Genomic DNA, 72,089 nt, shown 5'->3' with positions numbered 1-72,089 from the left:
GTGTTTCTCATGCTCTTCTTTGCTCTTAGAGTGGATGAGGATATCATCTATGAAGACGATAACAAACTTATCCAAGTACGGCTTGCAGACACGATTCATGAGATCCATGAACACGACAGGTGCATTGGTTAATCCGAATGGCATCACGAGAAACTCATAATGATTATAACGAGTTCTAAATGCAGTTTTCATCACGTCACTTTCCTTCACCCTCAACTGGTGATAACCGGATCATAAATTGATCTTTGAGTAAACACTCGATCCTTGTAGTTGATCAAAAAGATCATCAATTCGTGGAAGAGGATACCGATTCTTGATAGTCAATTTGTTGAGCTCACGGTAGTCGATACACATACGGAAGGATCCATCCTTCTTCTTCACAAACAACACAGGTGCGCCCCAAGGCGAGAATCTTGGTTGGATAAATCCTCGATCAAGTAGTTCTTGTAGTTGGCTTTGTAATTCTTGCATCTCGGAAGGTACGAGTCTATAAGGTGCGCGAGCTACAGGTGCAGCTCCTGGCACTAAGTCGATCTGAAACCCTACAGCTCTCGGCGGCGGTAATCCAGGCAATTCCTCTGGGAAGACATCGGAAAATTCGTTCAAAATTTGAACATCGTCCACGCTCTTCACCTCAGTTTCTACCGTTTTCACATGCGCTAGGACAGCAAGACGTCCCTTCTTCATAATCTTTTGTGCTTTCACGCAACTAATGAGGTTCAGTTTCAAGGTACATCTCTCTCCGTAGATGATCAGTGGCTCACTGTCTCCGTGTGGTATACGAAGAGCTTTGTCTCCACAAATAATATCGGCCCTTATCTTGCTCAACCAATCCATACCGACGATCACGTCAAAACTTCCCAATTTGATGGGTATCAAATCAATTTCGAAATCTGCACCAGCTATGTTGATAATAGCTCCTCGACTAATATGGTCAACTTTCTCAAGTTTTCCATTGGCGACCTCGACAAGCATACTCTCTTTTAACGGGACTAATGACCAATTAATCTTATCGCAAAAATGTCTACATACATAACTTCTATCCGCACCAGTATCAAACAAGACAGAAGCTAAAAGATTGTTGATAGTGAATATACCTGTCACCAAGTTGGGATTTTCGCGTGCGTCCCTTGCATTAACATTGAAAGCTCTAGCGCGCGGTGGTCCGCCATCTTTTCACTTATTTGGACACGCATTTCTGAAATGTCCCGTCTGCCTGCATTCGTAGCACTTTTTCGGTCCATTGGTGTTCGGCCTTGCATTCAAAGTGGTGACCTTGCAATCCTTGCCAACATGCCCAAACCGTTGGCACTTCTCGCAGACAACATTGCAATACCCAGTGTGGTGTTTGTAACACCTCTTGCATTATGGTAAGGTTCCCTTGTAGTTCGGGTTGGAGTTGGTGTTCGGATTGGGGTTTCCACTGTTGTTGTTTCCTCTGAAACCCTCATGTCGTTTCACCGGGTTTTGATCATAGTTCCTTCCCCTGTTTTTTTTGTTGTGGTTATCCCATTTGCGCTTCTCACTAGTACCCGCTTCAGTCTTAGTTTTCTCCAGTTCATCGATGGTTATCTGATTCATTAAAGTATGCGCCATACGCATCGCTTCGGGAATATTATGTGGCTTGGACGAGGTGATGTTTCCTTTAATGCTCTTAGGAAGTCCCCATAAGTACCTTTCCATTCACTTGAATTCCGGGGTGACCATTGTCGGACACATCAGGGCTAACTCCAAAAATCTCCTATTGTATCCATCAAGGTCGTTCCCAACGGCCTTTAACTGCATGAATTCCATTTCCATCTTTTGTATCTCGGTTCTCGGACAATACTCCTCAATCATGGCACACTTAAATTCTTCCCATGGCATAGCATACGCCTCATCAATGCCTTGTGCCTGTGCCATTGTGTTCCACCACGTGAGCGCACCATCAGACAGCGTGCAAGAAGCAAATTTGGTTTTGCTGTCCTCCGAACAGTTGCTAACTCGGAATACTGATTCAAGTTTCTCGAACCATCTAGTGAGACCAACCGGTCCCTCAGTGCCGCTGAAGTTATGTGGTTTACAGCTCTGGAATTCCTTGTAAGTGCACCCATTACGAATGGGTTGAATAACCGGTGGTGGTGGCGGTGGCGGTGGAGCTTGGGGTTGCATTTCCGCAATGGCTGCGGCTACACGTTCTTGGATCATCTCTTCAATTTGAGCAGAAGTAGGTGTGGATCGACCGTTAGCCATGGTGTTCTAAACAAAAATTTTGACTCAAGTCAAAATCCAGCATTCAATATATAATAATACAGTATATAGTAACCAACATGGAATCAAAACATCACATGTTATTAAATAACGCATCTAGGTACAAATACCACAGAATCATCGTACAGTAATGTAAATAGAACATCGTGCAAGAATTAAATAACGCAAAGTTCCATTAATAATAATAAGTTTCATACATCTGAATAAGTCCGTACAATACATAAGTGAAACATAAAACTACAACTAGATTACATAATGAAATCTAAATACAAAAGCCCTACGGTGAAGGTGGATGAAGGATGTCCATAACATGGGCCATATGGTCCTCTAGCTCAGCAACTCGAGCTCGGAGGGTCTCCACCTCCCTTGTCAATTCCTCGATGGGAGATGGTAGGGCAGGTGGTGCTGGGGGTGCGGGTGGTGCCGGTGGTGCAGACATTACATAACAAGGTGCAGATGTTCTGGCTTCAGAAATAGTCAGTACGTAACGGGGTGCCTTACGCACTTGTGGGTCGGCATGGTACGGCACAAGCCGCTTACGAGCAGTAACCCTACGACGTCGACCAAACGCGTCAGTGAAGGCTCGTCCTCCGTTGATCCCCGGAATGATGGTACCATCGAAGCGATACCGCTTCTTCGGCGGGGTGGAGGGTGGCTGAATAGGTACATCAGCAGGGTCCTCATCATCACTGGAGTCGTCTGAGGAGGTGTCGTCAGATGAAGCATCAGTGGATGACGGGTCGTCCGAATCATATGGTGGCTGTACGGGTAGCTGAACTGGTCGTCCTTGAGCGGACATCATCTGTCTGTACCTAGCGAGTCCGATCGGAATGAGACGTCCATCAGGGGCGCGTCGGCACCAATGGCGATACCGGTTACGGAAAGGACCTTCCCCGAACTCCGCGGGAATCACAATCTCACCGGAGCGGGGCTGTGATCCTGAGGGTCCGGGGGCAGATGGAGCTGGAATCTCCGAAGGGTCCTGGGCTCCGCTAGAAGTAACCACTGGGGCAGGCGCCTGGCTGCTAGTCCCGGAAGATGAAGCGCCGGGGTCACTCGTGGGTAGCGGGATCGGTGTGTTGGCAGCAGCAGCAGGTGGGGTGGCTGACGAGTCTGAACTGCCCAAAATGATAGCAGGTGGAGTATCCGACATCTGAACAAGGAAAAATAAATTTTTCCATGTCAGTAAGTCATAAAGCAAGCACGTATTAGGCCAACAGTTTAAATCATGTATAACAATAAGTAGCATGGAAATAACGACAAGTATCATGTAATTGAAAGCAGATAATAGCATGCAGTAGTGACATCATGTAATAACATACGGCACATAGTAGTAAAAGTAAGCAGCAGCATGCAGTAAGTTCAGCGAAAACAAGTAAACTAGCAAGTTGTAGATTAGTCCTATTAGTGAATCCTACTCGGGTCGGTCTTAGACTCACTAATGCATCCTAATTCCCTACAACCAATGCTCTGATACCAAATGTGATGCCCCGTACAAAACCACCGTGTACGAATCATCAACAACAGGATCATTACAAGGTTAAGTACTATATGCTGTAATAAAAGAAGTTGCATTCACGATAAAAAGGTGACGTCATAGCCGACGTCAATTGTTTTACACCAACAGTATGCTTCTACGAATAGCAAGCATGAATAAATGTATGTGACCCTTAGGTCATTACAAAACATAGTTTCAAATGTATTAAAGTTTGAATGCAAGATAAACAGTTCATGCGATGATAACACTAGAGCAGCGGGTGTCTACAGCAAGACTAGCATGACAGCGGAAGCAAATAACCTTAAGCACCTGAGAAAAAAATGCTTAAAAACGTCAACACAAAGGTTGGTGAGCTATAGTTTAAGTATAATAGTATGTAAGGTAGGCCACGAAATTTCAGTGCTACAAAGAGCGTTTCAAAACAGTATGATAAAGTATATATTAACCGTGGGCACTTGGTAACTAACTCAACGTTTATACCCCCTGAAAGTACACTTAGCAAGTGCGTATGTATACGAAGTATTAAACACCCATTAAATGCTAGCGCTACTAGCCCGAGTGGGGATGTCAAACCCTATGGATCCATATCTAAGATTCGCGTTCACCGGTTCAAAAACCAATGACTAAACGTTACCGAGCTAAAGGGAATGTTTATGCCGTTGTATAGCCCACACATATATATAGTTTAAGTACTCGTGCCTAGTATGTAAAACGTAAAATGCACATGTATTCTCAGTTCCCAAAATAGCTAAAGTAAAAAGGGATGCTATAACTCACAATGATAAAGTAGCGGTAAAGTATGACTCGGAAAGTAAGCAAGTAATGAAGGTTGTCCAAACGGGTCCTCAACCTAAGTCAAATAGTACTAAGTCAGTAAATCGTCTGAATAGGTTTAAAAGTATGTAAATAAGGTCTTAAGGGTCATCATCATTCATCATTAAACAAAAGGTGTAAAGTAAGTTTCGTTCATGAAAAGAGTTTAAAACAAAGGCTGAGTTCGGTCAGTCACCACGGCCTCTATATCTACTGAAATAAGGTGAGACCAGTGGCCATGGCTCCATATATGAGTCCTTTAGTTGTGGTAAAAATTACAGAAGCAAACTCGTCTTCGTTTGACCGTGGCGACGGTCTAAGTACGAGTAGGTCAGAATTTTCAGCACAACGTTAAATGGACATAGTGACGATCGGAGGGCCATAAATCCTAAACCGTAACTCGGATTAAGACGAGTCCTATATGAAAAGTTATCTACTCGAACAGAGATATCTAAAAATCATAATTACAGTAGCCCAGGTCATACGGGTTAGACACAGAAACAGTAGAATAGTAGGGTCAGTAGGTTCCGGTGGTTCTTGGTGCTCGATGCTTATCATGGTTCTCATCCTTGATGCATATAGCTTCAAGTGTACAACTCGTTGATGTGTTTGTATCATTTTCACCAATGTTTGACCATCATAACCCAAGTGTAAGTCTAAGACATGAAGCACAACTCACTTAAGTGTTGCAAGTGTTTTGATGAACCTAAGTTACATCAAAGTCTTAGATTTAACACATACATGAAATGTAAAAGTAATATTAACGAAGTTTTGACTATTATGACACAAGTTTAGGTCTAAGACATGTAGCACAACTCACTTAAGAGTTGTATAAAGTTTGATGAACCAAAGTTACATCAAAGTCTTAGATCTAACACATACATGAACATTAAAACTAATAATAAGTTACAAACTTGAAAGTAAACTTATGAAATCAAGATCTTGAGTTGTAGAACATAGTTCTTAGTTTGATCTTGAAGATCCAAGACTCAAAAGTCTAGATCTAACATAAGTGTACAAAGTTATAGTTAAAGAAAGCTTATTTACATGTTCTTGAACTTTCAAAGTTAACTTTTAGTTCAAGATTAATGAGATCAAAGTTAACTAGTAACACTTGACCAATAACAACCAACAATCATGAAATTAGAGTGCATAATATGAAGTAGTAAACTAAGTAAACAAGTTAATAAGTTCATGGGTTGCATACTTTAAAGATTCAAGCCTAAGTTTGATCTTTAAGAAAGTAAACTTTTAAGTTTACCAACATGATTCACAAGTATGATTCCACAACACATGAACTTAAATCTTTTGACATATTATATGTAGAACATAACTAGAAAGTTAGTTCTTGTATGTTCTTGCTAGTACAAGATAAAAAGAAGAATGAAACTAGTAAGTTTGATTCTTGAAAACATGTAAGTAATAACTACAAGTAAGTAACAACTACAACAAGTAACAAAACAATAATCAAAGAACAAGAGATGATGATGATGAGAGTGTGGTTAGTCCACAGTTTTGCAAGAAAGAAAAAGAGAAAAAAAGAAGAAGTTCAAGTTACTTACAACTTAGAGAGAAAAGAGAGAAAGTTGAAAGTGTTTTGTGTGTGTTTTGAAATGAGAGAAATGTGAGTAGAAGTAACAAGTAAAATGAAAAAAAAAGAACCCTCCCTTTACTACCTAAAGTTGACGGTTTCACCAAGGGGGAGGGAGGAGGGATTTGTCCACAAGTCTCTAGCATGTAAAGCTTTCAAAAGTTGGTTATTTGGTGTATGTGCATGGGAAGAACAAGTAACCATACAAGTAACAAGATTCCTACAAGTATTAACTAACTAGTTCTATTGCAAAGTAATACTTACATGTGGTGATGGGCTAAAGAGTCCATGAAAAAGTAGGGTGGGCTTTATAAGCCCATGTTCAATCATAAAGCCCAAGTATGTATTAATTAACAAATTAATCCAAGTAAAAATCCATTAACACTAATAAAGGCCCAAGTAATTAACTAATAACTTTAGTTAATTAAAATGATTAATAATATCAATCATGAATGTAAATAATATTCAAAAATATTATTCGTAAAAGTTTCGTGTGTCACAAAGACGTTTCGGGCAATTAAAGTCAAGTACGGTTAATCATGGCAACAAGTAAATGTAATAACATACATTCGTTTAATCACAAGTATTAATAATAATAATTATTAATAAATAACGTTGGAAAATCCAGGGTCATTACAGGATGGGTTCGTAGTCTCCTCAATCATTGGAGACAAGAAGAAGGTGATCCATTCCATCCACCACATTGCCCTCTTGGCAAAGAACCTGAAGCACTTACCGACGAATCAGTCCGAAACACCATTTTCACCCTCATTTCCCGAATATCTCACTACGATTATATTCTATCTAAAATTCTAGATCTTATTCATCCGCTCGTTCAAACCTACAACCACCCAGGTATAATAGAAGAAGTCAACGAACTTCGCGCTTGAGGAATGGTATTTCCTACCGATCCATGCCATTCTTCGTAGTATACCTGACAAAGCTAATCAATTTGGAGAATATGGTGCAAAAAAAAAAATTATCAGCTTCAGCAACATCATCGGCACTAACAGTACCATCAGTAACAGCACCAGTACCATCAACAATCCATGCCTCAACATCTCATTCTGTACCTTGAGTATAATCATCGTTCTACGTATCGTTCTACATCAATTATCTTCGTTCGTCATGGCGATTATGTAATCTCTAATGTTTTAGAGATTATGTATTCTAGTTCTGGCGGTAAACCAAATGAGTTAATACTATATTAACTCATTAAATCCATGATTACATCTGAAGAAAATATATGTAAGTATATTTTCATAAAGATTGTAATTAAAAATTCTTTCGTACAAACTGTTAATGGTGAAAATATTTTAACGGGTAGGTAATACCCGAGGATATTTAGATTTCACATTAATAAGTTACACTGTACATTCTTTCAATCTGATTCAACAGTCATTTACTATCCTACTTACATCCACAGATATACGAATCCGTTCACCACAGAATAATCATTTTCATTCAATTTCATATTTGGATTTTGACCTATCAGAATCCAACAAGTGGCATAATGAAGAAAACATTGGACAAAAAAATTTTTTGTTAGAAACAAACAAATAAACTATGAGAAATTTTGTTAAGAATCCACGCTAACAAAATCCTAGCTAACTGTTCCTAGCTAACTGTTAATTCCTTATTACATTTATTTATCGCAATTTATTTTATCGCAATTTTAATTCTCGCAATTTTATTTATCGTCATTTAATTTCTGTTATTTATTTTACGCACTTTATTTATCGTCATTTAAATACTGTTATTTACGCATTTTGAATATCGGGACAAGTATACAAGGTTTTGACATATCATATCGACGTATCTATATATATTATTTGGAATAACCATAGACACTCTATATGCAGTAATGTTTGAGTTAGCTATACAGGGTTGAGGTTGATTCTATAATAACATATATACTTTGAGTTGTGATAGAGTCTGAGACATGTGTACAATGGGTCACGATACATATTAATTAATTCGAATATTATATATTAAATTATTGAATTATTAATTGTAGACTGCTAATTGTGGACTGCCAACATTGGTGTTAAAATGAATTAAAATATTGATTATAACATATGAAACTAAATATTTCTTCAAGTTTGCCACTTGATTTCATCTAAAACCTCATTTGTATCTTGACGATTATAATCTGCGTTCAAACCTTTCATGATTCTTGAAAACATCTCAATCGAGATGATGAACCAACCGCACTTCATCTATAGAAGGAAAGATTTATGCACATAGTTATGCACCTGAAAAATTCTCAGAACCTGGGTAAACGTTTAACACGTATCTGTGCTAGATCCTTTAGTATTGTTATTACCAAAAATAACTTTGCAATCCCTCTCCAAATTAGCCAGTTTTGTCACAGCTCCAGCAAATCAACTTCGACTTTCATTTGGATTAGCCTTATTATAACCATGATATATAAGTTTACCTTTCATCATCGTTACCGGGAAACCGTTTATATTCCACCACATTAGCAGTAAAGTTGCCAGCAACTTCATTGATCTTTGACTTTCCGAAAAATCATTATATTTATCGAAACCCTATCCGCATCTTGTAACGATAATTGCCATACCAATTACCGAGAATCAGCAATCAGTATTTTAAAATCTCGCAGCGTTACTACATCAACAGTTATATGTATACATATAAAATTTGTCTCTTAGAATTATGATCTTTCATTCTGAAATTCTGAAAAGCAACCAGTCTATTAACCAATAATTTGAATTTTGAGAAAACTGAATGAAGCAGCTAAACTGTAGATAACCGTAAATGAATTTAACAGTCAAAAGTTTGATAATAAAGGATGGAATGTTGGGAACGCTCGATAGAAAATTTAGTACTAAAAAACGGATTGAGCTAACCATGAAGGAGACCAAGGACAAATACAAGGATCAAATTCTATATTCAAAGAATCTAGGTAATTCTGGATCCGATGAAATATTTAGAGAATATCCTGCTCCAAAGTCATGTTAAAATCTTACGGAAAACTTTTCTTCATCAACCTTCGAACTTAGAAATTCCAAAATATTATCATAAATATCCTTAATATTTTGGAAGATATCTTGCTAAATATTCTCGTTCGATATTAATTATCTCTCCGCGCTATCTTTGTTACATCAGAAAGGAAACTGTTTTAGTTTCTAAATTCTGAAGGATTCAAATTTAAAATTATGAATGTTTTTGAAGTAGTGTTGGGAACTGAAGCATGAGTTAGTATAATATAATGACACTTGATCAACGTGATTATATTACAGTTAGTCATGCTGAGTTTCTAATGAAACGTGATGATTCACAGACCATAACGTCATCATGTGCCATGTTACACGACTCTTACATTCTATCTAACCTATATACATATCAAGAACATATTTTCCTGATAGTTCTATCTTTTCTCTTAAATCCTGGTAATTTAACCAATCAAGATCATACTATTGCAATTCTTTCTTAGGAAATTAGCTATGTTCATTCCAATATTCATATCTATGAATTCTGGGTCATTATTCGCTTGACTTAAAGTGGGGAAGAAGAAAATAGAAGGATGGAACTCCAAAATATAAAGGAAACAAAGGGAATAGATTTATAGTGAAATATCAGACAAAGCAATTGAGGCAGTTCATCGCATTTAATCAAAGACGATCCTAATTTCTTTAATCACCGGAGAACCAAATCTTATTACGAAGATTTCTGCTAAATTTCTTGAATTCCGGAAATCAACCGTGAATACGTCACCGGTTAAAACTAACCTACATTTACTCATTTCACTCTTTTGCGATAGCTTCACTAATACTCTTCGTGTAATCAAGTTGTTTATCCATATTACTCAATGATTATAAAACTCTATTTACCAACTCATATTCGTCAGGAAAATATTCTTATTGTTAACCACGATGATCCCACTCAAATTTTGGGACGAAATTTCTTTAACGGGTAGGTACTGTGACGACCCAGAAATTTCCGATCAAATTTAAACCTAACCTTTATATGATTTCGATACGATAAGCAAAGTCTGTAATGTTGAGTCTCAACAATTTTAAACTATGTTCATGTATTCAATTAACCTGTGAAGATTCCCGACGATTCACGAACAACTATTTGTTAATAGATATACATATATATGTATGTATATATATATATATATATATATATATATATATATATATATATATATATATATATATATATATATATATATATATTAATTTGATATATTATTTGAAATAATATATGATTAATTGTGAAAAATAAATATGTTATTATATAATAAAGTATTACATAATTAATAATATGAAGAGTTAATTACAAGTTAAAATAAAAATTAGTAATATTAATATCATTACTTTCATTATGATTAAAAAATAAATATTAAAAATTAATATCGGTATTATTAATATCACTATATATAATATGTAGATGTGAAATACATTTAAATTTGTTATAAAATTATTATTGTTATCATCATTAATATCATTATTATGACATATAGTAGAAAGATTATTATTAAGATTAGTACTATTATTATTATTACCATTATCATTAAAATCATTATTATTACTATAAATATTATTAGAAAATAATACAAATTATTATTATTATCATTGATAATATTATTGTTATCATTTTTATGACTTTAGTATCATTTATAAAACTATTGTTATCATTTTTCTTATTATTATTATAATTATCATTATTATTGTTATTAGTATTATTATTACTAATATAATAATCAATATTATTAATATTATTGATATTAATATTATTCTTGACTAGTAATATTATTATTATTATTATTTTTATGATTATCAGTATTTTTATTATATTATTATAATTATTAATATACTTATTATTAACATTAATTATAAATAAACATTATACAGAAACAGATCCAGTTTTCAATCCTTATCAAGCTGTGTCATAAAGTGTTTTCTACATCCAAATTGGTACTAACGATTTCAAATAAGTCGTACTAACCAACAAATTCTGTTAGAGAGGAATCTGCTTTTTATTTTTTTATTTTATTTCTGTACTGGGTAAATTATTCTTGTCGACTTGAATCCCTATTATAATTGATCAATTCCAGTGGTAACCAATTCATACGACTTTCTAACATCAATCTGATGTTATGCGAGGTGTATATGAAATAGCTTTATTTTTACAACGAAATACTATTAAATATGCTACAATTTTACACAAGTTATTTATTTATTTATCGAGTGGATATACTTAAACCTTGCTACAACACTTATAGGCAGTGTACCTAATCGTACAGTAGTGTAGTTTTTAGTAAGTCCGGTTCGTCCACAGGGAATCTTTTAAACAAAGCTTAACGCTATATTAGTTTTTATAAAAATACAAATATATAAATAAGTAATATTATTATTATAAAAGGGGGTTTTTACCGTTTAATGACCGGTTTGTCAATTTTTAAAACTTTAGTCGCAGTTAAAACCTAATGTAAAATATTAAAAAAATATAACTTAATTTAAAGCGTAAAGTAAATAACGATAATGAAATTGCGATAAATAAAAGTGCGATAAAATAAAATTACAATAATTAAAAAGTACGATAATTAAAAGTGCAATTAAATACAATAACAATAAATAAAAGTGCGATAATTAAAAGTGCAATTAAATATAAAATAAAGGAATTAAATATGAAATAAAAGAATTATGCTTATTTAAACTTCCGTAATCATGATGTTTGACGTGTTGATTTTAGTTTTATGCTCATGGGTTAATTGTCCTTTGTCCTGGATTATTTAATATGTCCGTCTGGTTTTTGTCCATAACAGTCCATCGGTCATAAATTTAAGGTGCGAGTGTCCTCGTCAAATTATCCTTATACCCGAAGTCAAATATTCCAACTAATTGGGGACTTAAACTGTAACAAGGTTTTATTACTTTGTTTAATAATTACACCAGGTTATCGACTGTGTGTAACCCAAGGTTTTAATACTTTGTTATCAATTATGCCAAGTGTCCTTGTACATAATTTCACCCCTGTTTTAATAATTCTAGTGACTATTAATCCATTCCCGTGTCCGGTTAAATGAACTATTATTCATACATATAAATACCCCGCCCATCGTGTCCGATCGAGTGTATATGGTTATTTATAGGTATGCCCAATTGTAAATCTTTATATTAAAATTAACAAACTATCATTTAGTTAAAAAAATATAAAGCCCATTAATAGCCCATAGTCTAATTTCCACAAGTGTCGTTCTTTTGTCCAAACCCCAATTATGGTACAAAGCCCAATTACCCAATTTTAATATTTTTTAGCCCAACATCATGATTACTTCGGATTAAATAAGCATAATAATAACTTAGCTACGAGACATTAAATTAAAAAGGTTGAACATAACTTACAATGATTAAAAATAGCGTAGCGTTACACGGACAGAATTTCGACTTACACCCTTACAATATTTACTAACATACACTTATTATTGGAAATTAAAATTAAAATCAAAATTAAAATATAAATTATATATATATATATATATATATATATATATATATATATATATACTTATATATATATATATATATTTACGTATATAGAGAGATAGATAGAATTAGGATGGATAAAACGTTCAGAATGCGTTGCCTTTTATAGGCATTTTCGAATTTGGCTGCTCCGCGAGTCGCGGCACTCTTGCTCTTCAAACTCCGCAAGTCGCGGAGTTCGTAAATCCAGCTCACACAAGTTTGGATCCTAGTCTGCCGACGGATTTTAATAATATAAATATAATATAAATATATAATTTATATAATTAATTATATATTATATTATATTTATATACATAATTAATTTGTAACTTTCGGTCCGTTGCGTCGAGCGTTGAGAGTTGACTCATGTCCCGGTTCCGGATTTTCGAACGTCCTTGCGTACAATTTAATATCTTGTACTTTGCGTTTTGAATCTTGTACTCTTGTAATTCTGAGACATTTCTTATCAATAATTGGAACCTCTTTGATTGTATTTTGTACTTTTGACCTTTTTGATCGTTTGCGTCTTCAATTCGTCGAATCTATCTTTTGTCTTCACCTTTTATTATTTAAACGAATATCACTTGTAAATAGAACAATTGCAACTAAAAGCTTGTCTTTCTTGAGGTATAATGCTATGAAATATATGTTCGTTTTTAGCATTATCAAATATTCCCACACTTGAGCGTTGCTTGTCCTCAAGCAATATAGTCTTGAAATACTAGAATCACTTCTTTATTCTTTACACTTTGTACATCAGTGATTTCTATACGGCGGTATAAACAATGGTAGTAACGATGTGGTTTACAGTCCCACATGACTATAAAATTTGGATCCATTAAGGAAATTGGATCTTTATGAAAACATTTGATCTTTTGAAAATTAAATCTAGCTTTTACCCTAGATAAGTTTTCCGGAATAACCCTTCACCGGTGTTTGCAAATTCTTTTTGGGGGTTTGGTGGGTTTCAGATTTGAAAATTTTAGCTCAAAACTTACGGTTTTGTGTCACCCACTTGCTAAATTTGTATTAGGAAAGCAACACGTCCAGTATACTTGCTCCGTATATTACCTTTAGGTAAACTACCGTCCGGTTGTAAAGGGAAACATTGAACAAGTAACTGTTAAGGCAATATCCCCTGACTTGCTTTTAATTATGGTCTATAATGTGTCGGACGCAATTACTATCCTTTGTAGGAGCAATAGTAAAGCTCACCCTTATAATTTTTCGGTTTGGCACAAGGTCCTGTCTTTGATCATGCTATGCAACCACCGTTCTTACGGTTGACACCCGATTTGGTTCAGGTGACCTAATGAATTTCAGGTGAATTCCTAGGATTTTACGTTCAATGGTAATGAACGCATTGAAAATGGGTTTTCAGAAAACAAATCGGTTTTAATTTTTATCAAAATATTTTCTCGTTCAAGCTCGAGTTTAGATATCATTGAATTCCATGAGTTTGTAATTCTCAATCTTTAAGGTCAATCTCTTGGATTGAGTAATATCAGTCTTAAAAGCTGATTTTTGATCTTTAAGGAGATTATCCTTCCTGGGATCTGATTCATTAGTCTTATCCAGCTAATTTGCACGGCGTCCTCCCCATTTTACAAGACAGATCCTCTCATGGTTAGGATAAGTCTGACCACTTGGCGACCCTGTTTGATGCTAAGGTCCGTGGATTTCCTGCTGATTTTAGTGATGACTTTTCTAGGTTTTTCATCAAACTACAGCTGGTCTGGACGACAACTTCTTGACCTAAATCAAGAAGCGCATTTCTTTTTCGGAAGACTTTACTTCCTTTTAATGATGGAATTGATTCATCGTGTAGATCCATCTTTCTTTCAAATATATTACAGTAAATCGGGTAAAACTGATTATTTTCGTCCAAAACAAAAGTATTTTCAATTACTTGTACAAAAATATGTGATATATGTTTTGAATAACTTGGTAAAAATTTCCCACACTTGGCTTTTATTTTCCTTTCTTTGCCTTTTTATTTTTCTCTATTCCATTTTAAATGAATTCTAACATTTTAGTTTGTTTCTCAATTTATGTCCTTTCCGAGGTAACAATAATTTCGGTGTTAACACCTAGTTTTATCGTTCATAAATATGTATAAACATGATTTTGAGTTCATTTAATTGAAAATTTTGAAAATTTTTCCTAGAATTGGGTAGTCAGTATATAAGACTAGGGTTGTTCTTTATTATCAGAGAGCACTAGATTCTAATACAACTACTGCGTTACTAGTATTTTTAATGGTAACCAAGTGTTTAAATAAAATTTTTTTAAAATCCGAAAGAATTTAACCCCTTCCCACACTTAAGATCTTGCAATGCCCTCATTTACAAGAAATCAGTAACAATTTAAATTATTGAGTGTGATTAGCGTAGAAAAATGATTAAATTTTACCAAAGTTTCCAAACATATTGGCGTTTGTTTGCTGAATGATAAATGGTGCACATCATTTGTTCATTCTGTCTTGTTGTTACATCACATTTGTTTTTTTTTTTTATAAAACCTTACACTTTTAGAACATATAATTAATTAAATTTAAAATTTTGTTTCTTTTTAGGATGAGGGTGTTTCGGAACAATGTCCTAGTCCGTCCCTCGACAAAATTTTAAAATTTGTCAATTCAAAGCGCGATTTTAAAAGTAAAGATTTTTGGGTTTTTTTAATGTTTTTGGCATACTTTAATTCAATAAGATTAAAAATAATGATAATAAAAGTTCTCGTCCCTCCCTCGGGTAAAGCAATTTCGGTTCAAAGACCTAGTCTTCTGATAAGGCTAAAAAGGAACATATATTTCATAGCATTATCCCCCAAGAAAGACAAGATTTTAGTTGCAATTGTTCCATTTTCAAGTAATATTCGTTTATTTTAAATAAGTGCGAAGACAAAAGGCGAAAACGACGAATTGAAGACACAAAGGTCCAAAAAGCTCAAAAGTACAAGATACAATCAAAAAGGTTCAAATTATTGATGAAGAACGTCTAAAAATGACAAGAGTACAAGTTACAAAACGCAAAGTACACGATATAAAATTGTACGAAAGGGCGTTCGAAAATCCGGAACCGAGGCATGAACCAACTTTCAGCGCTCGACGCAACGGTGTAAAAATTACGAGTCAACTATGCACAAGTATAAAATATAATATTTAAATAATTCATAATAAGAATAATATTAAATAATAAAAAGTTGTTAATTGAGCATAGTTCAGGGGTCGTAAATGAAAATTTCAATTCTAATTTCGCCTATAAAAGCTATGTAATACGATCAATTGAATATACTTTTTTTTGATCATATTTTCTATCTATATATCGATCCATCTATCTATTATCAATATCAATTATCAATATCTATATTCTATATCTCTATCATAATGTTAACTTAATAAGATATAACAATAATCTTAATTTTAATTTTAAATTATGATAATAATAAGATTTATGATAGAGATCGTTTGAGTGTGTAAGTCGAAATTCTGTCCGTGTAACGCTACACTATTTTTAATCATTGTAAGTTATGTTCAACCTTTTTATATTAATGTCTCGTAGCTAAGTTATTATTATGCTTATTTAAAACGAAGTAATCATGATGTTGGGCTAATTACTAAAATTGGGTAATTGGGCTTTGTACCATAATTGGGGTTTGGACAAAAGAACGACACTTGTGGAAATTAGACTATGGGCTATTAATGGGCTTTATATTTGTTTAACTAAATGATAGTTTGTTAATGTTAATATAAAGATTTACAATTGGGCGTCCCTATAAATTACCATATACATTCGATCGGACACGATGGGCGGGGTATTTATATGTACGAATAATCGTTCATTTAACGGGACATGGGAATGGATTAATAGCCACTAGAATTATTAAAACAGGGGTGAAATTATGTACAAGGACACTTGGTATAATTGATAACAAAATATTAAAACTTTGGGTTACACTCAGTCGACATCCTGGTGTAATTACTAAACAAAGTATTAAAATCTTGTTACAGTTTAAGTCCCCAATTAGTTGAAATATTTAACTTCGGGTATAAGAATAATTTGACATGGACACTCGCACTTTATATTTATAACTGATGGACTGTTATGGACAAAAACCAGACGGACATATTAAATAATCCAGGACAAAGGACAATTAACCCATGGGCATAAAACTAAAATCAACACGTCAAACATCATGATTACGGAAGTTTAAATAAGCATAATTCTTTTATTTCATATTTAATTTCCTTTATTTTATATTTAATTGCACTTTTAATTATCGCACTTTAATTTCTGTCATTTTAATTATCGTCATTTAATTTACTCTTTAAATTAAGTTTTAGTTATTTTTATATTTTGCATTAGGTTTTAATTGTGTTTTAAGTTTTAAAAATCGACAAACCGGTCATTAAACGGTAAAAACCCCCTTTATAATAATAATACTACTTATATTATATATTTTTGTAAAAATATAGTTTTATAAAAATATAGTGTTAAACTTCACTGCGTCCCTGTGGAACGAACCGGACTTACTAAAAACTACACTACAGTACGATTAGGTACACTGCCTATAAGTGTTGTAGCAAGGTTTAGGTATTTCCCATCCGTAAAGTTAATAAAACTTGTGTAAAATTTCGTCGAATTTCGTATTAAAAATAAACACTATTTCGTACCCCTCGCGACACACATCAAGTTTTTGGCGCCGCTGCCGGGGACCGCTAAAACGCTATATTTTTAAATTTATATTTGTGAAAATATAAGTTTGTAAAAAAAAAAAAAAACATTTAAAAAAAAAACGTTTAAAAAAAAACGTAAAAAAAAAAAACGTAAAAAAAAAAACAAAAACGTAAAAAAAAAACAAAAACGTAAAAAAAAAAACGTAAAAAAAAAAAATTATTAAAAAAAAAATTATATTTTTTTAAGATTTTGTCTATAAAAAAAATGTTTTTTTAGTTTTATTACCTTTAGATTTTTAGACTATAGTCGCAACTTTTAGTATTAAGTTTAGTTTTGCCAAAGTTATTTCCTTATTTTTATTTTTCGACGCCTTTTACCTATGTATCAATTACAATTCCAATTAGTAATCTCTATTTGTAGTTTTAATTTTAAGATAGTGATAGTTATAAGGTTGGATTAATCGCGTGTTTTTAAAGTCTTATAAGCCACTCTTTGCCTTTTTCGTTTTTCGACACTTTTCGACGCGCAATCTATTTCTTCCTTATTTCTCGTCATTCTAGTTATAGGACATAGAATTTTATCTACATCTAATCTAATATTTCTTAAACGGAAAGAGAAATTATTTAAGCGGTTAAGTTAATAGACGTTGACATTTTTCTGGTTCGTAGTAATAGTTGGATTTGTACGTGGACCGGGTTGTTGGAGCCAAACAGTCCTCAATTATATTGAGACCAAACGAATCCTGCCCCTCTGCTGCATCTTTTGGCTATTCGAAACGTGGGCAAAAATCAGAAAAGTCTATTAATTGGACAACTTATATAAGTTTTTCTTATTATTTTTTTATAACTAATAGGATAATTCTGTGAATGCACCGAGCAAGACGTTCGCCGCCGGTCATACGTTCACCACCTGTAACTCGATCAAGACATCGTTTAACAAATATAGCTGCCGTTGATTTTTCTTTAGACTCGTCATCAAGTCGACCGAGTACTTCAACTCAAATTTCCGATAATCCAGTTTTTGAAACCAATATCACAATTGAGAATCCGGAGAATACTCAGGGACAATTCCGAGACCCTGATCCATTAATTATTCCTCCGGAACCACCAATCATTCAAACAGAGATTGTTGAGGAAGAAACCATTAAATCAGAAACCTCTAGTGATTCAGATACAACACTTCCAATCATGGAAAATCTAGAACCTCTAAGTATGGAAGACCGAATGAGAGCTACACGCACGGGCCAAGGTCATGCCATTATTAAACCAGAAGTTAATGCTCCAGATTATGAAATCAAAGGACAAATTCTACACATGGTGACTAATCAATGCCAATTCAGTGGTGCGCCGAATGAAGACCCAAACGAACATCTTCGTACGTTTAATAGAATTTGTACACTATTCAAAATCCGAGAAGTGGAAGACGAACAAATCTATCTCATGTTATTTCCCTGGACTTTAAAGGGAGAAGCCAAAGATTGGTTAGAATCGTTACCTGAAGGGGCGATTGACACATGGGATGTTTTAGTTGAAAAATTTCTTAAACAATTCTTTCCGGCATCCAAAGTCGTGAGACTTCAAGGAGAAATTGTTACGTTCGCGCAAAATCCAAATGAAACATTATATGAGGCGTGGACAAGATTCGGAAGGATGTTGAGAGGATGTCCTCAACACGGATTAGATACTTTTCAAATAGTACAAATCTTCTATAAAGGCGTAGACATCGCCACACGAAAAGACATCGACATAACCGCTGGTGGATCCATTATGAAGAAAACCGCAACTGAAGCTTACAAAATTATTGATAACACAGCCTCCCACTCGCATGAGTGGCACCAAGAAAAAGATATCTTTCGATCATCTAAAGCGACTAGAGCCGATTCTAGCCATGACTTTGATTCCGTTTCCGCAAAAATAGATGCTTTCGAAAGACGAATGGAAAAGATGAATAAAGATATTCACGCAATACGAATCAGTTGTGAGCAATGCGGTGGACCACACTTATTGAAAGATTGTCACATTGAACCAACGATGGAACAACGAGAGAATGTTTCCTATATGAACCAAAGGCCGGGAAATAATTATCAAAATAATTATCAACCGCCAAGGCTAAACTTAAATCGAAATCAAAACATTCTTTACAATCCAAAAGGACCCGAAAATAACTGGTATAACCAACAAGGTCCGAATAACCAACCGACTCAAAACAACACTTTCAATCAACAAAGACCTAGCTTGTATAAACCACCACAACAACCCGAAGAGAAAAAGCTAAATCTAGAAGAAATGATGGCAAAGCTGATTGAATCTCAAACACAATTCATTACATCTCAAACCCAAACGAACGAGAGGTTTGATCAGTCATTAAGAACTCAACAAGCTTCCATTTTGAATCTTGAAAAACATGTAGGTACTCTTGCTAGCATGATGAGTGAGAGGGAACAAGGAAAGCTACCGAGTAATACTGAAGTAAATCCTCGGAATGAGAATGTTAATATGGTTTCAACGAATTCTGAAAAACCAGCACCAGAAGATGGGAAGGTTTTAGATGAGAGTAACAATGAAGAAGTTACACCACCACCACCCGAGTATGTAAAGCCAGTGGTGGCACCATACAAACCACCCATCCCGTTTCCAAGAAAAGGAGTTGAGTATGAGCAAGTGATAGGTAATAAAGATTGTGATACCTCTGGAAAGAAGAAGAAAAAGAATAAGAAAGTGCAAGAAACAAAAGCCGTAAATATAAACCCGGTGAAGACAGTTCCACCAAAACCTCCACCTAGGGTAGGTGATCCGGGTGAATTTATTGTTCCTTGTCTACTTAGTGATTGTGTCATGTATGATGCACTAGCAGATTTAGGTGCAAGTGTAAGTGTTATGCCTCTTTCCTTATATAAGAGATTAGGTGTAGGTAAGTTAAGTCCAACGGATATGAGTGTTCGACTCTTTGATCAAACCATTAAGCACCCAGTTGGAATTGCTGACAACCTACCCGTTCAAGTAGGCAATTTAACCTTTCTAGTCGAATTTATTGTCATTGACATAGAAGAGGACCCAAACATTCCTCTAATTTTAGGTCGGTCATTCTTAGCGTCCACCAAGGCGTTATTTGATGTAGGAAATGGAAGAATGACACTTAAAAGTGGTGACAAATCGATCACCTTTATGATTCGAAAGTCTAAATCTCCACCAGCCAAAACCGTTGAACCAGTAAAAACAATTGGTAAGAACCATGTGGTTTTACCAACTCCAACAGTAATACTTAGCAATAATGAAACGCCTAAGTGTGGGGAAAATGAAGTAACACCTAATGATGACATGATAATAAAGAACCCCGTTGTTGATACGAAATTAAATGATCCCGTTATTAATAGTTCAATGAAGAAACTTATTAAACGGATTCGCGATGCTAGAACCAAGGGGAACTTTAAGTTATGTAACCGGTTAGTATCCAATCTATCACCTAAAGAAAAGGAGAAACTAGTTGAAATTGTGGATATTACACAGGAATCCGACCAATGGCTTAAAGAAAAAGTCACGGATATGCAAGTTGATTATGGTCCAAGAGAAATTAACGATGAAGTTAATCACAATTTTGACACCACGGCTACCTAAGTGTGGGGAGATTCAAATGTTCTAAAAAGAAAATGCTATCTAGAGTTAGTTGTTCTGTTCTCGTGTAGTTCCGAGAATGGAACCCGATTGGTCTTTTCCGCTAGCAGACACTAAAGAACTAGTTTTCTCCCTCCATTCTGAATTTTTGTTTTGTAGGTTTTTTTTTATGAAATTAATATGCATTTTAATTTAAGTTTTTAAAAACAAAATTTACTTTAATTCATTAAGTTTAAAAAATGATTTCTAAAATTCGTCTTGAGTTAAAGACTAGGTCGTTGAGCCGAAATTGCTTTACCCGAGGGCGGGGCGACAAATTTTGTTATCATTTAATTTTATTGATCTAAAGTATGCAAAAAAAAAATATTATATTAATTTTTGAACGTAGGGGTTATATACCAAACTTCAAAAATATGTATATATGTTTGTATTTTATGTTATGTACACAACAGGGTAAAACAGCGCACTTTCAAAGACTGTCATTAAGTTCAACAAAAAGCTACTAATTTTGATGACAAGGCGCAAAATATCAAATGTGATGTAAAATAATATGCTTACAAACTGGGTATTTTTAATCACTTTTCTACACTAATCACCCTCATGAATTTATAATTATAGTCTGATTTCATGCAAATGAGGGCATTGCATGATCTCAAGTGTGGGGAAGGGTTATAAATTCTCTCGGGTTTACACTTAGTTTATTTGCCAAATTTTGTGAAAATTTAAAAAATTTTCAATTAAATGAACTCAAAATCATGTTTATACATATTTATGAACGATGAAAACTAGGTGATAATACCGAAATTATCGTTACCTCGAAAAGGACATAAATTGAGAAACACCCTAAAACGCTTGAATTCATTTAAAATGAAATAGAAGAAAATAAAAAGGCAAAGAAAGAAACTAAGTGTGGGAAGAATGTACCAAGTTATTCAATTTAAAACATATATCACATATTTTTGTACAAGATTATTGCAGGTACTTTTGCTTTGGACGATACTAATCAGTTTTACCCGGTTTACTGTAATACATTTGAAAGAAAGATGGATCTACACGATGAATCAATTCCATCATTAAAAGGAAGTAAAGTCTTCCGAAAAAGACACGCGCTTCTTGATTTAGGTCATGAAGTTGTCGTCCAGACCAGCTGTAGGTTGACGAAAAATCTAGAAAAGTCATCACTAAAATCAGCAGGAAATCCACGGACCTCGGCATTAAACAGGGTCGCCAAGTGGTCAGATTTATCCTAACCATGAGAAGGATTTATCTCGTACAATGGGGGGGCACCATGCAAATTAGCTGGATAAGACTAATGAATCAGATCCCCAGAAAGGATAATCTCCTTAAAGATTAAAAATCAGCTTTTAAGCCTGATATTACTCAATCCTTGAGATTGACCTTAAAGATTGAGAATTTAAACTCATGGAATTCGATGATATCTAAACTCGAGCTTGAACGAGAAAATATTTTGATCAAAATTATAAACCGATTTGTTTTCTGAAAACCCATTTTCAATGCGTTCATTACCATTGAACGTAAAATCCTAGGAATTCACCTGGAATTCATTAGGTCACCTGAACCAAATCGGGTGTCAACCGTAAGAACGGTGGTTGCATAGCATGGTCGGAGACAGGACCTTGTGCCAGACCGAAAAATCATAGGATGATCTTTACTATTGCTCCTACCAAGGATAGTACTAGCATCCGACACGTAATTAGACCATGAACAAATGCATGTCATTAGACATTGCCTTAACAGTTTCTTGTTCATCGCTTTCCTTTACAACCGGACGGTAGTTTACCGAAAGGTAATATACGGAACAAGTAAACTGGATGTGTGCTATTCGATACCGGGATAGCAGTGGATTACACGAACCTAAAAGTTTTAGCCAAAATATTGATCCACAAATATATTTTGCAACACCGATGATGGATCAAATCAGAAAACTTGTCTAGGGTAAAATCTAGCATGAATTTTCAAAAGATCAAATGTTTTCATAAAGATCCAATTTCTTTGAAGGATCTAAATTTTTATAGTCATGTGGGACTGTAAACCGCCTTTCAAATGTGCACTTTGCTTTGGAAACCGAAAGTAAATCGGCTATTTGATTGCAAGTGTCATTGACCTAAACCCGAGGCAACTATAAAAGACACACCCACCTTTAACCACATCGTTACTACCATTGTTTATACCGCCGTATTGAAATCACTGATGTACAAAGTGTGAAGAATAAAGAAGTGATTCAAGTGTTTTTCAAGACTATATTGCTTGAGGACAAGCAACGCTTAAGTGTGGGAATATTGATAAGGCTAAAAAGGAACATATATTTCATAGCATTATCCCCCAAGAAAGACAAGATTTTAGTTGCAATTGTTCCATTTTCAAGTAATATTCGTTTATTTTAAATAAGTGCGAAGACAAAAGGCGAAAACGACGAATTGAAGACACAAAGGTCCAAAAAGCTCAAAAGTACAAGATACAATCAAAAAGGTTCAAATTATTGATGAAGAACGTCTAAAAATGACAAGAGTACAAGTTACAAAACGCAAAGTACACGATATAAAATTGTACGAAAGGGCGTTCGAAAATTCGGAACCGAGGCATGAACCAACTTTCAGCGCTCGACGCAACGGTGTAAAAATTACGAGTCAACTATGCACAAGAATAAAATATAATATTTAAATAATTCATAATAAGAATAATATTAAATAATAAAAAGTTGTTAATTGAGCATAGTTCAGGGGTCGTAAATGAAAATTTCAATTCTAATTTCGCCTATAAAAGCTATGTAATACGATCAATTGAATATACTTTTTTTCGATCATATTTTCTATCTATATATCGATCCATCTATCTATTATCAATATCAATTATCAATATCTATATTCTATATCTCTATCATAATGTTAACTTAATAAGATATAACAATAATCTTAATTTTAATTTTAAATTATGATAATAATAAGATTTATGATAGAGATCGTTTGAGTGTGTAAGTCAAAATTCTGTCCGTGTAACGCTACGCTATTTTTAATCATTGTAAGTTATGTTCAACCTTTTTATATTAATGTCTCGTAGCTAAGTTATTATTATGCTTATTTAAAACGAAGTAATCATGATGTTGGGCTAATTACTAAAATTGGGTAATTGGGCTTTGTACCATAATTGGGGTTTGGACAGAAGAACGACACTTGTGGAAATTAGACTATGGGCTATTAATGGGCTTTATATTTGTTTAACTAAATGATAGTTTGTTAATGTTAATATAAAGATTTACAATTGGGCGTCCCTATAAATTACCATATACACTCGATCGGACACGATGGGCGGGGTATTTATATGTACGAATAATCGTTCATTTAACCGGACATGGGAATGGATTAATAGCCACTAGAATTATTAAAACAGGGGTGAAATTATGTACAAGGACACTTGGTATAATTGATAACAAAATATTAAAACTTTGGGTTACACTCAGTCGACATCCTGGTGTAATTACTAAACAAAGTATTAAAATCTTGTTACAGTTTAAGTCCCCAATTAGTTGAAATATTTAACTTCGGGTATAAGAATAATTTGACATGGACACTCGCACTTTATATTTATAACTGATGGACTGTTATGGACAAAAACCAGACGGACATATTAAATAATCCAGGACAAAGGACAATTAACCCATGGGCATAAAACTAAAATCAACACGTCAAACATCATGATTACGGAAGTTTAAATAAGCATAATTCTTTTATTTCATATTTAATTTCCTTTATTTTATATTTAATTGCACTTTTAATTATCGCACTTTAATTTCTGTCATTTTAATTATCGTCATTTAATTTACTCTTTAAATTAAGTTTTAGTTATTTTTATATTTTGCATTAGGTTTTAATTGTGTTTTAAGTTTTAAAAATCGACAAACCGGTCATTAAACGGTAAAAACCCCCCTTTATAATAATAATACTACTTATATTATATATTTTTGTAAAAATATAGTTTTATAAAAATATAGTGTTAAACTTCACTGCGTCCCTGTGGAACGAACCGGACTTACTAAAAGCTACACTACAGTACGATTAGGTACACTGCCTATAAGTGTTGTAGCAAGGTTTAGGTATTTCCCATCCGTAAAAATAATAAAACTTGTGTAAAATTTCGTCGAATTTCGTATTAAAAATAAACACTATTTCGTACCCCTCGCGACACACATCATCTTCAACTCACGACGAATTTTAAAAATCATATTTTTAACTTAGCGAAATAAATTAAATTTTTGTTTTTAAATTCACACCAAACTTAAATTATATTATTGTTTTTATACATACAAACTTATATTAAAAATATTAATTTTTCAAATATTTACAATTTTAAATATATTGATTTAAAAAGTTTACAATATTATTTTAATATTAATATATTAATTTTAAAAATAAAGTAAAAATAAAATTAAAAATCTTTTTGGCTTTTATCCCACTTTAATCAATCAAATATTATCAAAAACATGCGCCCCACTTTTCAGTAAAGTAATTTTGGTTCCATAACCTAATTTAACTCATGACAAATTTTTGAAATATTTTGAGTTGATTGATTAAAGATATTTATACCTTAAGAATAAACGTTAAATTTCGCAGTGATGTAATAAATTTTTGTATGATATCAATAATTTTGGTCGCAAGACCTAATTTTATCGAATACCAATTTAATACTTTATAGCGAACAAATTAGCGTTTATTATCAAAAGGTTAAAAATAAAAATAAAAATAAAAAAGAAAACTGTACAAACTTACCTGTGAAATAGATTTCTTAGTGATATGCTTTAGTCCACTCATAAGATAGTTGGACTAATTGGTTTTCCATCGCTACATAGGCGTAACCTTGAGCATTTAACGTTTTTTTCTTCTAAACATATGAACGGTCCATCTCTGCATAAAGTAACAAATTCGGTGTTTGAATATGTTTGATTATTTGAACATTTACCTTCGTGTGACCATTTTACGCATTTGTGACATTTTTCAAGGTGTCGTGCTCTTCTTTTCGCTGCGGATTTTGATTTTCCTTTACCAAATTATAACTTATTATCTTCGCATCTGGATTCTTTTCTTACTCCGTCCAATTTTTCTCTGATTACTGATACCAGTTCACTCGAAAGTGTGTCATTATTACGTTTAGTAATCAAAGCGTGTAGCATTAGACCATGGTTTAGTTCACAGGAAGTCTTTATTTCGAAAAACCTAAAAAAAATAAAAATTTAGAATGGGGGGAGAAGACTAGTTCTTTAGGGTCTGCTAGGGAAAGACCATTCGGGTTCTATTTTCGAGAACTACACGAAAACAGAAAATCTAACTCTAACAGAAATACATATTATCCTTTAAAGACTTGATTCTCCCCACACTTAGTTAGCTGTGGTATCGAAATTGTGATTAACTTCGTTGTCGACTTCCATCGGACTATCTATGTAATGTTTAACTCTGTGACCATTAACCTTAAATTCATTCCCATTTGAATTTATCAATTCTACTGTTCCGTACGGGAAAACTCTTTTGACTATGAATGGTCCAGACCATCTTGATTTCAATTTTCCTGGAAATAGCTTGAATCTTGAATTGAAAAGAAGAACTCTGTCTCCTTCTTTAAATTCTTTTGAACTTCTGATTCTTTTATCATGCCATTTCTTCGTTCTTTCTTTATAGATTAACGAATTTTCGTATGCTTCATGTCTTAATTCTTCTAATTCGTTTAGTTGACTTAATCGTAGACGTCCGGCTTCATGTAAATCAAGATTACATGTCTTCAAAGCCCAAAATGCTTTGTGTTCAATTTCTACTGGAAGATGACATGCTTTTCCGTAAACAAGTCTAAAAGGTGTGGTTCCAATTGGAGTTTTGTAGGCTGTTCTAAAAGTCCAGAGTGCATCCTCCAATTTAATGGACCATTCCTTCGGATTTGATCCTATGGTTTTCTCTAGAATACGTTTTAAAGCTCGGTTGGTATTTTCAACTTGTCCACTTGTTTGTGGATGATATGCGGTGGAGATTTTATGAGTTACTCCATATCTTTTAAGAACTTTCTCAAGTTGATTATTACAGAAATGAGTACCCCGATCACTTATTAAAGCTTTCGGTGTTCCAAACCTTGCAAAAAGACGTTTTAAAAAGTTGACTACAGCTCGTGCATCGTTAGTTGGGAGAGCTTGTGCTTCCGCCCATTTAGATACATAATCAATGGCTACGAGTATATATAGATTATTATGAGATTTTGGAAATGGACCCATAAAGTCAATACCCCAAATGTTAAATACTTCACATACTTGGATGATATTTTGTGGCATTTCATCACGTTGACTTATTTTTCCGGTCCTTTGACATGCATCACAGGATTTGCAAAGAAGGTGTGTGTCTTTGTAAATTGTAGGCCAATAGAATCCAGCATCGTAAACTTTTCTTGCTGTTAGTTGAGGCCCATAATGCCCTCCTGTTGGTCCTGTTTGACAATGGTTTAAGATTTTACTAGCTTCATCTCCGAATACACATCGGCGTATTATTCCATCGGGACAACTTTTAAACAAATGTGGATCTTCCAAGAAATAGTGTTTTATATCACTGAAGAATTTCTTTCGTTTTTGGTACGACAATCCTTTTTCAAGGAATCCACATACTAAGTAGTTTGCATAGTCTGCAAACCATGTAATTTCATTATAATCTATCTTCAATAGATATTCATCAGGAAAGTTGTCTTGTATGGCCGATTCATTTAGAACTTCTAAATTAGGATTTTCAAGACGAGAAAGATGATCAGCGGTGAGATTTTCTGCTCCTCTTTTATCTCGGATTTCAATATTTAATTCTTGTAAGAGTAAGATCCAACGGATTAATCGTGGTTTGGCATCTTGTTTCGAAAATAGGTATCTAAGAGCAGAATGGTCGGTATAGACCACCGTTTTAGCTAGAACGAGATATGATCGAAATTTGTCAAAAGCAAAGACAATAGCAAGGAGTTCTTTTTCAGTAGTTGTGTAATTTGTTTGTGCTCCTTGTAATGTCTTACTAGCATAATATATAGGTTGAAATCGTTTTTCAATCCTTTGACCTAAAACGGCTCCCATTGCAAAATCACTTGCATCGCACATTAGTTCAAATGGTAGATTCCAATTTGGAGTTATCATGATCGGCGCATTAGTGAGTTTTTCTTTAACAATATTAAAAGATTTGATGCATTCATCTGAAAAGATGAATGGAGCATCCTTTTCTAGGAGTTTATTCATAGGAGTGGCAATTTTAGAAAAATCTTTTATGAAGCGTCGGTAAAAACCGGCATGCCCTAGAAAACTCCTAACTCCTCTAACATTGGTGAAATGTGGAAGTTTAGCAATTACATCTACTTTAGCTCTATCCACTTCAATTCCTTCCTTTGAGATTTTATGTCCAACAACGATGCCTTCTTTAACCATGAAATGGCATTTCTCCCAATTAAGAACTAGATTTGATTGTTCGCATCTAATAAGCATTCGTTCAAGATTAACTAGACATGATTCAAATGTATCACCGAAGACTGAAAAGTCATCCATGAAAACTTCCATGCATTCTTCTATCATGTCGTGAAAAATCGCCATCATGCACCTTTGAAAGGTTGCAGGGGCGTTGCAAAGTCCAAATGGCATGCGTTTGTAAGAAAAAGTACCATAAGGGCACGTGAACGTGGTTTTCTCTTGATCTTCGGGTGCTATTGGAATTTGAAAATATCCGGAAAAACCATCAAGAAAACAATAGTAACTGTTTCCGGCTAATCTTTCCAACATTTGATCAATAAAAGGTAAGGAAAAGTGATCTTTTCTGGTGGCATCATTTAATTTTCTATAATCAATACACACACGCCATCCTGTTACAGTCCTAGTAGGAATAAGCTCATTTTTCTCATTTGTAATGACAGTCATGCCACCCTTCTTAGGCACGCATTGAACTGGACTTACCCATGGACTATCAGAAATTGGATAAATTAAACCTGCATCTAGCAGTTTAATAATTTCTTTCTTAACAACATCTTGCATATTAGGATTTAGTCTTCGTTGGCGTTGCACATACGTTTTATGACCTTCTTCCATAAGGATTTTATGTGTGCAATACGAAGGACTTATTCCTTTAATATCATGAATCTTCCATGCAATGGCTGGTTTATGAGCTTTCAACACAGAAATGAGTTGTGATTTCTCATTTTCAGTAAGAGAAGACGATATTATTACAGGTAATTCAGATTCACCATGTAAATAAGTGTATTCCAAATGGTTTGGAAGTGGCTTTAACTCTAATGTTGGAGGTTCTTCTATCGATGATTTATATCGATATCTGTCTTCTTCTTTTAGCATTTGAATTTCTTCTGTTGTTGGTTCATATCCATTAGCTATTAGTGTAGCTAACATTTCAGTTTCATCAATTGGTTCAGTTCCTTCTCCTAAAGAACATTCTCCTGTTCCTTGTAATTCTGGAAATTCTTCTAACAATTCTGCATGTGATTCTATAGTTTGAATATAATAACATGTATCATCTGCAGATTGTGGTTGTTGCATTGCTCTATTAACTGAAAAGGTAACACTCTCGTCCTCTATACTTAGGGTCAGTTTCTTACCAAATACGTCTATCATTGCTTTAGCCGTGTTTAAGAATGGTCTTCCTAATATGAGAGGAACTTGTTAATCTTCTTCCATGTCCAGAACAACAAAATCTACTGGAAATACTAAAGTACCAACTTTAACTAGCATGTTCTCCATTATCCCTCTAGGATATTTTATTGATCGATCGGCTAGTTGTATACTTATTCTTGTTGGTTTCAATTCTCCAAGGTCTAGTTTAGCATATAGTGAATACGACATTAAATTTATACTAGCACCTAAGTCTGCCAATGCTTCTATTGAATTAAGACTACCCAGAAAACATGGAATTGTGAAACTTCCTGGATCAGATAATTTTTCTGGTATCTTATTCAACAGCACTGCAGAACAATTAGCATTCATAGTAACGGCCGAGAGTTCTTCCATTTTCTTTCTATTTGTGATTAGATCTTTCAGAAATTTAGCATATCTAGGCATTCCTGAAATCACATCAATGAAAGGAAGATTTACATTTATCTGTTTAAACATATCCAAGAATTTGGATTGCTCGGCTTCAAGTCTCTCTTTTTTCATTTTACTCGGGTAAGGAAGTGGTGGTTGGTATGGTTTAACATAAGGTTTAGCCTTAACTGTGTTATCTTCATTAACCTTTTCAACTACCGGTTCTTTTTTCTTATCTTGTTCAGGTTGTGGTTCTTGTGGAGTAGGAATAGCTTCATCAGAAATTACAGATATTTCAGGTGGTTTAAGTGTAATACCACTTCTTGTGGTAATAGCTTTAGCTGTTTCATTCCGGGGGTTAGCATTTGTATCACTAGGTAAACTTCCCGGTTTTCTTTCACCTATTAACCTTGCTAGGTTACTTACTTCTTGTTCCAGATTTTGAATAGAAGCTTGTTGATTTCTAAATGCTTGAGCATTTTGTTCATTCGTTTGTTTCTGAGATGTGAAAAACTGCGTTTGAGTTTCAACTAGCTTCGTCATCATATCTTCTAAATTTGGCTTTTTATCATCGGTTTATGGTGGTTTGTTTTGAAAAATAGGTCTTTGCTGGTTGTAAGTATTATTGGATACTTGTTGATTGCTAGGACCTTGTTGATTGTTGTATGGAACATTTCGGTTATAATTCTGGTTTTAATTGTAAATCGGTCTTGGCGGTTGATAATTATTCTGATAATTATTTCCAGGCCTTTGGTTTATGTATGAAATATTCTCTCTTTGTTCCATTGTTAATTCAATACTAAGACAATCTTTTGTCAAATGTGGTCCTCCACACTGCTCACAACTAATTCGTATTGAGTGAATATCTATAGTCATCTTTTCCATTCGTCTCTCGACAGCATCTATCTTTGCGGAAATGGAATCTAAGTCATGGCTAGAATCGGCTCTAGCTGCTTTAGATGATCTAACGATATCTTTTTCTTGGTGCCATTCATGTGAGTGGGAAGCAGTGTTATCAATAATTTTGTAAGCATCAGTTTCTGTTTTCTTCATAATAGAACCACCAGCTGCTATATCGATGTCTTTCCTTGTAGTGATGTCGCATCCTTGGTAGAATATTTGTACTATTTGACAGGCGTCTAAACCATGTTGCGGACATCCTCTCAATAACTTTCCAAATCTGGTCCATGCCTCATATAAAGTTTCATTCGGTTTCTGTGTGAACGTAACAATTTCTCCTTGAAGTCTTACGGATTTAGATGCCGGAAATAATTGTTTAAGAAATTTTTCAACTAAAACGTCCCATGTATCAATCGCCCCTTCAGGTAACGATTCCAACCAATCTTTGGCTTCTCCCTTTAAAGTTCAGGGAAATAACATGAGATATATCTGTTCATCCTCAACTTCTCTTATTTTAAATAAAGTGCAGATCCTATTAAAGGTACGAAGATGTTCATTTGGATCTTCCTTCGGCGCACCACTAAATTGGCATTGATTAGTCACCATGTGTAGAATTTGTCCTTTGATTTCATAATCTGGCGCATTAATGTCTGGATGAGTAATTGCATGACCTTGACCAGTGCGTTTAGCTCTCATTCGGTCTTCCATACTTAAATGTTCCAGATTTTCCATGATTGAATTTGTTGAATCTGAATCACTAGAGGATTCTGATTTAATGGTTCGTTCCTCAACAATCTCTGTTTGAATGATTGGTGGTTCCGGAGGAAAAATTAATGGTTAAGGATCTATTAATCGTCCCTGAATATTCTCCGGATTCTCAATTGTGAGATCGGGTTCAAAAAATGGATTATCGAAAATTTGAATTGGAGTACTTGGTAGACTGGATGACAATTCTAAAGAAAAATCAACGACGACAATATTTGCTAGATGTCTTGATCGAGTTACAGGTGGTGAACGTACAAAAAGTGGTGAACGTCTTGCTCGGTGCATTCACTGAATATCCTATTAGTTTTTAAAAGGAAAGAAAAATTATATAAGTTATCCAATTAATAGACTTTTCTGATTTTGCCCACGTTTCGAATAGCCAAAAGATGCAGCAGAGGGGCAGGATTCGTTTGGTCTCAATATAATTGAGTACTGTTTGGCTCCAATAACCCGGTCCACATACAAATCCAACTATTACTACGAACCAGAAAATTTTGATGTCTATCAATTTAACCACTTAAAATAAATTTTCGTAATTTTAAGAAATTTAGAGAAGAAGTAGAAAAATTCTAAGTCCTAAAAACTAGAATGGCGAGAAATAAGAAAGAAAAAAAAGAGCGCGTCGAAATAGGTCGAAAAAGAAAAGGGTTAAAAAAATAAAAGGCGTCGAAAAATAAGAAAGAAAAAGAGTGACTATAAAACTTTAAAACACTCAACTAACCCAACCTTATTATTATCACTAACTTAAAATTAAAATTGCAAATTGAGATTACTAATTGGAGTGATAATTGATACATAGGTAAAAGGCGTCGAAAAATAAAAATAAGAAAGTAGTGCGTCGAAACTTAAGAAGGAACTAAAAACTAAAAATTAAAAGTTGCGTCTAAAAATATGAAAGCTTACAAGTAAAACTATATCCCAAATGGCAATATCTTTAAAAAAATACTAAAACTTAGATAGGCGTCGCAAAATTCTAAAGCACCTAAATCTTAGTCTAAAGAGAAAGCACTTAAGGAATTTTACGGCAAAACCTAAAAATCTAGAAGTAAAAAATAAGCTACGGCAAAATACTAGAACTTAAAACTAAAAATGAGCGAAAAATACAAAAATTACGCTAAAAACGAATAAAAAGGGACAAAATATAAAAATAAACTAAAAGTTGTAAAAAGTACAATTTTTATAAAAATATTATTTTTATATTATTTATTTTATAAAACAATTAATTTTATAAACTAATTAAACTAATTAAACTTAAAATACAAATTAAATAAATAAAACTAAATTAATTAATTATTTAACCCTAATTAGGGTTTTAATTAAATAATAATAATTATTATTATTACACCGTAATTAATCCAGAATAGGGTTTCTGTGTGACCTGTCTGGGCGGCTCCGCGAGACGCGGTGCCACGTACCAGAAAAACTCCGCAAGTCGCGGGGTTTGAAAATTCAAATGAGGTGCAGGTATAAATTCGATAGTTTCAATTTTTTTTATATATTTTTTTCTTTTCTGTTTTTAATTTAATTAATATATTTATATAAATTTAATAAAACTTATATTTTAAAAACTAAAATAAAAATAAAGATACTTATAATTTTATAAATAAAAATCTTAAAAATAAATTTATAAATATTTTTTTTTCAGTTTTTGATTTTTTATATATATTTTTTTATATTTAAAAAGTATATATTTTACAAAAACTAATTAAAACTTAATAAGAATTTTTTTTTTATGTGGCGTTTCGCTTCGGCGTTCCCCGGCAGCGGCGCCAAAAATATACTTGATGTTATGCGAGGTATATATGAAATAGCTTTATTTTTACAACGAAATACTATTAAATATGCTACAATTTTACACAAGTTATTTATTTATTTATCGAGTGGATATACTTAAACCTTGCTACAACACTTATAGGCAGTGTACCTAATCGTACAGTAGTGTAGTTTTTAGTAAGTCCGGTTCGTCCACAGGGAATCTTTTAAACAAAGCTTAACGCTATATTAGTTTTTATAAAAATACAAATATATAAATAAGTAATATTATTATTATAAAGGGGGGTTTTTACCGTTTAATGACTGGTTTGTCGATTTTTAAAACTTTAGTCGCAGTTAAAACCTAATGTAAAATATTAAAAAAAATATAACTTAATTTAAAGCGTAAAGTAAATAACGATAATGAAATTGCGATAAATAAAAGTGCGATAAAATAAAATTGCAATAATTAAAAAGTACGATAATTAAAAGTGCAATTAAATACAATAACAATAAATAAAAGTGCGATAATTAAAAGTGTAATTAAATATAAAATAAAGGAAATTAAATATGAAATAAAAGAATTATGCTTATTTAAACTTCCGTAATCATGATGTTTGACGTGTTGATTTTAGTTTTATGCCCATGGGTTAATTGTCCTTTGTCCTGGATTATTTAATATGTCCGTCTGGTTTTTGTCCATAACAGTCCATCGGTCATAAATTTAAGGTGCGAGTGTCCTCGTCAAATTATCCTTATACCCGAAGTCAAATATTCCAACTAATTGGGGACTTAAACTGTAACAAGGTTTTATTACTTTGTTTAATAATTACACCAGGTTATCGACTGCGTGTAACCCAAGGTTTTAATACTTTGTTATCAATTATGCCAAGTGTCATTGTACACAATTTCACCCATGTTTTAATAATTCTAGTGACTATTAATCCATTCCTGTGTCCGGTTAAATGAACGATTATTCATACATATAAATACCCCGCCCATCGTGTCCGATCGAGTATATATGGTTATTTATAGGTATGCCCATTTTTAAGTCTTTATATTAAAATTAACAAACTATCATTTAGTCAAACAAATATAAAGCCCATTAATAGCCCATAGTCTAATTTCCACAAGTGTCGTTCTTTTGTCCAAATCCCAATTATGGTACAAAGCCCAATTATACAATTTTAATATTTTTTTTAGCCCAACATCATGATTACTTCGGATTAAATAAGCATAATAATAACTTAGCTACGAGACATTAAATTAAAAAGGTTGAACATAACTTACAATGATTAAAAATAGCGTAGCGTTACACGGACAGAATTTCGACTTACACCCTTACAATATTCGCTAACATACCCTTATTATTGGAAATTAAAATTAAAATTAAAATATAAATTATATATATATATATATATATATATATATATATATATATATATATATATATATATATATATATATATATATATTTACGTATATAGAGAGATAGATAGAATTAGGATGGATAAAACGATCAGAATGCGTTGCCTTTTATAGGCATTTTCGAATTTGGCTGCTCCGCGAGTCGCGGCACTCTTGCTCTTCAAACTCCGCAAGTCGCGGAGTTCGTAAATCCAGCTCACACAAGTTTGGATCCTAGTCTGCCGACGGATTTTAATAATATAAATATAATATAAATATATAATTTATATAATTAATTATATATTATATTATATTTATATACATAATTAATTTGTAACTTTTGGTCTGTTGCGTCGAGCGTTGAGAGTTGACTCATGTCCCGGTTCCGGATTTTCGAACGTCCTTGCGTACAATTTAATATCTTGTACTTTGCGTTTTGAATCTTGTACTCTTGTAATTCTGAGACGTTTCTTATCAATAGTTGGAACCTCTTTGATTGTATTTTGACTTTTGAGCTTTTTGGTCGTTTGCGTCTTCAATTCATCGAATCTATCTTTTGTCTTCACCTTTTATTATTTAAACGAATATCACTTGTAAATAGAACAATTACAACTAAAAGCTTGTCTTTCTTGAGGGATAATGCTATGAAATATATGTTCGTTTTTAGCATTATCACAAACATAACTCATACATTTCATTTATTCAACTCACATTGAACGAATTAAATCAAAATTTTAAGAACACAGGCTTACGGCCCTGTTCTTACTTCATTTTTCAAATCAATCTATTTCGTAATCAATTTCAAAAAGTGTAAATGTCATGTTGTTAGGAATTTTTACTTCAAACTATCTGGAAAGTTTCACTTTCCAATTTCTAATAACGAACGAGAATTTTTGAGTCAAACTTTTATTTTAAAAAGTCAAACGAATTGTTCTTGGCAAAATTCGAAGTCAATTTGATATTTTAGTTTCAATTGGGTTTACAGAAATTTTTTATGATGAATTTGAAACCATTTTCATTTAGGAATCGTGGCCTAAAACACACTAATTTAACGAATACGATTTGGAGTTTTTAAACGGGTACAAAGGTCTGTTACAGCAATTTTTTTTATTTATTTGGTTTAATTAATTCAAGCAATGTTTATGGAACGTTTCTGTTTGATTTGAAATTTCTAAAAACAACAATAAATTAGTGTTAGTGGGGGTTCGATCTCTGGATGACTTAGGAGTTGAAGAATAAGATGAGTAAAACAGAAAACGGGTTAATTAAGTTTTTGATGTAAACTAAAACAGAAATACAATAGCAGCTCAGTTGGTTTAGGGTGTTACGGTTTAACGAGTGGTCTTGAGTTCGAGTCTCGTATGCAACATTCTTTTTACTCAAAGATTTTAGAGGGTATACAATCTTATTTATTTCTTATTCTTATCATTTATTATTATTATTATTATTATTATTATTATTATTATTATTATTATTATTATTATTATTATTATTATTATTATTATTATTATTATTATTATTATTATTATTATTATTATTATCAAGCATTATTATTTTTATAATCAAGCATTTGCTCCCTTTTTAAATGCTTTTGCAATATATATTTTTAGGACTGAGAATACATGCGCTGCTTTTATAAATGTTTGACGAAATAGACACAAGTACTCGAAAACTACATTCTATGGTTGAATTGTTATACCGGATATCGCCCTTGTTGAACTTGGTAGCCTAAGAATTGGTGTTTATTATAATTGTCACCAATTAACGCGAATCCTAAAGATAGATCTATGGGCTTTGACACGCCCCAATCTGAGAATTTGAACTGCTTTAGTACTTCGATATTTATATATGGGGATATTCTAGATGCATTTTGTTAATGTCGGTTACCAGGTGTTCAATCCATATGAATGAATTTTAAACACTTGCGAGTGTATGATTATTGAACAAATGAAATCTTGTGGTCTATTAAAATTATTGAAAATGATTGATTATGATAAACTAATGAACTCACCAACCTTTTGGTTGACACTTGAAAGCATGTTTATTCTCAGGTATGAAAGAAATCTTCCGCTGTGCATTTACTCATTTTAGAGATATTACTTGGAGTCATTCATGATATATTTCAAAAGACGTTGCATTCGAGTCATCGAGTTCATCAAGATTATTATTAAGTCAATTATAGTTGGATATGTTATGAAATGGTATGCATGCCGTCAACTTTCAATGTAATGAAAGTTTGTCTTTTAAAAACGAATGAAATGTTTGTAAAATGTATCATATAGAGGTCAAGTACCTCGCGATGTAACCAATTGTAATGTATTCGTCCAGATGGATTAAGACGGGTCGTTAAATTTGTAGACATTACCATGTCTAGTTTCTAGTTCGTAAACACAGGTTTAAGCAGCATAAAGCACAGTCTGAAAAACAGTATTCAGTGTAATAATTCTTTATTAACATTTATCGTAAGTTAAGCCACGAGATTTCTTTGTAAGCTTCGTAAAAGTATACATTTATCATGAGCACTTAATTATAAGACTTTAACCTACGGATAGATCATTCGCTACGCATCTTCCTTTTACCCTTTCTAAGCATACACCCATCAAGTGTACAAGTTACAAAAGAATAAGTACCCCGTGCGTTGGGGCGAGGTTTGTCAAACCTAATGGTACCGTCCCTATAAGTCGAGCTTACGTAATGTAATTAATATAATCAAGCTAAGGGATTTGTGATCTGAACTCATATGTATATTCGTTTAAGTTACTCGTGCCTAATATGTAAAACAATGTGAAATAGCATGTTACCTCATCCCAAAAATGTTAAAGAAAATGGGACTGTAGACTCACCTTGAAAATGCACAGTAAACTCTTAGTAAAGCAGTACGGTAGTCGGACGATCACAGCCGTATAATGCAACCTAATCAATTAGATTACCAACCCATAGTGTACGCATAGTCCTAGTGCTCAGACTGACTCAACATGTAAGCAAAAGTCAACTAGTTCAAGCAAGTCAACAAAAGTCAACAAAAGTCAAACCAAGAGTCAAACTTGGTCAAAGTGGTCAACTAAAGTCAACCATATCAGTAGGTCATGCAATCTTAGTCAACACGTCAATCCTAGGTCAACTAACACGTTTTAGCTCACAGTTTGTCAAGTACACATTCACAGTTTATCGTTTAGCACATAAGTCATGGTAATATAGCAAACTCCAGATCATAAATAGACCCATAAACGTTTCTAAAAAGCCTAGCTAGGACTTCATACGATGTCTACAAGTCGGGTTTTAGATAAGGTGCACTTAAGGTTTACCAAATCAGTTTCAGCACGCGCAACAGTTTTAGAAAAATTCTCATTTAATTTAAAAAATAGAAATTAATGAATGGCCAATTGGAGATGACTCTAGACACTCCAAATTTTCAGTGGTAAAATAATCAAAGACTGTAATGTTGCTATTTTGTACAGTTTATTCATTAAAGTCAGACCTTCTGTTTTGGACAACATTCGAGACATGTCATTTGGTGATGCACATAACACATAGCAAACAATGTTTTCAGAAGCTATCATTCAAATAAAATATGTTTAAGAACATCTAAATAACAAAATTCTAGAAGATCAAAGTCTAAAATAATTTCTAGTTCATGTGAGGTCATTCAGAGTGCATATGCAAACAGTTTTCGAGCAATACAAGTCATCATTTTTTGTTTAATCATACCGAGAGCTATACGTAACCAATTAGCATGATTCTTAAGTCTAACTTGAGTGATTTTTAACAAGGAATCTAGTGGTTAGAATTTCAATAACTCATTCATAAAGTATAAACACCAGAAAATTCGTATTACATGCAAAACCTTAGCAAAACTTCATTTAAGCATAACTTACGCATACGGTATCAAAAATACGCAGATCCAAAGTCCAAATTTATTAATTTTTCGAGATCTATCCATATAGATACATTATATTAACAGTAAATAAACTCATTTAATCAGATTCATAGCAAATCAATTTGTGATTCAAACAAAATACATCAATCGCGTAAAATAACGACTAACAACGTATGTAATCACAATCAATTGAGCACTATACCCTTGTACACTATATAATTGATCAAAATCAGATCTAAAAGATTAGGGTTAGTGGTTTTATACCTTAGATCAATAAATTGCTTATATCAACGCGTAGCTATCAATGCGAATTACAATTCTCGTGGTGAAGGTTTAATCTAGAAATCAAAAATTGATGGTGATATGGTGGTGATAGGTGTCGACGTGAAAAGAGAGAAAATAAGGAGAAGAAAAGCTACATGATTTTGTGTGTATTAGATTTAGGGATTATCTAGTTGCAGTATATAATAATTCCTTAATAGGATTAGGGCCAAAACACTAGTAACAAGTAACCATGGGCTAAAAACAAGACCAATTTGATGGGGTGAGGTGGAATTTCGGCCATGAGGGTCCAAAAGGAGTCCATGGGCTCACAAATGTTGCTAGAAAAGTTTCCTAAGTGTACTCATTAAGTGTCGTTAGCCGAAAACACAAACCGAATCGATAATCGTTAATTTCTCGCGGTTTTAATATATAAAAATTCCAATAAATTGAAAGTATTTTAAAAAAATAATAATTATATAATATGATTATTAAAATTGATTTACATTATGTTTTGTCTTGCTTATTCTCAAAGTGTGGTTCGTTTCTAGTTGCCGTTAACCGTACCGAATTCCCGGAACGTTAACCGGTCGTTAAAACGTATCCCACCAAGTTTAATTCATTAAATATATAATAAATTAAATATATTTTTTTAAAGTTAATAATTATTAAAAATAAGTATTTTATTAAAAATCGATCGTTTCGCAGTCTCACGGGACTTCTGTTGCAGTTTTCAAAACTGTATCGTTTTCTCAGTATTTTAATACATGAAATAAGTTTTCTAATTAATAAATTCTTATATTAATTATAGTAGTCCTCAAAGAACCAAGTTTGCACTTAATTTGATTAAATACACAATATTCAAGTAAGTTCCGTTAAATAACTTAACGGTCAGTTAACGAAACTTAACGGAAATAGCAGGGTTATTACAACTTTGGATCTTGTTGAACGGGCATATATCTTCTTTACGAGTTTGTCATGTTTGAGCATTTGTTACCCTATTTGCAACGTGTTGAGAAATGTGATTTTCAACACTTAGACCGCCTTTAACGCCGGCGTGCTGGGCTGGTTTTGGAACCAATACGCCGCCGGGCAAGGGTTATCGCGGCGTGTTGCGGTGGTGGGAGGCCGGCGTGCTTCAACCCAACACATGAACATTTTACTGCATGTTGGTTCAATTGGTGACGTGGGAGGTTATATACCTTTCAATTTTGCAATAGATATATACATATATTCATATTTTAAATAATTTACATAGAAGAAATAGAGTAGAAATTAAGAATATAGAAGAAATAGAGAAGAAAAACGTATAGTTGAATTTGGAGGAAGACGACTACAGAGATAAAATAATAAACCTAGTTTTGTAAAAATATATATTGGGTAGTGTTAAAATATGGGCTTGTCCATATATGAATATGGGCTTATCAATTAGACTTTAAAAACTTGTATAGTAGATGGCAAAACTAGTAAATGATAATTTATTTTGTATTAAAAATTATACATACGACTGTAACTATAATTATACATATATAATATAATTATTATAATTATTAAATATGTAATATAATAAGAGCAATTAAAATCAATATAAAAGAAAGCAAAATGAAAAATAAAATGAAAAAGAAATAAAAAATACCCTAACACGCCACTCAGCACGCCGCCCATTACATAGCAGTCTGGCAGCATGCTCATCAAGCACCCCACCCCTACCCAACAACATGCCAAAATGCCCTTCAGGGATAAAGATGGTCTTATATCGGTTTACAATCAAAATCAAAGTGTAAGTTATACCGATAGTCTATGTGGTTTATATAAAGTTTCATTAAATATGCTTATTTTTTATTTTATTTATTTTTTTCCGTTAAAAAAATGTGCTTATATTTTAAAATTACATCTACCATGGACAATATGATCAACTTGTATTTTAAAGAAAACGTTGTCTTTAAAAAATGGGTAGAGTGAGAAAGGAGAGAGAGTCTAGAGAGAGAGAGAGTGAAAAACGTAAGGGCGAGCACGGCAGGACATCGGGAAGGATACAACGGTGACTATGGGTATCGATACAAGAGTCTCAACAGAAACCATCTAACGTCGTACATGTTCTTCAATTTCCTGGATGATTGGGTTGTGTTGGATCTCTGGAAACTATTCAAACCATACGCGCTGTCAAAGACGTGTATGTTGCCTCAAAGAGACTGTGTAATGGACATCGATTTGCATTTGTGAGGTTTGGTGAGGTTAAAGATGAGAACGTGTTGTTGAAGTCGTTGGAATCTATCAAGATTAAGGGAGATCTCATTGAAGTGTTTAAAGCTACTGTTAGAGGACCCAAGCGTGATACTAAAGAAGATACGAAAGAGAAGGGTAATGGGCCACATGTAAAAGATAACAGGTTCAACGATGGAAGGCGGTTTAGGGATGTGGTGTCAGGTGAGGGGTTCCCAAGTTCTAGGGCATACTGGAGAAAAAAGATGATGCAGACACACGGTCTAATGTGGATCTGAGAGAAAAGCTAAACGTAAAGAAGAAGGCGAATTTCCAATTCAACAATGAGGTTGAGAAGAAGGATAAGGTGGTTATCATTGGAGAAAATAACGAAAAAAGTGATTTACTTCAGAAGGAGATTGTTTGTGATGTTAGGGATCATAAGATACTACGAAATCTTCATAGTATCTGTGTGGAAGAAGGCTTTAATGACCTGCATATTAAGACACTTGGTGGTCTAAGTATCATGATTGTGTTTAATTCGCGTGAGGCAGCTAACGAGGTAGTATCTCAAGGGGATCATCCGTTGAGGAAGTGGATCAATAAGGTACAACTTTAGGATGCGGAATATTGGCCGGTGGGGCGTATGACATGGTTAAAAATCTCCGGTTTCCCGGTTCATTGTTGGTCGGAAAACACGTTTACTTCGACGGCCGAATGGTGGGGTGTGGTGTATGAATTGGACTACTGCCATCTTAGTGGGCATCAAAACCTATCATGTGGAAGGGTTTTTGTGAAATTGAATGACCCTGAGGTTGTCAATGACTCACTAAAACTTGTTCATAAATCTAGAACGTACTTTGTCAATGTTTAAGAAGAAAGGAAACTTTTCAAGGATCAGGTTATGAAAGAGGAAGATGAGGAGTTTTGTAGCGAGCAAGAATGTTCCAGTTTTAGTTCAGATTATATTGATTCCGATGATTACACTAGTGACATGGAGCAATTCGATCAGTACGAGGATGTCCAATGCAATCATTGTGATGAAGCTGGTAATGAAGATGGTCGATGCCATCAATCTGATGATGAGGGCGACGATAACATGGGTATACCGGATGAAGAGAACAAGTCTGTCAACATGATTAAAGAAGATGATGAAGATGTTAATTCTCCGGTTGGGCAACGTCCGGTACAGGAAGATCACGCGCCGGTGGAAGATGTAGGGTCTGATTGCTTTGGATTTAAAACAATATTTGGTGATACCGAGGAATATGTGGCAGAAACTATGAGCAATAATTACCCTAATCCGACTCCCAAAAAGGTTGTAACGGACTCTTCAGTTATCAAGGATACGTTTCATAATTATGATAAGCACATGCGTGGGGGTGAATGTAACAGTCTGGGAGTCTCAAATGGGGATAATGGATCCAATAATGTGATGGGCTTAAACAAATTCTGCGATAGTGGGCTTAATAGCCCATTTAAATTCAACGAGCATAATGAAGAGTGTAAAGTTTGTAGGCTTAATAATAATAATACTGGTTATGGGCAAGACAATACGGGGCATGGGCCTAGAAATTACAATTGTGGGAATCTAAATAAAGAAAAATGCACCTGTAGCAATAAATCGAAGAGTGCCTCTTTTGATTGTAGATCTAAAAGAGAGTCGAAGTCAACTGAGGTTTCCTTCTGTAACAATTGCTACTGGGAATCGATGTGCAAGCATAGTGCCTCCTCCAGATTTATGAGATTCAAATCAATGGCATGAAAGGGTGCTAACCTAAAATCAGGTAATCATCCAAATTGTAAAACTTGTGTGAAGAAATTGAAAGACAGAAGACAAACATCCAAGTCTTCACATTTGATTGCTGGGAATGTTTCGAGAAAGACATCAATTGACAATGTCGAGATCAGAGAATACGGGGAAGGTATCGGGTTAAGGTGGCCAAACCTTAACCCACAGTAAGCCTTTTTCTCTTCCTGTCTTCGTTTAATTTTTTTCTTATGAAGATTCTGTCTTTTAATGTTCGTGGGCTTGGGGTTAAAGGGAAACTTGGGTGGGTTAAAAATATTTGTCTGAATGAGAGACCTGATGTAATTGCGTTACAAGAAACTAGATGTAAACTACTTGAAGATCGATGGGTGTACTCATTATGGGGTAGTAGTGATTTTGGTTTTGTTCAAAAAGATGCGGTTGGGAAATCGGGGGGGTATGTTGATTGTTTGGGATACTAGATGCTTTTCGGTTACAAATGCGATGGGTAATGAATTTTTCCTAGCCGTTAGAGGGTCTTGGATTGGTTCCGGCAAAGAATCCACTATTGTTAACATCTATGGCCCTCACGATGACGCGAGTAAGAAATTGATGTGGGAATCCCTCGATAATCTATTGTTATGTAGTGACTCGACTTGGTTACTCTGTGGAGATTTCAATGAGGTAAGAGAAGCTTCGGGTAGATTAAATTGTGTGTTCCATCAAAGGCGTGCCTCCCGTTTCAATGAGTTCATTTCTAGTAACAATCCTAACGAAATCCCAATAAGTGGTAGAAAGTTTACGCGAATTAGTGACGACGGCATCAAATTTAGCAAACTTGATAGATTTTTTGTGTCGAATAAATTCTTGAACTTATGGGAAGATCTCTCGGTAATTCCCTTGGAGAGAATAGAATCGGACCATTGCACTTTAGTTTTGAGAGACAAGCTAATCGACTTCGGACCCAAACCTTTTAAGGTGTTCAATGAATGGCTCAACAAAGAAGGTGTGGTGGCTATTATACAAAGTGCTTGGGATAATCCTATTAAGAGTATGAGAAGGGATTGTAGATTTAGAGATCGTCTCAAAAATATAAAATTTGCGCTTAAAGATTGGAGTCACAATGAGTTTGGCAAGCTTGATGAAGAAATTATTGCCCTTAAAATAAAAGACGTTGACTTAGAGAAGGAAGCTGAATTGGGGGGTTTTAATGAGAGTAAACGGTTAGCTTGGTTGGAGGTGAGGAAAAATTGGTTGGAAAAAGAATCCGTAAAGACTAGTATGTTGAAGCAAAAAGCTAGATTTCGGTGGAATCTAGAGGGTAACGAGAACTCAAAAAATTTTCATAACACGATTAAAAGAAGGAGCAATAAGTGCAATATCCGGGGGTTGTGTATTAACGGGGTATGGAATGAGGAACCTAGCGTTGTGAAAGCTGCTGTGTTTAGCCACTTCCATCAGTTATTTTCGGCTAAAAACCATCAGAGGCCTACTATGCTTTGATTGGTTGAACCCTGCTGGGCCGTCGGTTACAAATGGGCCTGATGGTAACAGAAGGCTTACATTCATGGAGGCGAGCAATCTGGAACTTCAATTTAATGAAACCGAAATATGGAAAGACGTTAAAAATTGAGGAAGTAATAAAGCGCCGGGCCCCGACGGGTTTAACATGTTTTTTTATAAAAAGTTTTGGGTATTGTCAAGAAGGATCTAATTGAAGCAGTCAACTCGTTTTGGGTAAATGGAGAAATCTCCAAAGGTTGTAATGCGTCTTTCATTACCCTTGTCCCGAAAACCTCGGATCCAACTCTTTGAATGACTACCGTCCGATAAGTTTGATTGGAAGTTATTACAAAATTATTGCGAAATTACTTTCAAATAGACTTAAGAAGGTAGTCCCGATGCTTGTTGGATATGATCAAAGTGGTTTTGTCAAAGGTAGAAACATTTTAGATGGCGCATTAATTGCAAACGAGACTGTTGATTATTTGAAGCAGAAGCGAATCAAAAGCCTTATTTTCAAGGTTGATTTTGAGAAGGCCTTTGATAGTCTAAGTTGGGAGTTTCTAATGGAAGTTATGGAATTCATGGGGTTCGGCGAAAAGTGGAGAAGGTGGATTCTCACGTGTCTTAAATCCGCGTCTATCTCTGTCCTTGTAAATGGATCTTCGACGAATGAGTTTACCTTGGATAGAGGAGTGCGCCAAGGCGACCCGCTCTCTCCTTTTCTTTTCATTATTGCGGCAGAGGGTTTGAATGCCCTTGCGAAAAGAGCTGTCAGTTGCAATATGTTCTCGGGTGTCGAAATCGGAAGAGAAAAGTAGGTATATCGCACCTACAATATGAGGACGACACTATTTTCTTTGGAAGTTGGAGTGAGAATAATATTCGTAATCTCATGAAACTCTTAAAGTGTTTTGAACTAACCTCGGGGCTTAAAGTTAATTATCGTAAGAGCAAACTTTTTGGTATTGGTGTAGATAAGCTTGAGGTTGAGAATATGGCAACATCTTTTAGGTGTAATATGGGTTCGCTGCCTTTTACATACCTCGGACTCCCGACTGGCGCAGAAATAAATAAACTTGAATGTTGAAAGCCGGTAATTGAGAAATTTGAGAAACGACTCGCGGATTGGAGGGCGCGTTCGGTGTCATTTGGCGGACGCTTAACTCATGTGAAATCTGAAATGTCCAGTTCTTATTGATTAAAAACGTTCCATATTAATTGATTTCGTTGCGAGGTTTTGACCTCTATATGAGACGTTTTTCAAAGACTGCATTCATTTTTAAAACAAACCATAACCTTTATTTCATAGATAAAGGTTTTAAAAAGCTTTACGTAGATTATCAAATAATGATAATCTAAAATATCCTGTTTACACACGACCATTACATAATGGTTTACAATACAAATATGTTACAACAAAATAAGTTTCTTGAATGCAGTTTTTACACAATCTCATACAAGCATGGACTCCAAATCTCGTCCTTATTTAAGTATGCGACAGCGGAAGCTCTTAATAATCACCTGAGAATAAACATGCTTAAAACGTCAACAAAAATGTTGGTGAGTTATAGGTTTAACCTATATATATCAAATCGTAACAATAGACCACAAGATTTCATATTTCAATACACATCCCATACATAGAGATAAAAATCATTCATATGGTGAACACCTGGTAACCGACATTAACAAGATGCATATATAAGAATATCCCCATCATTCCGGGACACCCTTCGGATATGATATAAATTTCGAAGTACTAAAGCATCCGGTACTTTGGATGGGGTTTGTTAGGCCCAATAGATATATCTTTAGGATTCGCGTCAATTAGGGTGTCTGTTCCCTAATTCTTAGATTACCAGACTTAATAAAAAGGGGCAAATTCGATTTCGATAATTCAACCATAGAATGTAGTTTCACGTACTTGTGTCTATTTTGTAAATCATTTATAAAACCTGCATGTATTCTCATCCCAAAAATATTAGATTTTAAAAGTGGGACTATAACTCACTTTTACATATTTTTACTTCGTCGGGAAGTAAGACTTGGCCACTGGTTGATTCACGAACCTATAACAATATATACATATATATCAAAGTATGTTCAAAATATATTTACAACACTTTTAATATATTTTGATGTTTTAAGTTTATTAAGTCAGCTGTCCTCGTTAGTAACCTACAACTAGTTGTCCACAGTTAGATGTACAGAAATAAATCGATAAATATTATCTTGAATCAATCCATGACCCAGTGTATACGTATCTCAGTATTGATCACAACTCAAACTATATATATTTTGGAATCAACCTCAACCCTGTATAGCTAACTCCAACATTCACATATAGAGTGTCTATGGTTGTTCCGAAATATATATAGATGTGTCGACATGATAGGTCGAAACATTGTATACGTGTCTATGGTATCTCAAGATTACATAATATACAATACAAGTTGATTAAGTTATGGTTGGAATAGATTTGTTACCAATTTTCACGGAGCTAAAATGAGAAAAATTATCCAATCTTGTTTTACCCATAATTTCTTCATTTTAAATCCGTTTTGAGTGAATCAAATTGCTATGGTTTCATATTGAACTCTATTTTATGAATCTAAACAGAAAAAGTATAGGTTTATAGTCGGAAAAATAAGTTACAAGTCGTTTTTGTAAAGGTAGTCATTTCAGTCGAAAGAACGACGTCTAGATGACCGTTTTAGAAAACATACTTCCACTTTGAGTTTAACCATAATTTTTGGATATAGTTTCATGTTCATAATAAAAATCATTTTTCCAGAATAACAACTTTTAAATCAAAGTTTATCATAGTTTTTAATTAACTAACCCAAAACAGCCCGCGGTGTTACTACGACGGCGTAAATCCGGTTTTACGGTGTTTTTATGTTTCCAGGTTTTAAATCATTAAGTTAGCATATCATATAGATATAGAACATGTGTTTAGTTGATTTTAAAAGTCAAGTTAGAAGGATTAACTTTTGTTTGCGAACAAGTTTAGAATTAACTAAACTATGTTCTAGTGATTACGAGTTTAAACCTTCGAATAAGATAGTTTTATATATATGAATCGAATGATGTTATGAACATCATTACTACCTCAAGTTTAGTAGGTAAACTTACTGGAAGTGACAAGAAATGATCTAGCTTCAAAGGATCTTGGATGGCTTGAAAGTTCTTGAAGTAGGATCATGACACAAAAACAAGTTCAAGTAAGATTTTTACTCGAATTAAGATAGTTTATAGTTATAGAAATTGAATCAAAGTTTGAATATGAATATTACCTTGAATAAGAAAGATAACCTACTGTATATAACAAAGGTTTCTTGATCTTAGATGATTACTTGAAATGGATTAGAAAGCTTGGAAGTAAATTAGTAAACATGAAGGGATTTTTGAAGTGTTCTTGAAGTGTTCTTCCTATGATGATTATAGCTTGATTCTTGAAGTAATTTTTGATGAAGATGATGATTAACTAATGGAAAAATACGTTCATAATAGTGTGTGTGTGTTGAGAGAGAATTAGAAAGAGAATTGGAAGTGAAATGGAGTGAATGATGAGTGGTAATTGGTGAGTGGTGAATGGGGTTAAAAGGAGTTCTAGTTAGTTGACTAGCTCATGGTAGAAGTTAAAATTGATTAGTCATACATGACATAATCAAGAGTGGAATCCCATGCTAGTTCCTATTGGTATATACCCATAGTAAGTACGTTTTGAAGCTGTGTATAATACGGGTAAGAATACGACTAGAATTCTTGATGAAAGAAAAGAATGGGAAAGTAACGGTAACCATTTTCGTTAAGTATGAGTGTTTTGATATATGTCTTGAAGTCTTCCAAAAGTATTTTAATACATCTAAATACACTACATGTATATACATTTTAACTGACTCGTTAAGTCATCGTTAGTCGTTACATGTAAGTGTTGTTTTGAAACCTTTAAGTTAACGATCTCAATTAATGTTGTTAACCCATTGTTTATTATATCTAATGAGATGTTAAATTATTATATTATCATGATATTATGACATATTAATATATCTTAATATGATATATATACATTTAAATGTCGTTACAACGATAATCGTTACATATATGTCTCGTTTCGAAATCCTTAAGTTAGTAGTCTTGTTTATATGTATATAACTCATTGTTAATATACTTATGGAGATACTCACTTATCATAATCTCATGTTAACCATATGTATATCCATATATATATCGTCATGTCGTTTTTACAAGTTTTAACGTTCGTGAATCGCCGGTCAACTTGGGTGGTCAATTGTCTATATGAAACATATTTCAATTAATCAAGTCTTAACAAGTTTGATTGCTTAACATGTTGGAAACATTTAATCATGTAAATATCAATCTCAATTAATATATATAAACATGAAAAAGTTCGGGTCACTACAAAATCGGTCCTAAATAGCCTCCCGTTGTATTATTTTTTCGCTCTTCCGTGCTCCGCCATGTGTGTTAAAAAAACTCGAGAGTGTAAGACGTCATTTTTTTTGGGCGGGGCGGGTAATGACTCCAAAATTGCTTGGGTCAAATGGGAATCGATTCTTTTACCTTATGGGGCGGGTGGGTTAAATTTGGGTTCACTAAAAAGCAAAAATTGGGCTCTAATTTGCAAGTGGTGGTGGAGGTTCAAATCCGAAACCACTTCCTTGTGGGTTAAAGTCATTAAGAGTATTTATGGTCCTTCGGGTGGTTTTGAACTTGTCAATGATTCTCATGTTTCTTCGAGTACTTGGGCTAACATCGTGAAAGCAGGTGGTGTAGTCGATTCTTTGGGCTTATCTTTCAGAGACTCGTTTATCAAATCGGTGGGGAATGGCTCCACAACCTCATTTTGGAATGAAGTTTGGCTAGGTGATGTTACACTAAAAAGCAGGTTTAAGAGACTACATAAATTGGAAACTAATCGAGATGCAGCTGTAAGCGAAAGAGTGACATGGGATGGTTCCAAGATGGCGGGTACATGGTGCTGGTCCAGACTTCCAGAGAGACGGGCAAGCAAACGAGCTGATTGAGCTGAATGGACTGATTTCAACAGCAAATTTGGACGTAGATGGTGGCTAGACAACAGCGGGATGTTCACTACTAAGAAACTTACGGTTTTAATTGATGATAAACTATTAAATACAGGTATATGTGCGATAGGAACGTTGCGGAACAACCTTGTCCCAAAAAAGGTTGAAGTCTTTATTTGGAGAGCGAGAAAAAAACGGATTCCGGTTTTGTTGGAGTTAGATAAACGTGGCATTGATCTCCACTCGGTGCGATGTCCGTTATGTGATGACGACTTAGAGTCGGTGGACCATTCCCTCATCTTTTGCAAACATGCCCATGACGTTTGGTGCAAAGTTTTCGATTGGTGGGGGATGAATTTATCGTCCTCTTTAAGTGTAAACGAGATTTTCCTTGGGAATTCGCTAGCTTCGGTATCGGATTTTGGTAATAAACTCTGGAAAGCGGTCATTTGGTCGAGTGGCTATCTCATATGGAATAATCGGAACCAAAAGGTTTTCAATAAAAAGTGTTGGACTACTCCCGGGGCATTGTGCGAAATACAAACTAAAACATTTGAATGGATTGCTAAAAGGTGCAAAGTGAGGAATATTGATTGGCATTCATGGCTTCACAATCCCCGCTCTTTATTGTCATAAACTGTTACTTAACTTCTTGTTAATTAGCATCGCGAATGTATGTAATATAGGTGGAGTTAAAATTGCGAATGATGTAGCATATCCAGGTTTATGTTCCTGGGAACTGTTGTATATGATCTTGAGATATTAATAACATTTCTGCTTTTCAAAAAAAACTTGTATTTTAAGTTATTTTAAGTAAATCGGGAACCATCAACCTATATTTGTAGGTGAGCCGTGGACAATTAGTGAAATTAAAAAAAAAAAAAAAAAAAAAAGGACAATTGGTGTTATTTAATGAATAGCTCATGAATTATAGATATATTTTTCAAAAGATAACAACATTCGAGTCTTATGATTTAGTCTAAACATTAGCTAATTCTAATATTGTCACATGTTAACTTAAATATAGTAGTAATTGTGTTACATTATAATGTTTTAACTTTTTTTTAAAAGCGGTTCGGGATTATCCAGAGGGGACTAAACCAACCACGCGTTCATCTTCCGCAGTTGCATAACTCGCCAACAACTACTGTCAAAGGAAACTCGGCCCAATCCGGAGGCATGGGCGGTTAAACCCCCTCCCACACTGCCCTCGCAACGCGATGTGCGAAAGACACCATTAAGTGGAATTCAGGGGCAACCTTGTGTGTAATGTTGCACCCCATGGGAGTCGAACTTCCGACTTCTCACTAAGAGAGGCAGGTCACTACCAGATGAACTACAACACAAGGTTTTGTAAATATGAGACGGAGGGAGTTTTAATTTGGGAAGTGAACTATTAATTTAGGACATTCCAAATGAAATAATGAACAATCAGACGGATGGAGTAATAAAGTTTATTGACATGGTAATGGCTATCATTAACTTGCTTATTATCCTTATAAAGTCATCTATCAATTTGAAATTAATATTAATATGTAACCACTATATATAAAACTTTAACTATGTTAGTGACATCTCTTTGTATTGTTGTTAAAAAAAAGTTCTAAATAATAACATATGTTACAATTCTAAATATAAAAATAATATATATGTTACTATCAACGTTGTGATACTTGGATTGAGCCTGAAGTTAGCTGCCACGATTACAAACAAAAATAAAAAATATTCACATATCGAAAACGAGATACAAATAGAAAATTAAATCATATTAAATTAAAGTTGTCGATAAAAGAAAAATACTCAACACTATCAATAATTCCAAATTCATATTTGCGAAAACCACACACGTGTAATAAGGACATTGAAGGAAATAATGGTGAATTTTGGTAACGCGCTAAATGGTATGGGTTTGATAGTAACTCGCCTGTATGGGCCACTACTTTTTGTTAGGTAGTTCATTTACATTTGTACTTAACCGTTCAACTCAATACCACGCGCTTTTGCCGGTAGCTAGTCGTAATCGCTGCAGACACGGCATATTAACGGCTCCTATCTAGTTTCCGTTTCGACAATTATGTTATCATGTACGTACGATTCTATTGGCATACACGTGGGTGGATTTCTAACGTTGTAGACTTTTTTAAAAACGGTGATGATGTGTACAAAATCACTTTTTACACGTAGACAACCAAACATGTTTTACATTGTAGTATAGTATAACAGTGTAAAACATGTTTGATTGTGTATGTGTAAAAAGTGGTTGACATTTTGGTAAATTGAAATTTGATTGAATACTCGTAAGAGTTAACTACTATCACACAAATTGCAGGGGTCAAGAGGGCGCCCCCTTGCGGGGTCCAAGGGGTAGCGCCCTTGGCGGGGTTCAAAAATGAAGAGTTATGACTCTTCATGATAACTACTAAAAATTAATTATATCTCGGTTTTTCAATAGTTAGTGAAAATACACAGAAACACACATATTCTTTAATACGTGATTTTGATTTCTTTTTGCCTGGAAACAAAATCGTTTTTGTCTTAATCCAATTATGATTTCGGGTAAATCCGAGGTTCTTGAGGGGCGAAATACTTAATTAGGAAAGTGTTTCACGATTCGCGAACCAATCCAGATTTTATGTTTTCATTATTAATATTAAGCAGATTGCAAATATCCTTCAAATTCTGAATGTGAGCATTAGCATCTTCTTTTTCAGTACCCCTAAATTGGTTATCCTTAAGCAAGTGAAAGATAGAACCCGTAATATCAAAGTTTTCATTTATAGTTGGCTGAGTAATAGCGGGACCTAATCCTTCCAGACCTGCTTTCATTAACGCTTCCATTGAATTTTCAGTGGTCATTTCAATGTCTGAACCAAAAAGAGATCTCAAATTAGAATCAAGACTAGACAGTGGACTAGATAATGATATCATTAAAAGTAGCTCCTTCATCGAAATTTAATTTCCAAACAATATTCGGCTCATTAGAAGGTTTAAATAATATATCGGGATTTGGTAATGATGTGTGCGAGGTGTATTACGTAATACTATTAATTTTACTACGAAATATTATTAAATACGCTACAATTTTACACAAGTTATTTATTTATTTATTGAATGGATATACCTAAACCTTGCTACAACACTTATAGACAGTGTACCTAATCGTAGAGTAGTGTAGTTTTTAGTAAGTCCGGTTCGTTCCACAGGGAGCTCGCTAATTTTAACGCTATATTTATTTTAAACTATATTTGTATATATATATATATATATATATATATATATATATATATATATATATATATATATATATATATATATATATATATATATATATATATATATATATATATATAAGTAGTATTATTATTATTATTATAAAAAGGAGGTTTTACCGTTTAATGACCGGTTTGTCGCTTTTCCGTCTTAAGTCACAATTAAAACCTAATATAAAATATTAAATAAAAATATAACTTAATTTAAAGCGTAAAGTAAATGACGATAAATAAAAGTACGATAATTTAAAGTATGATAAATGAAATGACGGTAAATAAAAGTACGATAATTAAAAGTGCAATAATTTGAAGTACGAAAAATAAAATGACGATAAATAAAAGTGCGATGAGATATAAAATAAAGAAATTATGCTTATTTAAACTTCCGTAATCATGATGTTCGACGTGTTGATTTTAATTTATTACTATGGGTTAATTGTCATTTGTCCTGGATTATTCGATATGTCCATCTTGTTTTGTCCATAATAGTCCATCGGTCATAATTATAAAGTGCGAGAGTCTTCGCCAAATTAACCTTATACCCGAAGTCAAATATTTCAACTAATTGGGGATTCGAACTGTAACAAGGTCTTAATACTTTGTTTAATGAATACACCAGGTTATCGACTGCGTGTAATTCAAGGTTTTAATACTTTGTTAACAATTACACCAATTACCCTTGAATGTAATCCACCCCTGTTTTAATGAGTCCAGTTACTATTAATCCATCCCTGTGTCCGGTCAAATGAATAATTATTAGTATTTATAGATATCCCGCCTACCGTACCCAGTCAAGCGTATGTGGTTATATATAAACACGTCAAATTATAAATCTCTATATTAAATCAACGAGATATCATTTAATTAATATAAAGCCTATTAATAACCCATAGTCCAATTTCCACAAGTGTCGGTCTTTTGTCCAAACCCCGATTATGGTCCAAAGCCCAATAACCCCGTCTTAATATTTAGTCCAACATCACGATTACTTCGGCTTAAATAAACATTATAATAACTTAGCTACGAGACATTAATTTAAAAAGTTTGAACATAACTTACAATGAGTATTAATCGCGTAGTGTTACACGGACAGAGTTTCGACTTACAAACTTAAAACATTCGCCACTATAACCTTATTATTATTAACTAATATTAAAATTAAAATTATAATTAAAATATAAATATATATTGAGAGAGTAAGAGATAAGATTGAATATATGTATACATAAAACGTCGAGCAAACTGCCTTTTTATAGCACTTGGCCTTACTGTTACAGCCATGCGATCGCATGGATTTCCTTTGCATTCTCCATGCGATCGCATGGACAGGCTGTTGAAACAACCAAACCCGTATTCCATACGATAATTTTTTTTTAAAAATAACAAACCTTTAGCGCTCAATTAAACGGTTACATGTAACCCATTTAAACGATATCACAAGTTAAATGTTCACAAATGGCACGAAGCCCCGTTAACAAATGTAATACAAGTTTGACCCATTTACATACGATAGTTTTAATCCAAACAACACCTCGAGCATGGTTTGGGGCTAAACTACCCAAAACACTAGGCCAACTTCAAAAGCTTCAACAAGCATCACCAAGGGACACCTAGTGCCCAACAACCCCTTTTTCCTTATCCGCACCTGCATCTAAAAAGATAAACAACGAGAGGGGTAAGCTAATGCTTAGTGAGTGCAACAATTACATTATTACATATACAACCTACTTACTTGCAATCACTTACACATTTACCGCATACATACAAGCAATATAAATAATCATACCATCGCAAGTATAATAGCTAAACTTCCAATCACATGAGCTAGCATAACGATAGCATATAACTCGAACAATAAAATATGCTACAATACAACGCACAACCATGGTTAACCAATCGAACGATGGAACGGTAGTTAAATGACCGTCGGAGTTCATAACAACCATTAGTGCACTTAACACGTCGTACACTAACCCCACGGGTGTAGTGACCCGAACTTTTCCATGTTTATATATATATATATTAAATGAAATTGTTATTTACATGATTAAGTGTTTCCAACATGTTAAGCAATCAAACTTGTTAAGACTTGATTAATTGAAATAGGTTTCATATAGACAATTGACCACCCAAGTTGACCGGTGATTCACGAACGTTATAACTTGTAAAAACAATACGATGACATATATATGGTTATATATATAGTTAACATGATTTTATTATAAGTATGTATCTCATTAGGTATTTTAACAATGAGTTATATACCTAAAAATGAGGCTATTAATTTAAGAAACTCGAAAACGATATATATAACGATTATCGTTATAACAACGTCTTACTAGGTACATATGAATCATATTAAGATATTGATACACTTGGTTAATTATATTAAATGATAAGTAAATATATTATTAAGTGTATTAACAATGAAATACATATGTAAAAATAAGACTACTAACTTAATGATTTCGAAACGAGACATATATGTAACGATTATCGTTGTAACGACATTTAACTGTATATATATCATACTAAGATATATTATATATCATAATATCATGATAATATAATAATTTAACATCTCATTTGTTATAATAAACAATGGGTTAACAATATTCAACAAGATCGTTAACCTAAAGGTTTCAAAACAACGTTTACATGTAACGACTAACGATGACTTAACGACTCAGTTAAAATGTATATATACATGTAGTGTTTTAATATGTATTCATACACTTTTGAAAGACTTCAAGACACTTATCAAAATACTTCTACTTAACAAAAATTCTTACAATTACATCCTCGTTCTGTTTCATCAACAATTCTACTCGTATGCACCCGTATTCGTACTCGTACAATACACAGCTTTTAGATGTATGTACTATTGGTATATACACTCCAATGATCAGCTCTTAGTAGCCCATGTAAGTCACCTAACACATGTGGGAACCATCATTTGGCAACTAGCATGAAATATCTCATAAAATTACAAAAATATGAGTAATCATTCATGACTTATTTACATGAAAACAAAATTACATATCCTTTATATCTAATCCATACACCAACGACCAAAAACACCTACAAACACTTTCATTCTTCAATTTTCTTCATCTAATTGATCTCTCTCAAGTTCTATCTTCAAGTTCTAAGTATTCTTCATAAATTCCAAAAGTTCTAGTTTCATAAAATCAAGAATACTTCCAAGATTGCAAGTTTACTTCCAAGTTTTCTAAATCCATTCCAAGTAATCATCCAAGATCAAGAAACCTTTGTTACTTACAGTAGGTTATCTTTCTAATACAAGGTAATAATCATATTCAAACTTTAATTCAATTTCTATAACTATAACAATCTTATTTCGAGTGGAAATCTTACTTGAAATTGTTTTCGTGTCATGATTCTATTTCAAGAACTTTCAAGCCATCCAAGGATCCTTTGAAGCTAGATCTATTTTTCTCATTTCCAGTAGCTTTATCCAAGGAACTTGAGGTAGTAATTATGTTCATAACATCATTCGATTCATACATATAAAGCTATCTTATTCGAAGGTTTAAACTTGTAATCACTAGAACATAGTTTAGTTAATTCTAAACTTGTTCTCAAATAAAAGTTAATACTTTTAACTTGACTTTTAAAATCAACTAAACACATGTTCTATATCTATAAGATATGCTAACTTAATGATTTAAAACCTGGAAACACGAAAAATACCGTAAAACCGGATTTACGCCGTCGTAGTAACACCGCGGGCTGTTTTGGGTTAGTTAATTAAAAATTATGATAAACTTTGATTTAAAAGTTGTTATTCTGGGAAAATGATTTTTATTATGAACATGAAACTATATCCAAAAATTATGGTTAAACTCAAAGTGGAAGTATGTTTTCTAAAATGGTCATCTAGACGTCGTTCATTCGACTGAAATGACTACCTTTACAAAACGACTTGTAACTTATTTTTCCGACTATAAAACTATAATTTTTCTGTTTAGATTGATAAAATAGAGTTCAATATGAAACCATAGCAATTTGATTCACTCAAAACGGATTTAAAATGAAGAAGTTATGGGTAAAACAAGATTGGATAATTTTTCTCATTTTAGCTACGTGAAAATTGGTAACAAATCTATTCCAACCATAACTTAATCAACTTGTATTGTATATTATGTAATCTTGAGATACCATAGACACGTATACAATGTTTCGACCTATCATGTCGACACATCTATACATATTTCGGAACAACCATAGACACTCTATATGTGAATGTTGGAGTTAGCTATACAGGGTTGAGGTTGATTCCAAAATATATATAGTTTGAGTTGTGATCAATACTGAGATAAGTATACACTGGGTCGTGGATTGATTCAAGATAATATTTATCGATTTATTTCTGTACATCTAACTGTGGACAACTAGTTGTAGGTTACTAATGAGGACAGCTGACTTAATAAACTTAAAACATCAAAATATATTAAAAGTGTTGTAAATATATTTTGAACATACTTTGATATATATGTATATATTGTTATAGGTTCGTGAATCAACCAGTGGCCAAGTCTTACTTCCCGACGAAGTAAAAATCTGTGAAAGTGAGTTATAGTCCCACTTTTAAAATCTAATATTTTTGGAATGAGAATACATGCAGGTTTTATAAATGATTTACAAAATAGACACAAGTACGTGAAACTACATTCTATGGTTGAATTATCGAAATCGAATATGCCCCTTTTTATTAAGTCTGGTAATCTAAGAATTAGGGAACATACACCCTAATTGATGCGAATCCTAAAGATAGATCTACTGGGCATAACAAACCCCATCCAAAGTACCGGATGCTTTAGTACTTCGAAATTTATATCATATCCGAAGGGTGTCCCGGAATGATGGGGATATTCTTATATATGCATCTTGTTAATGTCGGTTACCAGGTGTTCACCATATGAATGATTTTTATCTCTATGTATGGGATGTGTATTGAAATATGAAATCTTGTGTACTATTATTATGATTTGATATATATAGGTTAAACCTATAACTCACCAACATTTTTGTTGACGTTTTAAGCATGTTTATTCTCAGGTGATTATTAAGAGCTTCCGCTGTCGCATACTTAAATAAGGACGAGATTTGGAGTCCATGCTTGTATGATATTGTGTAAAAACTGCATTCAAGAAACTTATTTTGTTGTAACATATTTGTATTGTAAACCATTATGTATTGGTCGTGTGTAACAGGTTATTTTAGATTATCATTATTTGATAATCTACGTAAAGCTTTTTAAACCTTTATTGATGAAATAAAGGTTATGGTTTGTTTTAAAATGAATGCAGTCTTTGAAAAATGTCTCATATAGAGGTCAAAACCTCGCAACGAAATCAATTAATATGGAACGTTTTTAATCAATAAGAACGGGACATTTCAGTTGGTATCCGAGCGTTGGTCTTAGAGAACCAGAAAATTTGCATTAGTGTGTCTTATCGAGTTTGTTAGGATGCATTAGTGAGTCTGGACTTCGACCGTGTTTTCTTTAAAAATGATTGCTTAACATTTTTGTTGGAAACTATATATTATTTGGCAAAAGGTTTAATCTGGCGGGGAAACCCTGACCCCATGTGCCTTTGGCACCTATACCGCCCACCCAGTAAGGGCTAAGTATACCGTGTAAGACACCTCCCCCCAGTATCCAGCGAGAACTTGCAGGCCGAATATCGCCCCCGGAGGGATTCGAACCTGCACCCCATATTTGGCAAAGGGTATATTCTCGTGGGTCCAGGGTTCACAGGTGACTGGTACCACTGAAGCATGTGATATATTAATCTCTTAACATGTTTGATATTGTGTGATAGATGTCTACCTCTAGCACAAATCCCATTGACTCACCTAATAATAACGAAGAGTCGAATATATATTGGACTGATTCACAAGTTCCCGAAGAGGAACCGGAAGAAGAGTCGGAACCGGAAGAAGAATCGGAACCGGAAGAAGAATCGGAACCGGATGAAGAAATAGAACCGGTGGGGGAAATAATAAAACGGTTAAGTAAAAGAAAATCCTCAACCAACCGACCAAGGTTAATTATGGTCAATGATGTTTCCGCCAAGGAAGCAAAATATTGGGAGGATTACCAATTCTCCGATGAATCGGATTCCGACGAGAATTCCGATGATGTTATAGAAATTACCCCAACTGAATTTAAAAAGGCAAAAGAAAATAATAAGGGAAAGGGCATAAAAATAAAGAAATCTAATTCCAACCCCGATGAACTTTATATGTATCGTCAACCCCCGAAGCCCTTAAGTTGTAACAATGACCCGGGAACCTCTAAACCACCAGGTTTTTCTAAACCATTGTGGAAAACGACAGCTCGTATTAGGAGAACATCATATATCCCTAGAAACTTGGAAAAACGAACCAAAACCTAAGAAGAAGAAACGAGCGAGTCGGAATAAGATAGTTGTATTCGTGTGGTGTAATATATGTAATATAGTGTGCTTATGCTTTATGATATATGTAAAAATTGCTTGTATTAATAAGTATTTTTTTTTTGAATCTAACTCTTGTCTATTTTACAGTATAAAAACACAAAATGGATAGATAACCCAATATTTTAAGAGACCTACCCGGAGACATGATTGATGAAATCTTGTCTAGAGTCGGTCAGAATTCTTCGGCACAACTATTTACGGCGAAATCAGTTTGTAAGACATTCGAAGAACGTTCCAAGAATGTCTTGGTTTATAAGAGACTTTTGTTTGAAAGATGGGGGATATCACATTGGGAAACCCATAAGTTACGATGTGTTTACTTTGACGCATATATTGCGGGGAACCCAAATGCTATTTTACGCAACGGGTTAAGAAATTATTTTGACTCAATGTATCCGAATATAGGACTTCATGATTTAGAAAAAGCGGCTAACATGCAACATAAAGAAGCATGCTATACTTACGGGTTAGTAATGTTCGCTTCTCACCAAAGTGAGAAAAAGAACATCGGGCTACAACTATTAAACAAAACATTCCCACAAGTGACGGAGTCGGTAATTGGGGTAAGAAATGAGGTTTTTAGATTGTTACGGGACTGTTGGACATTACGTAACCCTCGTCCCTTTGACGACGTTACAACACGCTGTCTTATCAACGGCCATAACGGTTATGTTCCACAAGACCAAGGATGGGAAGTTATCCTAGTAAAACCAGAATGCATGACTTGTTTCTGGACGTATGAATTACGTGTCTTTATTGCCTTTGCTGAACGACTTGTGTACTAGCTAGAATTATCTTCACAACCATCTTGTATCAAATTTATTGTGTGCTATATTTCATGCTATATGTAAAATAAGCGGTATTGTAAGTTTGTAAAATATTGTGTAAAAGTTTGAACGCGAAATATTATTATAATCAGTTTTTCATATAGAATTGTAGTAGTTGAATTGTATATTAGCTACTAAGTATGAACTTAACGGATAGGTACTACCCGAATTTAAACTTATAAAACGCTAATATGAAGAAAAAGCTTTTATAAATGAGTTCATATTATGCTACGAAATACTATTAACTACTCTTAATATTCTGTATGATTAACTTGTTCCATTTGACTATTTTGAAGGAAATGGCACCGACTACTCGACGCACCGTGAATATGAATGAAGAGGAATTCCGTACTTTTCTAGCTTCAAACATAGCCGCAGTACAGGCTGCGCTACATACCAACAATAACCTTGGATCTAGCAGTACAGGAAATCGTGTAGGATGCACCTACAAAGAATTCACTGCCTGCAAACCTTTGGAATTTGATGGAACCGAAGGACCGATCGGATTGAAACGGTGGACCGAGAAGGCCGAATCGGTGTTTGCCATAAGTAAGTGTACTGAAGAAGACAAAGTGAAGTACGCTACGCATACCTTCACAGGTTCTGCGTTAACATGGTGGAATACCTATCTAGAGCAAGTGGGACAAGACGATGCGTACGCACTACCGTGGTCAGCATTCAAGCACTTGATGAACGAGAAGTACCGTCCCAAAACCGAGGTCAATAAGCTCAAGACAGAACTTAGAGGATTACGAACCCAAGGATTTGATATTACCACGTACGAAAGACGATTCACAGAATTGTGCCTATTGTGTCCGGGAGCATTCGAAGATGAGGAAGAGAAGATCGACGCGTTTGTGAAAGGATTACCGAAAAGAATCCAAGAAGATATAAGTTCACACGAGCCCGCCTCCATACAACAGGCATGTAGAATGGCTCACAAAATCGTGAACCAGATTGAAGAAAGAATTAAAGAACAGACTGCTGAAGAGGCCAATGTGAAGCAAGTCAAAAGAAAGTGGGAGGAAAACGGTGATAAGAATCACCAATACAACAACAACAGCAATTACAACAATAATCGCAACAATTATCCCAACAATCGCAACATCAATCGCAACTACAACAAATGGCCCAACAACAACAACAACAGCAACTACAACAATCATCCCAACAACAATAATAACCGCAACAACAACAACAATCAGAAGCAGCTATGCCAAAGGTGTGAAAAGTATCACTCGGGGTTCTGCACCAAATTTTGCAACAAGTGTAAAAGAAATGGTCATAGCGTGGCGAAGTGTGAGGTCTACGGACCAGGGGTTAATAGAACGAAAGGAACAAATGGTGTCGGAATGAGTAATGGCGGAGCAAGTAGTGTCGGAGCAAGTTATGCCAATGTAGTTTGTTATAAATGTGGAAAACCGGACCACATTATTAGAAATTGCCCGAACCAGGAGAACACGAATGGACAAGGCCGCGGAAGAGTTTTCAATATTAATGCGGCAGAGGCACAGGAAGACCCGGAGCTTGTTACGGGTACATTTCTTATTGACAATAAATCTGCTTACGTTTTATTTGATTCGGGTGCGGATAGAAGCTATATGAGTAGAGATTTTTGTGCTAAATTAAGTTGTCCATTGACGCCTTTGGATAGTAAATTTTTACTCGAATTAGCAAATGGTAAATTAATTTCAGCAGATAATATATGTCGGAATCGAGAAATTAAACTGGTTAGCGAAACATTTAAGATTGATTTGATACCAGTAGAGTTAGGGAGTTTTGATGTGATAATCGGTATGGACTGGTTGAAAGAAGTGAAAGCAGAGATCGTTTGTTACAAAAATGCAATTCGCATTATACGAGAAAAAGGAAAACCCTTAATGGTGTACGGAGAAAAGGGAAACACGAAGCTACATCTTATTAGTAATTTGAAGGCACAAAAACTAATAAGAAAAGGTTGCTATGCTATTCTAGCACACGTCGAGAAAGTACAAACTGAAGAAAAGAGCATCAATGAGGTTCCCATTGCAAAAGAATTTCCCGATGTATTTCCGAAAGAATTACCGGGATTACCCCCACATCGATCCGTTGAATTTCAAATAGATCTTGTACCAGGAGCTGCACCAATAGCTCGTGCTCCTTACAGACTCGCACCCAGCGAGATGAAAGAACTGTAAAGCCAATTACAAGAACTTTTAGAGCGTGGTTTCATTCGACCAAGCACATCACCGTGGGGAGCTCCTGTTTTGTTTGTCAAGAAGAAAGATGGTACATTCAGGTTGTGTATCGACTACCAAGAGTTGAACAAACTTACCATCAAGAACCGCTACCCACTACCGAGAATTGACGACTTATTTGATTAACTACAAGGCTCGTCTGTTTATTCAAAGATTGACTTACGTTCCGGGTATCATCAAATGCGGGTGAAAGAAGATGATATTCCAAAGACTGCTTTCAGAACACGTTACGGTCATTACGAGTTTATGGTCATGCCGTTTGGTTTAACTAATGCACCAACTGTGTTCATGGACCTTATGAACCGAGTGTGTGGACCATACCTTGACAAGTTTGTCATTGTTTTCATTGATGACATACTTATTTACTCAAAGAATGACCAAGAACACGGTGAACATTTGAGAAAGGTGTTAGAAGTATTGAGGAAGGAAGAATTGTACGCTAAGTTTTCAAAGTGTGCATTTTGGTTGGAAGAAGTTCAATTCCTCGGTCACATAGTGAACAGAGAAGGTATTAAGGTGGATCCGGCAAAGATAGAAACAGTTGAAAAGTGGGAAACCCCAAAAACTCCGAAACACATACGCCAGTTTTTAGGACTAGCTGGTTACTACAGAAGGTTCATCCAAGACTTTTCCAGAATAGCAAAACCCTTGACTGCATTAACGCATAAAGGGAAGAAATTTGAATGGAATGATGAACAAGAGAAAGCATTTCAGTTATTGAAGAAAAAGCTAACTACGGCACCTATATTGTCATTGCCTGAAGGGAATGATAATTTTGTGATTTATTGTGACGCATCAAAGCAAGGTCTCGGTTGTGTATTAATGCAACGAATGAAGGTGATTGCTTATGCGTCTAGACAATTGAAGATTCACGAACAAAATTATACGACGCATGATTTGGAATTAGGCGCGGTTGTTTTTGCATTAAAGACTTGGAGGCACTACTTATATGGGGTCAAAAGTATTATATATACCGACCACAAAAGTCTTCAACACATATTTAATCAGAAACAACTGAATATGAGGCAGCGTAGATGGATTGAATTGTTGAATGATTACGACTTTGAGATTCGTTACCACCCGGGGAAAGCAAATGTGGTAGCCGACGCCTTGAGCAGGAAGGATAGAGAACCCATTCGAGTAAAATCTATGAATATAATGATTCACACTAACCTTACTACTCAAATAAAGGAGGCGCAACAAGGAGTTTTAAAAGAGGGAAATTTAAAGGATGAAATACCCAAAGGATTGGAGAAGCATCTTAAAATTCGGGAAGACGGAACCCGGTATAGGGCTGAAAGGATTTGGGTACCAAAATTTGGAGATATGAGAAAAATGGTACTTAGAGAAGCTCATAAAACTAGATACTCAATACATCCTGGAACGGGGAAGATGTACAAGGATCTCAAGAAACATTTTTGGTGGCCGAGTATGAAAGCCGATGTTGCTAAATACGTAGGAGAATGTTTTACGTGTTCTAAGGTCAAAGCTGAGCATCAGAAACCATCAGGTCTACTTCAACAACCCGAAATCCCGGAATGGAAATGGGAAAACATTACCATGGATTTCATCACTAAATTGCCAAGGACTGCAAGTGGTTTTGATACTATTTGGGTAATAGTTGATCGTCTCACCAAATCAGCACACTTCCTGCCAATAAGAGAAGATGACAAGATAGAGAAGTTAGCACGACTGTATTTGAAGGAAGTCGTCTCCAGACATGGAATACCAATCTCTATTATCTCTGATAGGGATGGCAGATTTATTTCAAGATTCTGGCAGACATTACAGCAAGCATTAGGAACTCGTCTAGACATGAGTACTGCCTATCATCCACAAAATGATGGGCAGAGCAAAATGACGATACAAACGCTTAAATACATGCTACGAGCTTGTGTTATTGATTTCGGAAATAGTTGGGATCGACATCTACCGTTAGCAGAATTTTCCTACAACAACAGCTACCATTCAAGCATTGAGATGGCGCCGTTTAAAGCACTTTATGGTAGAAAGTGCAGGTCTCCGATTTGTTGGAGTGAAGTGGGGGATAGACAGATTACGAGTCCGGAGATAATACAAGAAACTACCGAGAAAATCATCCAAATTCAACAAAGATTGAAAACCTCCCAGAGTCGACAAAAGAGCTACGCGGACAGTAAAAGAAAAGATATAGAGTTTGAAATTGGAGAAATGGTCATGCTTAAGGTTTCACCTTGGAAAGGCGTTGTTCAATTTGGTAAACGGGGAAAACTAAATCCAAGGTACATTGGACCATTCAAGATTATAGATCGTGTCGGACCAGTAGCTTACCAACTAGAGCTTCCTCAACAACTCGCGGCTGTACATAACACTTTCCACGTCTCAAATTTGAAGAAATGTTTTGCTATAGAAGATCTCACTATTCCGTTGGACGAAATCCAAATCAATGAAAAACTTCAATTCATTGAAGAACCCGTCGAAATAATGGATCGTGAGGTTAAGAGACTTAAACAAAACAAGATACCGATTGTTAAGGTTCGATGGAATGCTCGTAGAGGACCCGAGTTCACCTGGGAGCGTGAAGATCAGATGAAGAAGAAATACCCGCATTTATTTCCAGAAGATACGTCAACACCTCCAACTGCTTAAAATTTCGGGACGAAATTTATTTAACGGGTAGGTAATGTAGTGACCTGAACTTTTCCATGTTTATATATATATATATATATATATATATATATATATATATATATATATATATATATATATATATATATTAAATGAAATTGTTATTTACATGATTAAGTGTTTCCAACATGTTAAGTAATCAAACTTGTTAAGACTTGATTAATTGAAATAGGTTTCATATAGACAATTGACCACCCAAGTTGACCGGTGATTCACGAACGTTATAACTTGTAAAAGCAATACGATGACATATATATGGTTATATATGTAGTTAACATGATTTTATTATAAGTATGTATCTCATTAGGTATTTTAACAATGAGTTATATACCTAAAAATGAGACTATTAATTTAAGAAACTCGAAAACGATATATATAACGATTATCGTTATAACAACGTCTTACTAGCTACATATGAATCATATTAAGATATTGATACACTTGGTTAATTATGTTAAATGATAAGTAAATATATTATTAAGTGTATTAACAATGAAATACATATGTAAAAATAAGACTACTAACTTAATGATTTCGAAACGAGACATATATGTAACGATTATCGTTGTAACGACATTTAACTGTATATATATCATACTAAGATATATTATATATCATAATGTAACGACCCGGCTTTTTCGACTTGCTTTTGTGCCTTGTATTTTTGCGAAACTGCGTATTTGTGCGTACTGTGTTACTTTATACTCTGGAAACTTGATTTACGTGGTTTACTTCCATTTATATGTTAAAACGTGCCTTAGAGTACGTAGGATACATAACTTGATCATTGGAAGCCTTTATAACCGTTAGTGTTATTTGACGTTTCGAATAAACCGCGAACTTGCGCGCACGTTTAACTTTTGTCATAATCGGAATATTATGACTGCGAAATATTAATTATTATTTTATAATAATAATTACCTGGGTTTTTGGATGCTTAATTACGCGTAGTAATTTAATTATGCACAATAGTTAGTCTTGTTGGACTTTCTACCTTGTTGGGCTCAAGCCCACCCTACTCTAGCTAGTGACCCAATTAATTAGCCCTTATCCATGTCATCAATCCTTGTCAAATTCCTTACTTATAAATACTAGCCCTTGTCCATGTCATCAATCCTTGTCAAATTCCTTGCTTATAAATACTAGCCCTTGTCCATGTCATCAATCCTTGTCAAATTCCTTGCTTATAAATACTAGCCATTTACCTCTCATTCAAATCACTTGCTCATTTGGTTTTCACACACACTTGTTCTTTCTTTCTTCTCTTTCTAGTATTGCTTGTAAGTCTTCTTTTTCTTCTTCTTTTCCTTTCATTTTCGTGGCCATCATCATCATATTATGGAGATCAAAGTTCCTTTTAGCTTTGATCTTGCTTATATCTTGTTGATTCAAGCATGAATCTTTCAAGAACATGGAAGATTCAAGCTTTCTAGCTTTGAATCTTCACCAACTTTGTAGATTCATCTTTCTTTTACTTTAATCTTGTTATTTTGTGATAAAGATTCAAACTTTTGTTTGTTATCTTCATATAACTTAAAGATCCAAGCTTTATGCTTCAAGATCTTCAAGAACACTAAAGGTTCAAGCTTTCTAGCTTTGTGACCTTATAAATTGTGTGAAAGGGATCCAAGCTCTCTAGCTTAGGGTTCCATCACCTCTTTTGACTTGGATCATGTTCATACTTGTTTGATTGATGTAAAGTTTGTAACTTTGTTTGTAAATAGGACTTGTAATTGTGTTAAGACTAAGGATATGATGTAACCTTAGTTCATCATCCATCTAAGACTCTTAAATGAGTTGTGTTACCACTTGGTCTTAACATATTATGTATTGATGGTAGAATCTTGGTCAAAAGTGATGCTAAACCATCAAAGAGTTGTACACTTGAAGCTACAAGCATCAAGGATGAGAACCGTGATGAGCATCAAGCACCAAGAACCTCACCGGAGCACTTGTCCACTGATTTTTGTATCTGATCAGACCACCTGGGCTACTGAAAAGTTTATTTTCAGTTAGTTCGGTTCGAGTAGATGATTTTCCGTTTATGCCTCGTCTTAATCCGAGTTACGGTTTAGGATTTATGGCCCTCCGAGAGTCACTACACCCTATTAACGTTGTGCTGAAATTTCTGACCTACTCGCACTTAAACCGTCGCCACGGTCAAACGAAGACGAGTTAGGTTCTGAAAATTGGTCAACGGTTAGCGGACTCACATACGGAGCCATAGCCACTGACTATGCATCTTTTCGATTTACGTAGAGGTCGCAGCAGCTGAACGAATTCAGCCTATTGTTTCGATCTCTATTCTTGTCGAACTTACTTAGCTTTTATGATGATGAATGATGATGATGATGACACTTAAACTTATTTTATGCACTACTAGAATTTATAAAAACAACCTACTGACCTAGTAACCCTTGATTTAGGTTGACAACCTTTCGGACCGACTTACTACTTGCGTACTTTCATTACCGACTTTACCGATTTTATCACTGTGAGTTATAGCATTCCCTTTTTACTTTAACTTATTTTGGGAACTGAGAATACCTGCGGATTTTATGTTTTACATACTAGGCACGAGTACTTAAACTTATATATGTGTGGGTTATACAACGGCAGAAACATTCCCTTTAGCTCGGTAACGTTTAATCATTGGTTTTTGAACCGTGAACGCGAATCTTAGATATGGATCCATAGGGTTTGACATCCCCACTCGGGCTAGTCGCGCTAGCATTTAATGAGTGTTTAATATTTCGTAGACATACGCACTTGCCAAGTGTACTTTCAGGGGGTATAAACGTTAAGTTAGTTACCGAGTGCCCACGGTTATACATATACTTTATCATACTGATTTGAATTACTGATTTGAAACGCTTGTTTGAAGCACTGAAATCTCGTGGCCTACATTACATTACTGAATGCAAACAAACTATAGCTCACCAACATTCGTGTTGACTTTTTAAGCATGTATTTCTCAGGTATTTAGACATTGTTGCTTCTGCTGTTAGCCTTGCTGTTCTAGTCTCGGTGTATAGACTTGCTGTTACAGACTTGCTGTGTTAGACTTCCGCTTCATTACTTAGAGATGTCTCAAGCATGAAACTTTTACTTTGCATTCCCAACTTATGTTATTTTCAAAACAATAGCTTTGTAATGACCTTAGTATCATGTACTCATGTTAATGTTTCCTATTCATCTTTTGTAAAACGTTATCTGTTCATGAATGCAAAACTGGTTTTCAAACAGCATATAGTGTTTGACCTTGTAATGATCCTGTTGTTGATGTACCGTATACGATGATTTTGTACGGGGCGTCACAGTTGGTATCAGAGCATTGGTTGTAGGGAATTAGGTTGCATTAGTGAGTCTAGGACCGACCCAAGTAGGATTCACTAATAGGACTAATCTACAACTTGCTAGTTTACTTGTTTCTGCGGAACCTGCTGCATGCTACTGTGTTATATTACTACATGTTACTACTTACTACTAGTGCATGCCACTGCTTACTTTTACTACCGTATGAACTTACTGCATGCTACCGTTTCCTTTTACTGCTATGTAAACTCGCTGCATGCTTTTGCTTATTCTAGCTACTGCATGCTACTATCTGCTTTCGATTGCATGTTACTTCTGTTTAGTACCGTTAATATTGCCATGCTATATACTGCTGTAAACGAGCTAGGTTGCTGTAGTGCCTGATTACGTGCTTGCTTCATGCCTGCTATTCGCTGCACCGACTTGGAAAAACTTATCTTTCCTAGTTCAGATGTTCTTCTGAACCCATTTCCCACACGTCTAACCCTAAGGATTAGTATTGTAATCCACCTGTTACTACTGTTCCACCGTTCCAGAGATCGAAATGATTCTTCACGCAATCTAGGAGGAGTACCCCTCGGATTACACGCCCACTAAATTCGATCCTCGGAGGAGGAGATATTGGAGGATTTGTCGGAGTAACCGCACCCCGAGCTCACTCTAAATAGCCACATACGACGTGTGAACATTCGAAGGTTGTTCAGTTCCTGCAAGATGGCTCGTATCTCGTACGCTTTCATGACCGTCACTTATATCTTTCGTTCTTCACCACTGCTCGACGATCTGACGACATTTCTGGATTTAGTACCCTAAAACTCTTAGGCATTGGGGCAGTCAGGAGGACATCTCCTTTCACAAGGTCAGAGTGCCTTATACTGATGCTCAACCATACCCAAAGACTTGGGAGTCACCTCAAGACATATCGTACTACTACTTGCTACACATACAACTCGAAGCGAGACCCAGATTGAATTTCTAGAAAGGAACCTAACGATGTTACCTGAACCTGAACATTTTGAAGAAATTTCAGGACATTTAGGCATTGGTGCATGACCTACGGAACTTACGCACCCACACCGAGAAACCGTGAGATTAATTATGTAGATTTTGTTTTGAGATAGCATAGATAAAGCACTGTTGGATGAAATTGAGTAGAACTGAAAGTGATCACGTTACATTGACCATATGGAGTGATATTGGAATGAACGTACGATTTAGTACAATATAATGACGCCAGGCCAGCGTAATTATATTGAAGTGAATTATGCAGAAGTCCCAATGTTACTACATAAGGAATATGAAGCGATTCAAAGAAAATTTTGGTAGGAACCACTTGAGTATACGCATTATGGTCTGATAAAGGCAGGAATAACCACTTAGTCTAGATACTGTACGAGAAGGGCCTGGACTGCAGAATTGATAACCCGAAAATTTGTTATAGATATAGACACCCTGGATACTTAAGGAAAAAGTTCTCAAATAGAAAAAAAAAAAAACTTTGGACTCACATATGATAGAGCAATCGTTATCTCAGCTATGGAGACTCGCATGGATCCTGATTTTAGTTAGGGTACGTTTCTTCACAACGATTTATCGTCTCGGAATTGTTTAATACTAGAGTGATAGAAACCTTATATCTAAGAATCCTAGTGTGATGACTAATAAGCCATTAACAATCATGAGAGTTAAGTATTCTATAGGACAAGCTAATGGTAAGTTGGCAGAGATAGAGGAGTAATTTAAGATAGTACCTTGAAAATTAACAGGTGGGTCATTTGGAGATGACCTCATGCCAACAAAACTTGGAAGTTTTATAGTAGTAGTTGGAAAGGATTAGTTACCTGCGCACAAGCAGATGTTATTTGAGAAGGTTGATAAAAATTTTCACGGCAGTATAATAAGATTTGGTTGGAATGGACCTTAAAATTAACCTAATACTCATCGAGTTAGAAAGCTTTGAGGAAATAGTTGGAACGGACTGACTTTCAAGGACGAAAGTGAAAGTTATTTATAGTAAGAAGATTATTCGTATACCTCGCGATAATGGTGAGCCAAAAGCCATCCGGATTACTTCAACAACCCGAGATCCCACAATGGAAATGGGAAGGGATGACGATGGATTTCATTCTGAAACTACCGAAAACAGTCGGCAGTTATGACACTATCGGGGTTATCGTTGATCGCCTCACCAAATCTGCTCACTTTCTAGCCATGAAAGAAACCGATACAATGGACAACGATACATAAAGGAAATTGTATCCCGTCACTTCAGCAATTCAAATACTATACTACCCAAGAATCGTATTTGATACTCATTCTTATGCGACACTGAATCCAAACTTATTCCGAGAGAATTCTTAATCAATGATAATCACACCATCACCCTTCTTACTTCGATATTAGTCATACCAGTTCGGAATTTCCAAAATCAATGGGTAGTTAATCCCCGTCCTCATACTCTCCCTTTCGTTTCTCACTTATAAGCAACAACTTTATACTTAAGCTTTTTTGATCGAAGGACTTATGCCCTACTAATAGTCATCAACCACATTAAAATTCAACAGTTTTCATTACCTCGTAACATTTTTTCTCAAATATCACCCGAGATTTTTAAAAGTCTTTTACTCGATTCTCATCAATCTTTTTTCAACTTGTAACCTCCGAAATATGAAAATTTTGTTTGTCAAAATTTTACTTACACTATTTTACTGTGCAATCCTCTCAAAACTTAATAAAAATAAATTTATTTTATTTGCCATTCGTGCAAATTTTTGAAATCGTATACGTTATATAAAATAAAGTAAATAATTACTTCTTTTTGACAAATACATATGAAATTTTACTTTCACTTTTACAAATCAAATCTTTTATTCAAAGGATATTTTACCTTGAATGGTACGTGTTGTACATAACCCTAGTTTGCTAAGAACTTAATTTCTTTTCTTACATCGTCACCTTAAATGAATTCTATAAAATTTTCGTTGCTTGTCAATATAAAATTTTTCGTTGCTTATTCGTATCCAAGTCATCATGAAGACAGACAACTGTCGAAACTAAGAGATTCATGTGTGTGTATGTGATGAAGGCACTTACTACCACGTCATGTAGAGCCTTCGGGCATCCACAAACACTTAAACCATTCAAAATTACTGCGTTACCCCAGGGATCTTATTCTTCACATCTGTCGGAGCGATGCTCTATCTTACATAACTCAAAGTCCTGACCTATTCCAAGGAAATTCTCATCTAGCGATATTAACATCATTAGTATTCTGACTTTAATATTAGCCATAACCTGTGTGGCATTCTGCAAAGTCAAGAAGCGATTAACTTCTCATCCTCATGCTCTATCCTTCATACCTCACTTTTTAGCAACGGCTTCGGACGTAAACATTTTTGGGCCAAAGACTTAAGTTCGGATAATCATCAAAACTACATTTAATTCATTAGTTTTCATTACCTAGTAACATGTCAACCGATGATTCAAAGATTTTTCACTCGACCTTTTTTAACTCGTAACCTCTGAAATACGAAAAACTATGTTTATCAAAATTTTTACACGTTGATTTACACGTTGCTTATTTGTGCGGTCCTCACAAGATTTATGGACAAATGAAAGTACTAAAAACTTTTCTATCACTTACGCAATTTATAAAATCATATATGTATAAATTTACCCTTACTTATTTTGGGTTAGTACATACTAAGTTATACCTTCAAGATGATTAAAAATCGCTCCTTTATTGAGTTGTTTTAAGTTAAATAATTTTGTGCAAATGCTACTCGTTATACATACTTCTAAATTTACCAAGAACTTCGTTCCATTTATGTTGT

At 34.3% G+C, this 72,089-nt stretch overlaps 3 protein-coding genes across 3 annotated transcripts; all 3 read left to right on the top strand.

Annotated features, from left to right (window-relative positions):
• The first annotated feature begins 43,400 nt into the window (after positions 1–43,400).
• Positions 43,401–44,399, top strand: LOC139854616 (uncharacterized). The gene has a single exon (XM_071843912.1). The coding sequence runs from the start codon at positions 43,401–43,403 to the stop codon at positions 44,397–44,399; it is 999 nt and encodes a 332-aa protein (XP_071700013.1).
• A 398-nt stretch (positions 44,400–44,797) lies between these two features.
• LOC139854615 (secreted RxLR effector protein 78-like) lies at positions 44,798–45,220 on the top strand. The gene has a single exon (XM_071843911.1). It carries the CDS (start codon positions 44,798–44,800, stop codon positions 45,218–45,220), a length of 423 nt encoding a protein of 140 aa, XP_071700012.1.
• A 3,666-nt stretch (positions 45,221–48,886) lies between these two features.
• On the top strand, positions 48,887–49,453 carry LOC139854614 (uncharacterized mitochondrial protein AtMg00310-like). Its single transcript, XM_071843910.1, has one exon. The coding sequence runs from the start codon at positions 48,887–48,889 to the stop codon at positions 49,451–49,453; it is 567 nt and encodes a 188-aa protein (XP_071700011.1).
• The last annotated feature ends 22,636 nt before the right edge of the window (positions 49,454–72,089 follow it).

This window comes from Rutidosis leptorrhynchoides, chromosome 6, assembly GCF_046630445.1.
Source record: "Rutidosis leptorrhynchoides isolate AG116_Rl617_1_P2 chromosome 6, CSIRO_AGI_Rlap_v1, whole genome shotgun sequence".
Taxonomy (NCBI): domain Eukaryota; kingdom Viridiplantae; phylum Streptophyta; class Magnoliopsida; order Asterales; family Asteraceae; genus Rutidosis; species Rutidosis leptorrhynchoides.
This window is presented reverse-complemented; position numbering and strand designations above follow the sequence as displayed.

Bases quoted from the DNA above. Each gene is read 5' to 3' on its own strand.
- LOC139854616 (XM_071843912.1), top strand. From the start codon at position 43,401: ATGGGTAATGAATTTTTCCTAGCCGTTAGAGGGTCTTGGATTGGTTCC.
- LOC139854615 (XM_071843911.1), top strand. From the start codon at position 44,798: ATGCTTGTTGGATATGATCAAAGTGGTTTTGTCAAAGGTAGAAACATT.
- LOC139854614 (XM_071843910.1), top strand. From the start codon at position 48,887: ATGTGTGTTAAAAAAACTCGAGAGTGTAAGACGTCATTTTTTTTGGGC.